This window comes from Cucumis melo, chromosome 10 (assembly GCF_025177605.1).
Source record: "Cucumis melo cultivar AY chromosome 10, USDA_Cmelo_AY_1.0, whole genome shotgun sequence".
NCBI lineage: Eukaryota > Viridiplantae > Streptophyta > Magnoliopsida > Cucurbitales > Cucurbitaceae > Cucumis > Cucumis melo.
The window spans coordinates 22,426,042-22,476,984 of NC_066866.1; the positions used below are offsets into that span (position 1 = coordinate 22,426,042).

Below are 50,943 nucleotides of genomic sequence, written 5' to 3' on the forward strand. Positions count from 1 at the left end.
ATTTGTAAATGTGAGTGCTTCACCATATCTAAGTAATAGATTATATGACTCTTCAAGAGACCCTCGCACTCATTCATATGCATCTTCTCTGGCACGCCATGCTTTTTTGTAACTTAAATTTATGACATAGTCTTACCTCATGTCTTCTATGATATCACATGATTTGTATAGGCGACTGACTCCCTTGATTTCGAACTTTATTAATTCTCCAGCAACCCAAGGTTTTGCTTGCCTATGGTCACGATTCAAAAACTCAAGAGAACACGTGTTGAGATTTTTGTCAAAAAGAATTAATGAGATTCTTTTTATTATTTAAGGATTATTTAAAAAAGAGGTTAAAAAGATATTTGTTTTGAAAGATAAAAGATCTTCCTCATAAATAGGAATATGAGATTCTTTTTATTATTTAAGGATTATTTAATAGAGAGATTAAAAAGATATTCTTTTTTAAAAGATAAAAGATCTTCCTCATAAATAGGAATCTTTTATCTATATTTTTTAAAGAAGATCTCAAAGATTTGATAGACTAGTTATTTATTGGAGCTTTATGCTTGGTTCATGGTAGGCATCACTGAACATTCAATTTGCAAGCATTCTTTTGAGAGAAAGGTTTCGAAGGTACATCAATTACCTTCTTTGTGATGACAAATCACTGAAGACATACTGGTGATCTTACTATGTATGAGTTGATAAAGAATATGAAAGAAGACTGAAATAGTTGAACTATGGTTAATGAATTCAGAGGGAGCTTGAGTTTATCTTCAAGAAGATTCATCCATAAATTTAGGGGGAGCCTGAATCCTTTAAGTTATATTGTACTTAAAGATAGTCATATACATAAGAAGAATGCTCTTTATTGTATTGATTTATATCGACTACTATGAATATTAATAATATTTCTTATCTGAGCTGTGTGTAGCTCATCAAACGTAGGTGGCATTCGCTGAACTGGATTACCAAAGTTCTCTGTGTTATTTTTCTTTCGCTGTTTACTTATCTATTTCGATTGTTATTTACTTCAGAATTAACTAAAGGACTTTTGATTATCTCACACCGTTTTTCAATTGATATCAGAGCAGGTTGACACTGGTTCATTAAGTCTTCAATGACGTCGATCAAGGAAGGTGGATCAACAACTCATCCTCCAATTTTAGATAGCACAATTAATTGGAAGGATATTGTTAAAACTGTTGTCAAAATAGATAGATATTTAAAGTGAAAAGAATGTGAAGGGTATGGTTATTATCAAATTGAATGCCCTAATTTTCTGAGAATACAGAAGAAAAGTTTTAGTGCTACATTATTTTATGATGATACAGACGAAAGTGATGAAGAAGGTGGATGTACTAAAGCCTTTATTAGTATGTTATCTAAAGATAAAGTTGAAGTTTATGAAGAAGAAAGTGAAGACAACCTGTCCGTTGAACAATTGAAGATTAAATGGAAAGAAGATTTAGAAGCTAGAGTAGTGTAAAAAGAAAAAATACAGAATCTTATGGAAGAAAATGAACGACTATTATCATTTATATCTTCCTTAAAACAAAAATTGAGGGAGATCCATATCGAGTATGATCAGATTATGAAGTCAATTAAAATGTTAAATTCAGGAACTGAAAATCTAGATCAAATACTAAATTTAGGACAGTCTAGTTCAAACAGATGTGGTCTTGGTTTTAACTCATATGAAAAAGGAATCAGTCAGACTAATGGTATAAATTTTTTTCATGCTACTGTAGGTATAAATCCTGATCAACCAATCGAAACTAAAGTTGTTAGCTCTTCATAAAAAACAACTAGCTGGGTTTGCCATTACTGTGGCAAAAGAGGTCATATTAGACCTTTCTATTATTCGCTACAGAGAGACATACTTCATCATTGGAATATTAGTTATCATCCACATAAGCATAAATCTAATTACTTTAATCAAAATGGAAAGAGGAGTTATAAGGTTTGGAGAGTAAAGCAATAAAAAAAAGTGTAGTATTGCTTTTACAATGATTTAGTCCTCAACATATGCATGGTATTTTGATAGTGGGTTTACTAGACATATGACAGGGAATCAATCTTTCTTCTCTGAGTTAACAGAATGTTCATCTGGACATGTTACGTTTGAGGATGGTGCAAAAGGTAGAATTGTAACAAAAGGAAATATTGTAAAATAAGATTTGCCATACCTGAAAGATGTTAAGTATGTTGAAGGGCTCAAGGCTAATCTGATTAGTGTTAGTCAACTATGTGATCAAGTCTATACTATTAATTTTAGCAAGGAAGAATGTATTGTGACTGATATTAATAACAATGTTCTTATGAGTTGCATCAGACAGGTTGATAACTGCTATCACTAGGTGTCTAATAATAATCATTCATGTCATTTATCTAAAGAAGATTAGACGCATTGCTTATGAAGTGAATGTGTTAGATGAACATCACTCATGTTTGAGTATCATGGATTTTTGGGAATCACTATGGTGGCAAGCTCTCAGTCTTCGCATCTATCTAATGATGAATTGACTTCTGTCTTATCTCAAGGAACATTGTCAGTTTGGTCGGTGAATGAGATTTCTGCTGTATCCCTTAGTGTTAAATATGTCATACTCCATAAGATTGACATAACAAATTGGTTTCCTTCGTCACATGCTTTCAGTGCAGCTAATCAGTCTCAAGAGTAGACATTCTTTTATGTTCAAAGGGAAAGATGAGTTTTGTGCAGATTTTGTTTTTTGATGAATTAAGAAGTTTGTGGCAGATGTACTTATTCTGTTTTGGGTTAAAAGAGCAGTAAGCAGTATATTTTGTCTTTGTGATGTGCCCTATGTTTTGATGCTTCTAGTGATGTATGTTTTGACTTTTGCAATGACTTCGGTTTTGACTATTGTCAGTTTGATGGCTCTTGTTGAGATATGCTTCTAGAAGTCTCTGCGTCTCAAGATGGTTTTATATCTATTCTTTGGCTTCCTATTGATGATATTTTATTCTGGGGCATCTGGTTGAACATAAAAAGAATTCTTCTCTTCTTGACAAAAAGTGGGAGTTTGTTGAGATTTTTGTCAACAAGAATTAATAAGATTCTTTTTATTACTTAAGGATTATTTAAAAAAGAGGTTAAAAAGATATTTGTTTTGAAAGATAAAAGATCTTCCTCATAAATAAGAATATGAGATTCTTTTTATTATTTAAGAATTATTTAATGAAAATGTTAAAAAGATATTTGTTTTAAAAGATAAAAGATCTTCCTCACAAATAGGAATCTTTTATCTATATCTTTTAAAGAATATCTCAAAGATTTGATAGACTGGCTATATATTGAAGCTTTAAGCTTGGTTCGTGGTGGACATCATTGAACATTCAATTTGCAAGCATTCTTTTGAGAAAAAGGTTTCGAAGGTACATCAATTACCTTCTTTGTATGACAAATTTCTGAAGATCTACTAGTGATCTTACTGTGTACGAGTTGATAAGGAATATGAAAGAACACTGAAATAGTTGAACAGTGGTCAATGAATTCAGGGGGAGCCTGAGTTTATTTTCAAGAAGATTCATCCATAAATTTACGGGGAGCTTGAATCCTTTAAGTTATATGTACTTAAAGATAGTCATATACATAAGAAGAATGTTCTTTATTGTATTGATTTATATTGACTATTGTGAATCTTAAAAATATTTCTTATCTGAGCTGTGTGCAGCTTCCCAAACGTAGGTGGTATTCATCGAACTGGGTTAGCAAAGTTCTCTGTGTTATTTTCGCTGTTTACTTAGCTATTCCGATTGTTTTTACTTCAGAATTAACCAAAGGACTTTTAATTATCTCACACCATTTTTCAATACGAATGAACTTTGACATACTTTTTAATCTTGAATATATTTGAATCGTTTAATCTTGTCGCTTACAATCTCCAACCACACTTGTTGTCAATGCATCTAACAAAAAGAACCTCTTTGTAGATTTTTTTTTACTACAAACTGATTTTTTTCATTGCCCAGACACTTAATCTCATTGACAAATCACTCTTGCAAAAAACAAATATTTTTCCTACATCCTAATTCCTATTCCTCACTTGTAGAGCTAATTTCTTCTAACCAATCACTTTTTTTTTTTGCCTTCAACTTTCGACTAGTGGAGCCATACTGAACTTTAGCTTTTCCTTTGCAATCTTTTGTAGGAGCATCTCTTTGTTGTGGGATATTAAACAATTCATTATTCATCTCAACTGGCTCCCATGTAAAAGTATCATATTTTGGATCATATGACTCATATGATTCCCATATAGTTAGAGTGGTCCCTATCATGTTCTCACACAAGCCAACCTGAACTTCATAAACATGAACTTCATTCTCATATAATGTATCCATTGCAATTGGAGGATTATGGTTTAAGTTATGAACTTTGTTGCTCCCAGATATTGAATTGTATCAAATGTTTAACACTTTCTTGCTTTGGTTGTTTCTAGGCTTAAATGATACGTATAGAGGGACCTCCAATAGATTTTCACTAAGAATATAAAACTTCAAATCATGATCATTGCTTAACTCAAATGGAGGAGCTTCATTTTTCAATTTTATCTCATATATGCATCTTATCTTTATGTTGAACTCTGTACGGTCAACTTCTGTAAGACCATCTAATTCACCTAGTAAATCTTTGTATGTTATTTTATTACAGACAACAATGTCTTTTAACATGCCTCCTTCAAATTTTCTTCGTCCCTCATGTCATATACCACCATAATGCACTAAAATTCAAACATGTGACATCCTTAAACCACCTTAAACTTTTTAGTTCCTGCAGAAATTGATTGGAAGTTAGAAGTTGACATAGCACATAAAACAAGTGTATGACTTATTTGCTAAATTAAAAAACAGTAATTAAAAACTAAATAAAACATGCATAGTCGCACCCTAAATACGTATATGACTAATTCGATATTGGACATTTAAAGTTTAGAAGTTGCAAGATGTTTATGAGATGTTTGTAAGATACAAAAATCAGTAGCTAAAAGCACCCTAAATCACATAAGCACAAGTATATAATTCTTTTGAGATTAACCATTTGAACTTAAGAAGTCGCAAGATGCTTGCAAGATGAAAAAAAAAAAACAAATAACTGACTAATATGTTTGAAACAACTCTAAATCAACTTGGACACAATTAAAAATTAGATTAGATTTATACATTTAAGATTCAAATGTTCCACTAAGAGAAAAGGACAAAAAAAAAAAAAGACCCATATATAACGCAATTCAAAGGAAAAAATAACACAAAACAAAAAACCTAAAAATTTATCGGATAACACAAAAACTTGATCAAAATTAGCTAAATATTCTATGGAATAGCAAGAGAGATTGAGAGATTGAGAGTTTGAAAGAGTTAGAAAGATAGAGACGTCAGAGATTGAGAGGTTCTAATAATATTTTTTTTACGTCATGGTTTAGGTTAAAGAGAAGAGAAAGAAAATTCATTAAGGACAAACTGACTTTTCATTATCAATTTGTCTTAAATATCAACCCTTTTGAGACTCAATCCTAAAAGTTATCAATTCCTCTAAAATTGACCTATTTTTGGAAATTTTCCTTGGATCATCAATTAATTGTTTTCATAGTTTATTATCCTTCTTTAGCGAGAGGGTTTTAGACTAGAACACAAATATCATATTATGGATTAAATATACCAGCATATAATAGGAAAACAATAAATATTTAGGACAAAGAGTCCTATTGCATTTCTTAGTTGACCCTAAAGAAATTTAGTAATTAAGCGAAAAAAAAGGTTGATCTAAATAACCGCAACTTAAATAAAAAACTTCTAGATCTTACCATTGTGTTAATTAGTTTGTTGGTGCTAGAATCTTGTCTAGGTTGGGCTTTATTCGAGACCTCTTGTGGGTTTGGCTTCCTACCTACTTCTTCCTAGTCTAGTCTCATTATACTCTAAGCGTGCTAACTAGCGTAATTCTAATACTTAAGTTATTATAAAATGTATTTGGTTCAACTACGCATAAAAAAAATCTTGATAATTTTGGATTGACTAAGTGTTTGGTTCAACATTATGCATAAGTTTAGTTCAATTGAGAACGGAAAAGTATGATTAAGACTTTCTTTTGAAAATTACTTGCACTCTTTTTGTATGATTAGGACTTTCTTTTGGAAATTACTTGCACTTTTCTTAGTAACATCATGGTTTTGAAGTTATATATAGATAATTTTTCTAACACAAGCAGCAAGCCTAGATCATGTACAATGTTAATGATGTCTGACACTTGAAATTGTGAAAATGGTAATCATTTTTTCTAAATGAAATGGTACTCAGTTTCTTAAAAAAAAATAAAAAATAGTTTCAATCTAGGGTTTTTTAAAATATAGAACAAAATGAAAAAAATATTTATACCATATAGAACAATTTTGAAAAAAGAAAAAACCCACAACGTGAAATAAAAAAAATATCCCTCGATCACACATGATTAAAAACAATTTTGTACCTAGTATAAACGATCTTGTATCTCAATCTAAATGTTCGCGTACCCTTGTACCAAGTCTAAACGATCTTGTACTTTTGTACTCAATTTAAATGATCTTGTACTCTTGTACCTAGTCTAAACGATCTTGTACCATTGTACCTAATCTAAACGATCTTGTATCTTTATACCTAGTCTAAATGATCTTGTACCAAATCCAAAAAATCTTGCTACATGATCTTGTACCCAATCAACTATTCTTATACCAGTTTAAAAGATCTTGTGAATCTAAACGATCTATTAGTGATAGTGGTTTATCTGAGATAGATAACTGATCATTTAGATATTGGTACAGGATCTACGATCGTGGACCAATATTATTTAGATCTTGTACAACGAAGAAAAATGAAGATGAAAGACAAAGAAAAGAAGAAGAAATTCTAGAAGAGGAGATGAAGAAATTACAGAAAAAAAGAAGAAGCGTGAATATGAGGAAGGAGAAGAAATAATATAATAGGAAGAGGTGAAGAATAAATTATAAATGATAAAAAGAAAAAGAAAAAGAAAGCCAAGTAAAGAATATAGTGTGCAGTATTAGAAAATAAGAACAAATGTGAAATTTACGAAGGAAAAGAAAAAGAAAAAAGACAACCGTGACTTTGTGGATTTTTTATTTTTTATTTTTTCGTTAAACGGGGCAGTGAATAATTTTGGTTTTGTTAATCTATCAAATAAATAATCCCAAACTCCCTCGCCTCACGCCGTCGACCCCCTCCCTTATCTGCTTGGGTTTTTCTCCGGCGGTGACCATCACAAAGACCCGCGAACCAGCGTTGCTCGGACGTTTCCGGCGTTACCCACGTAACCCAAACCACGTGGTCACTGAGTTCTTTTCGTCGTTGAACTCATCGACGGTTGTCTACTTCGGCAACGATGTCAGGCAGCACGCGGGAATGCTACACTTGCAGCCGTTACCTGCGATTGGTGAATTGCACCAGCTAGAAGCTTAGAGTTCTAGTTCTGGATTGAACCAACTAGAAATTTTGGTGCTTATACTCACTCCGATTTGCCTCTAATCGGATTACCCATTACGTTGATAGTTCAGATCTAGAAGTTTCGACTCTTTCGGACAGCAACCAGAGAAGATCAAGCCTTTTTGGTTAGTTTCAGGTGGTATTGACTTGAATCCTTTCGGACTCGATTAAAGTGTCTCATAGTTTTGGACTAATTTGGAATGGCCGTTTAAGGTCTATGTTGATTTTTGGTAGAAATATCTCTCATGAACAGTCAGTTTCTATTAAGGTTGCAGACTTGATTGTAACCTCTAAACAATGTCTTTATTGTTTAGGCTTCGAATGGGAAATGCTGCTTTTCAAGAAATTAAAATTTGGATAAAATTTTGTAGGTTTTTGATTGAGTTAAGTAGTTTTCACATCCTTTCGAAATTTAAATGATAAAGTTATGGTTTGACTATAGTGATTAGACAGATGTTTGAAAGGATGCTTTGTATTGTTTGAAATGGAAGGAAATTGTTTTGTATGTTGTAATGTGTTTTGGATAATTTGAAATAAAGTTTTCTGATTGATTTTGAATTGAAAATAAGTCTGTTTTAGTTTTGTTACTCATAAAATATTTAGTTTTGTTTTGAACAGGTATGAAAGAAATTTGATTGATTGGAATTCCTATCTCTGTATGCGACTTTTTGTTGTTGGGATTGCTTGCTTATTATGTGTAAGCCAAATTTATTGACGGTTAATTGCTTGAAACTATTTGTGGGAAGATGGCTTATAGTGGTTTTACATTACTTTGAAATGAAGGTTCATGTGTGTTCCACTCATATGGTCTAACTCTTAAAATAATTGCATGGAATGTTCTCTTAGTCATATTAGATTGATAGGTGTTACTGACGGCTAGCCAAATATGTCTTGACTACTCTAATTTGCATCTTTTCCACTATGTTTAATGAAAGTATTGATTGATTGAAAGTTCTGTTTGATTGATAATTTTGTTCAATAGAAAATCTTAACTGATTGATATTGAAAATCCATTCCAAGCTTTGTTTTATTAAAAGTATTAAAGTTTTGTTTTATTGAAAGTTTTTTTGGATGTTGTAAAAGCCTATTTGGAAGTTGTAGTTTGAAACTTTTGGTTTTGAAAGCTTAATTGATAAAAAGATTTTGGATTTGAAAGCACGATTGTAACAAAGCTATAACTGAAATAGTGCAAGAGTTTGTATGTTTAATTGTTTTGAAAGAAGAATGGATTTCAAAATTTGATATGAGAATTGATTATTGAATCTTTTTGTACTCATTCTTTTTTCTAAAACATTTTCAAATGAAGGATAAAATGATAGTTTTGAAAGAAGTGAAATTTGAAGTCTCGCACAAGACATTATAAGATTTTTGTAGGACTTGATAGTTTACCTTAACAATCATTTATAAGAATTTTTTTCCACAGAACCGTGTCAGTCGTTATAGTTTCTAATTGTTATGTTTTATGTATTATTGTTTGATAATAGTTGTATTAGAAAATATAGGCTTCTGCACGAGAATTTCTTAGATCCTGACGGCAAACATAGTTTGACTGAGCACGGTTTGCTACCATGATACGGTCGGTGATAGTGATGAATACTGAGGGCAAGCCTCGGTTTGCTAAGTTCTACGATTTTCAGGTTCCTTTCTGGGATTTGTGTTGATTTTTTTGTACTGTTTGGGCCATTTCTATCGAATGATCTGTCTGATGATGAATTCATGAATCCAGCCCATAGAGAAGCAGCAGGAGCTCATTCGCAGCGTCTATGGAGGTTGGCAATTCTATATTTAATATTTCCAATTAGAATTTTGTAAATTACTAAAATGGTCAGTGGTATTTCCACTATTGTAACTATGGTTTCTTTAACTTGTATTTCTATTTTGATATCTTTTGTTTCCTGTTTTGGTACAGTACTTTGCAGTCGAGCTGAGAACGTCAGCAATTTCGTGGAGGCTGAGTCCATCTTCGGTTCGGTAATATTTCCTTGTCCAATAATTTCCTTATAGTACTTGTGTTTAGAATGTACTTGAATTGATGATTCTTTGAGAAGCTAGAAACTTGTCAAAAATGAATGTTGGTTGGTATTGTTCAATAAGTTGTAGTGCAATTATAGAGTGGGCTAGGCTAGTTGATTAGTGGGACTGGAAAATGCTAATGAGTTATAACAGATAAACTAGTTTTATGTGGCTCCTTATATTGGAATTGCTTTAACTTCTCCTTCAAATGAACTGTGGGGATTGGTATTTTCTTTCTGCTGCAGGACTCGCGTCTTGTTTACAAACACTTTGCAACCCTTTATTTTGTGCTTGTCTTTAACAGTTCTGAGAATGAGCTTGCCATGCTTGACCTGATACAAGGTACTTCCAATATTTTATGTGATAGATTTGTGACCTCTAGATTACTTATTATGGAAATGTTACAAGGCATCTAAGAGGACTTTAATACTCCTTGTTACCTCAAGTTTTGAACCAGATGGTATTTGTTAAGTTTAGGAATTCTTTAGTACATAATTACGATTACCAGAAGTCCAAGGAAAGGAATGATGAAACGTGTGGGATTCTCTAAACCAAATAGACCTGAATAATTGCATAATTTGAACTTCGAAGAGGATTGAACCAACTTGAAGTTGAATCATCAAAACTTCTTATTACATAATCTACGCCTTTAAAGTGGAATCAACTTGTAGTCTGTTGTATATTTGTATGCATTTGAATGTTCGATCTTCAGATGTTTGTAGTTAGGAACTTTTAGTAATGTAGTGCAATGATATGATTAGTTTTGTTGTCTTGTATTATTCCCTTAATTGATTGCATGATTAGGCCCTACTTTGTCAGTTTTTGTAGAAACATTGGACAAGTGCTTCAAAAATGTATGTGAGCTTGACTTAGTGTTCAACTACAGCAAGGTCAGCTCTCTCTCTCTCTCTCTCTCATGACACATTATGTACACATGCGCCCACATACACAACACCATAGTCTCGAAACAAGTGATATCTTTTGTCTGTAACTCATGTTTGTTTCTGAAATGGCCAAGTGAACTCTGTTGATGACATTGTTTGGTTGGAAGTAACACACGATTCTCAATTCATTCTTCAAAATATTAAACTGGAATTCAATAAGAACAGAAAATTTCATGCAGATGCATTCGATTTTGGATGAAATCATTTCTGGTGGCCAAGTGCTAGAGACTAGTTCTTCTGAAGTGATGAAGGCTGTTGAAGAAATATCCAAGTGCTCTCTCTCTCCCCCTCTATCTCTAATCCAAAAACTGTTGGTTACTCTGTGCTTCAAGGGTTTAATGCACGTTCATGTTGTTGTTACGCATTGTAGGTTGGAAACAGCCTCAAATTCTATCAACTTTGTCTCAAAAACAGTTTCTGGTTGGCGGGGTTGAGTTCGTTGTTTTAACCGAGTTGGCAACACGATTCAGGGGGCATTCTTTAGATGCCTTGCCTTGAAATTTTTGCTAGACCTGTTGTTGGTTTTGACTGATTAGTGTGGATAGGCAAATCTCCAAGCTATTCGATTCGAAGACAACACGTATTTGCATCATTAATTGACAGATTTCAGATGGCTGCTGAGTAGAGCCACTTATCTCAACTAGTTGTGTTGGTTCTTAATGGCCATGCTCTCAAGCATCTACTTGACATATTATTTTGAAGACTACTTTGCCTCACCTGGATTTTGATTCTATTTACAATTTGATGAAAAGCAGTTTCTCAAAATATGTTGAATGAATCAATTTGTTGAGAAAAAGATTAAGGTCTTTTCATCCTTCTAATGTTAGATTTTCAATTTTCAAGAAGTTCAATCAATATGATGTCTCTTTAATTGAAATACTATTTTTCGATTTATTTTTTTAACATCGAATGTTTATGGAAATAGTTTTTTTAGTTAAATACAAAGTTGTCTTTATGACTTGAAAAAGTTATAACTTAGGCTCTATATTTTAAGGTTAGAATTTCATTATGATAGATCGAGTCGTTGGATAGAAAAATTAAATGTTGCAGTAGCGAATCAATGTCTCAGTGTTTATTGAACAAAGAGAAAAAGAATAAAACTGAGATTGAAATCCAATGGGTGAATAAACTACTCATGGAAGTAGAAAATGTTGGTGATGCAAACTTTAGATGAATGATCACCCTTATATACCCGAAAAGTGAACGTAAATCAACAGTATTAACTTACAAATTAAAAGAAATGTTGGCTTACAGGTTCTGCTGTCCAAACTTGTGTCGAACAATACTCACCAAGCACTAGGTCCAAACACTAGTCTTAGTGGTAAGTTTGGGTCGAATTAGTTTTAGTGGTAAGTTTGGGTCGAATTAGTTTTAGTGGTAAGTTTGAGTCGTATTCAGGGAGCATATAGATTCTCTAACAAACTAATCTCCTGCCCTAGATAATCGAGGGGATAGGGTTTGAGTTCAAATTGAGAATGCAAGAAAGTAAATTGTAGAGATAAATAGTAAAGCAAAGAAAATTCTATCGTCAAAAGAATCTAGCTTGGATTGTAACAATTCTCCCTTATCCAAAGAATCCATTCATCGAGCTATTATTACCTATCTATATGCAATCTTCACTTAACCAATTTTAATTGGAAAAGTCAATTAAATCGTCCCAAGAATTTAATTGTTCTATCCCAATACGATTAAGCATGCAATATTGAATTTTCCAATAGCATTAAGTTTTAGAGATCCTTAGGTGGAATACCTAATTTCCATGCGTCTAATTAATATTCAATAAGTCCAATCCTAGGTTGGTTAGAATAATGCGCATCAAATGTAGATTTTCAAGTCAACCTAACCTATTGCTTCTAACCAAATCTTATCTAATTGTCATGAGTCAAAAGTGTGATGCATAGCAGAAGTTATATACACTACAAGAAAATAGGGATCTCCCGACACACAAAATTGTTAGGAGACATACGAAAATGTGTTGGAAAAGGATTTCCCCATGCATAAATGTCCGTCAGGGTCAGGGTCCAATGAAATGCATCGGGAGAGGATTTTACTACAAGAAATCGAGTTTTTAGTGGCGCACAAAAAAAGTTACTAGAAAAAAACACCATGTAAGTATTAGCGACATTGTGACATGCGTCACGAGGATTGTCACAGTATCTGCATAGCTAAAAGTTTTAACGACACAACAAATGCGCGTAAGAAAATGTGTACTTTTACTGTTACTAAATGATTACTTTTAGTAACATATTTGTTGTCATTATTTATTTTTTTAGAGTGACATAGTACATTCATCTCTAAAGGTGATGTTTTAGTGGTGGATAATGTTGTTGCTAAAGGTTAAATTTGTGACCATTACAAATGTCTTTTGCAACATATTAAAATCAATATTTAGCACCACTAGAAATTCTTACAGTTTTTTTTTAGTTTAGAAAACCAATTATTTTCCTATGTTATTGAAAGTGCTAGTTGATAACTTGTAGAAATACAAGTTATTGTAGCCTCTTTTATAGAATAACGAGGCCAAAATGTAGAAGGAATGTATCAAAACGCCATGATTATGTTGAAAAAGCATAAGTATTTAGAAATACACACTTTATATAAGTATCCATACCTGCTTTATCGCGTTTTTAGTGTCTTAACGTAGGAATAGAAACAAAAGAAGAGACTAGTGAATTGTAGAGGATCTCGTGCACGATCTACGCGAGAAGACCCCATTTGGTGAGAACAAATGCTAGGGGAAGATTTGCATCAGGACGTGAGGACGGTTCACTAGAAGACAAGAATGGTAGTTGGAGTTGATGTGACTTGACAAAGGCTGTAATCGGCATTGACATGATTAGAAGAATAGAAGTTTCTCGTCGAAAGTTGCCTATATAAAGTTTCCTTCTACCTCGAGAATGACTGGTTCTTCAGAAAATCAAAAACGGGATGTATTGATTGATTTGTACCCCAATTCCACGTGTGTTCTATGATTTTTGCTCTTATTCGTATCAAACCATCTACACTTTGATAGCATAACACGATGTCCCATCGGATAATGACCAGAAAGAACTTCATCTAATACATCGTAAAATTTTTTGTCCTCACTTCCACTTATACTGCTTTCACCGACTACCATGACTCCATTATTTTGAGTTGTGCGTCGGGAATTACGATCTATCGTGTGAAATTGTACCCCACCCACAAATCATCCACTATAGGATCGAACGTCAAGTGAAGGTCCTATCACAAGTGAGAAGAAATCATGCAAAAGGTTGTCCCTCTCATGCATTTCGATGACTTGAAATTGTTTTGTTATTGAATATATAAGTGTGAAAGAAGCCTAGGAAAATTACAAATGGATGTATGTACTCCACATACATACCTGATCTCTGAACCAATCAGAAAATGCTTGTTGATGTCTTTTGAATAAGTCAACACCGCTGCTTGCCTGACGACGTATCGACCTCAAGTGTTTCCTAAAGTTCATTGTTGTGAGTTTATGACGACTATAACTTAACAAAACATAAAGCGCTAGTGAAGTATATAGAGTTGAAAGTACGTACTTGCGGTACTCCACAATTTCATCTACATTGTTCAAGATGTACCAATGGATCTGGCGTTTCTCTTTTTGTGATAGAGATCGTGAACTTGCGCGCCTAATGGTCGTACCTTCTGCATGAACACTTTAAACTCACCAACTATCTCGTCCTCAGGAATGCTATCATCATTTCGTTCATCCCGAGAAAATCAAGTTTCAATCCCACTTAAATATCTCAAACAGAAAGCACTTGATTCATTCACAACATATGCTTCGGCAATAGACCCCTCAGGATGTGCCTTGTTTCGAACGTATTGCTTCAGCGTGCATAGACTTCTTTTAATTGGATACATCCAGCTATAATTAACCGAACTAGTGACTTTTGCTTCATATGGTAAGTGAACAGCAAGATGTACCATTACGCAGAAAAAAGGCAGGTGAAAATATTCTTTCTAATTGGAAAAGTATGATAATGATATCTTCTTACAACCGGTCCAAATCACTTACTCTTATCATCCTTGCGCACAGGTCAAGGAAAAAACTACAAAGCTCAGTAATAACAGTGTATACATTTTTCGTTAAGTGTGCTTGAATGCCAATAGGTAGAAGCTGATGAAGTAAAACGTGATAGTCATGGGTCTTAAGACCTAATATTTTTTCGTCTTTGTCATCCACTCATCATGAAATATTAGAAACGAATCTATCAAGAAACTTAACTGATTTCAAGAAGTTATAGAATGCAACTCGTTCGTTGCTAGTCAAAGTGTAACTTGCATGGGGCATCACCAATCTATTATCGACTTCTATCAGGTGTAAATCTTTTCTTATTTTCAAATCCTGAAGGTCCAACTGAGCATTCGTAGTATCTTTTGTTCTCCCTTTAATATTCAACAATGTACCGATTAAGTTGTCACAAGTGTTCTTTTTAATTTGCATTACATCCAATTTATAACGTATTAGTAGATTTGGTCAGTAAGGTAGTTCGAAGAAGATACTTCTTTCCGTCTAATTCAGAGCTCTCTCTTTTTTTTCTTTTCCAGTGATGGATGTTTACTTATCACATAAAACTCCAGAGAATCTAGTTTTTCCAAGATAGCATGCCCATTTAAAACAACTAGACGAGACCTACGATCTACAATTCCATCATGTAACTCACTTCTACGCCTAACATGGTTATCTAGAAGTAACTCACTTCTACGCCTAACATGGTTATCTAGAAGTTAACGTCGGTGTCCCATGAAAGCTATTTTTCCTCTTATCCTGAATGACGATTTATCTCCCATGCAGATGGAACATACCTGATACCCTTTCGTACTCCATTTGGATAAGTTACCATATGCCGAAAAATCATTAATAGTCCATAACAATGTTGCGTACAACTGAAAAAACTGATCGATAAGAGAATCATACGTACAAACATCAAGACTCCATAACTGTTTCAGTTCCTCAATCAATGGTTGGAGGTAAACATCAATTTTCCTATCGGGAGATCTTGGTTCGGGTATTAGTAACAACGTGAATAAGTTAGACTCTTTCATGCATTTTAAAGGTGGTAAATTATAATGAATTAACACCACATGCCACATACTATAAGTGGTACTCATATGCCCAAAATGATTGAACTCATCAGAAGCTAATCCCAAACTAATGTTCCGTGGATCTAAAGCGAACTTAAGAAATTCAGAATCAAAATGCTTCCATCCTTCTATGTCAACTGGATGTCTCAACATGTCCTCCATTTCGACTCGATTATCCTTATGCCATCTCATTTCAGACGAGTTCTCTTGCGATACAAACAATCTTTGTAATCTTGGTATTAACAGAAAGTGCCACAATACCTTGTGCAAAATTGTTTTTCCTCTATTAGGACTAGCCTTGTACCAAGACTCACCACAAGTTGAATAATGTTCCAAATCGACGAACTCCTTCCAATACAACACACAATCATACTTACACGCATAAATAGTCTCGTATCTGCATAAATAGTCTCGTATCCCATGCCCAAGTCACGCAGTGAGAACCTTGACATGCATTAACGTAAAAAAAAAGTTTAGGGATGAAAATTTCGAACAACTAGGGTATAGCTCATGACGAGCTTGGTTTAATAACTCCTGAAATATATTCACTGTTTCCTCTTTTATACCACTATTGAACGACATGTCATTCTCCAAACCTTCTTCTACTGTTTCTTCTTTGTGTTCAATCGGAGCTTGTAAATCATGTAACGTTCATAACATTTCATTGTCTTCAGAAAACAGATTACTATTGGTTCCTTCAATATGAGAGGGTTCACTAGTAGTTCCTTCATGGAAAGGGTCACTACTAGTTCCTTCATCAAATCTTTTTATACCTCTATACAAGTTAAAGTTGCGTTGATGCAGACATGCATCGTCAGAAGTCAAAGTTGAATCGGGAGAAGCTACGTCGACTCAGAAAAGGACGTCGACAAGAGTATTGTGAGTGAATCATCATGAAAGGCAATCCCAATGTAGAAACGAGATGATGTCGGCAAATGGGTAATGTCGACGCATGCTTCGTTGACATGGTCAACACGTCGACAGTGGGGTAATACTGACGTTTGGTCATAGCATCACAAATAGGGTATTGTCGACATCGTCGTGTACCTCGACATACATGAATCATCGATGCAGCGTTGACATACCTTGTGATGACGTAGTGTCGGTAGAGACACTATTCTCGATACATATGTTGCATCAGGAAAACTTTTTTATAATATTTTTTAATTTTTTATAATTTAATTTTTATTTTTTACTATTGGAATCAAATTCGATTTAAAGTCACTCAAATACTAAAAATAATTAACGTAAATTTAATAAAATAGCAAATGAAATTTATATTAAAATTAATTTAAATATACAAAAAATACACGTTCATAGTTTAGAAGTTACATGAATAATGAAAACTAAAACTAAAAACTAAAAACATAATCTAAGCGCTGTTCAGAAAGCTCCCCATGCCTTCGAAACTACAATGACACGAAATTAAGTTTAAATATATATCACTAGCAAGAAATTAAAAAACGTAAAAGTTGAAAATTACGTACCTTAATGAAACTGAAAATCTCTCTATAACAATTATAATCACAACTTCAATAATTATTATTACAATTTCAATAATTTAAACGCTAACATATTACAATTGTCAAAATTTCATTCATATGTATAATTTGGTTCTTAAACAATTAAATATACATTTTAACAAAAAAAAAACTCTTAAAATTTCAATATACAATTTAAATTAATATTTACTATTCATGCAATAAATTTAATAATAACGATAATATACAATCTACACATATAATGCACATATAATCTACAAATTATACATACAATATACAATATACAATATACAATATACAATATACAATATACATACAAAAAACCAATCTACAATATACAAATCACAATCACAATCACAATTACAATATACATATATTTTTCTAGAAATGAAAAAAGAACCAAATGCAATATTTTTACCGGTAAAGACAACGAACTAAGTGGACGACAATAGTAGGATGGTGGGCGGCTGACAAGAACTAGACGAACAGTGATGATGGTCAACGACGGACGTGCGGCGAACGACGTTCTCTCTTCTATTTTCTTTCTTCTTTTTTCTATTTTCTTCTTTGTTTGGGTTCTGTGTTTTGTGATTCACATAACTAAAATGATAAGGATTCTCTCGACCCACCACGAAAACATCTGGAGAACCCCCAGCAGTCACTTATGGTATCGTTGTTTCTTCATGTAATGTCGACGCCGTCACTTATGGCACTGTGAAAACATTTTCAAAATCAGTCAAAACGTCATATATCTCACGAAGTTACCTACCTCTACGTTGACAAAAGGTCGACCTATCACGATGCCATGGATTTTGGCGTCGCAGAAAGGTTGTCACAATTATTTAAAGATGCAATCTTTGCCGATGCAGTCAACACAACGTTGCGTAGTCAGACCAACTACCGATGCCATGCATGTAGATGTCACGATTTATATCAGTTTTAATAATATTTTTAACTTTTCTTGATTCTGTGCTCTGTGATGTCGGTAGTTGTTGGGGGTAATGATGACGTGTACATGCATGGTGCTGTGAACTGAAATGTTTTCTCGACGTTTCCATGCATGACATCGTGGAAGGTTCATGCTTTGTCGATGTCATCTGTTCAACGTTGGAAGAGCACCCCAGTGCCGAAATGGTCTTCTGGTTGTCCGTTTTAGGCAAATTTAGTGTCGAAATTCTTAGAAAAATGCCACGAATTCAAAATTGGACTCATAATTACAAGATTTAGTAAAAAATGCCTAAAAATGTAGCAGCCTTTTCAATTTTGATCATATCACATTTAATTGCAAAACCACGTTCAAAATGCAGAGATCCTACCAAGCCAATGGAATTTTTTAAAATTCCCAATTAAAAAATAAGATGACTTTGATACCAATGCAAATGGATAAAAGCCTTATGCAACGAAATAAATTTAAACATAACCATAACTCAAATTTAATTGAGATCTTAAAAATACCAGTACATTGGAAAATCAATTACAAAAACTAATTTTTATGTAAGCATGCTTTCAGAAAAAAAAAAAATGCAGAGAAGAAAAAATGTACTTACTCTCGTTGAAGCTATATCTACTAAAACTCCAATATTGGGGCATCACCACTTAGAGATTTCCCTATTCTCTAAGTTAAGATTTTGGTTTATGAAAACTAAAATTGGAAGGAAATTTTTTTATGTAGAAGTAATTTCTGAGAGAATTGCAAAGTACCGGAAGCACTTACGTTCTGCCGTACCCTTACCTTCCTTTTCTTCAAGAAGAGGGAGTTAGAGAGAATATGAGGATATGTGAGAGAACCATCCATGTTCCCTATCAATTTAATTTAATTTAAGTTAATATTAAAATAATTAATTAGTTTTAATTAAATTAAACCATTAATCAAATTAATAATTAATTAAATCATATTTAATTAATATTTCATTTAAATCACACAACCAATAGTTTTAATTTAATTAAAGAAAATTAAACTAAACTATTAATTAATTCTCTAATTAATTAATTACTAAATTAAATATTTTATATTTAATTTAATCTAAATATGAATCATATTCAAATATAAATTTCTCTCATAACATATAGATTTAATGTGAATCTAATTCACATCAAATTAATATTTGAACTCATTCAAACATTTTATTCTCTCATAAATTAATTGTGGATTGTATCCAAAATTAAATTTATATAATAAAGTTTAATTAAAATATAAACTTTATATTATATTCTATCACCATACATTATATTAATTTCCAAAGTAAAATTGAACATTTCAAATTACAACCAATCAAAATAAATCTCATTATCACTTACAAGCTAGGAATGGGACTTAATGGTACATATCAGAAGCTATAACTATATGAGATTAATTGACTAAATTCATTAACCACAGTAATCAATATTCGTTAACTGTGTGTACACTCCATTAAAGAGTCATAGCTGAATTCTTCTTATTGTAGATATATTTTTGTGTCCATGGATATAGACCAATAACAATAAGTTAGTCATTCACAAGTGTTTGTAACACCAGCTGGATCAAATTACCATTTTACCCCTAAGTTACTTCTAGTCCTTAAATATCAGTGCTCCTCTAATGAACAATCTGTTAATGGTCCAACCACTAAAAAAAAACCCATTTCGTGCCATAGAGAGGGTAGAGTCTTTTGTTCATGTCCCAGAGACACCATTTAGGGAAACACTCGGTCTTATGTGATTCAATCTGCGAAACTGAACACTTTCATGTCATAGAGAGGGTAGGGCCCTTTGTTCAAGTCTCAGAGACACTATTTATGAATTTCATCTTGTGTGATTATGTTTCCAACTCCCCACTCGGTCTTGTCCCCAAGATGATAACATATTAAGCTGTTAATCTGACCACTCTCGCTCGTACAAATTAAAGGACAATCGCTCGTGAATAGAAGTTCATAATACACTCAAGATTAAGACCAAGTAACCTAGACCATCTTAATGAAATGGAAACCTAACTATTTAACGGAGTTACATCTAGTGGTTACTATTTCGTGGTCCGATCTTATGCAAACTCATTGCATATGATACCTTCGCTTGCATGTCACCTACACGAATGCGTTGGATCATTGTGTTTGTATCAAATACAAAATGAGCCACATCTAGTATTTTTAGGACAAGGTACCCAACCTTATCCATATACTATAGACCCTTTAAGTTGTATCTTAAACATTTATCCCCGTATGTCTCTACATACTGTTCAATACTCATCAAACAGCTTAGGATGTTAGTTTATTGGATTTAGGTTATTAAGACAAAACTAATAATATAATCAATAAAACTTTATTAATAATAGCTAACAAATTACATTTATTATCTATGAGTTTTAAGACATAGAACCCAACACTTTGCATGTTGTGGGTACCTGTCCTCTAGTTAGCCGATCTGCCTTGAATGCCTACAAGCTTCTTTAACTCGCCTAACTTAAGTTCCATGCCTGCAAGTCTTTAACCAACTCGTCTAGTTAACTTCTTTCATTTGACTGCAAGACCCTTCCTTGTGCACATGGGCGCCCAACTCAATAGGTATGCTTTCCTTCCCTCAAACACTTAGCTCATAGCCCTAAAGCCTTGCTTCTTCCTGCCTAGGATTATTTGGCAGCCTAGGACAACACTTTAGAGGTTTTCATGACCAAAACAAGCCTACCTTATATCTTGGTGCCTGGCAACCCTGAGAGGTTTTCAACCTTCCTTTTAGCCGCCAAGCATATTGCTCTTTCACGCCTACTCTTGAATTTAGCTAAAATTCATCATGTAAACATTTCTCACAACTTTTCGTCAGCAACACTCTTCTTCTTCAATGCTTGGGCTTTCTTTTAACATGTAACCCTAAATATCAAGAACAATATAACCACTTAACATGACTTTCATCATCTCTTAGAAATTTTTAGAAACTTAAAGTGTCTAAGGTTTACACCTATGGTATGTGGTGGTTTGTGCAATTTTATGAAGAAAAAACAAGGGAAAAAAATTAAATTTGACCAAAACTTGTCTAGTTGTATCAATTGTTAGTCTAAAACTTTCAGTTTAATCAAATTTCACCCGAAACCTAGCCAATAAATTTTACAATCTTAACCTTAAACTTTAAAAGGTGTTGTAATTTTAACCTTCTAAAAAGTTTTCACTACAAACATTATTAAAACAAATTCGTTTATGCGTTCAATCTATAAAAGAAAAAACATATACATGACACCAAATCGATAAAATTGTAAAGAAAAACATTTTGGTTATGACAATTTTTTAAAACAAATGTATGGAGTGAACGAGATGGAAATTGAATCCATGATAAATGGATTGAATTTTTAAAATAAGTGGAAGAAGAGTAAGGAAAAACAAGAAAGAAAATGAAGAAAGAAAGAGCTAATTGGAAGAAAATGAGAATGATAGAAATGAAATTTAAGACCTCTCACTTTCAGTCTCAACCTCAAATTGAACGCCTTTTGCCCATTTTTCCATGAATGATAATCACAATTCCAAATTGATTGTGAGAGTTGAACCACTAGCAATTGATGTGTCTCTCCCTATGCCTTTTTTTCTCTAACCCATAAGTCCCTCCAAAACTACTTTGCTTTGGCACATAGTATCACACTTCCATCTCTTTTGACGTTTCATTTGATTCTTACATAGATTCCTTCAACCATTATTTGACATTTCCTTTCTCTGTACTTTGGTGTCATTATTGTCGGTTAATGAGTGTCTATTATTAGTTACTTTTTTTAGAAAACTATTGTAAATTCATTTGCTCAAGAACAATGAATGTATAAGTGTTATCTCGCAAGTTCTTACTAGAAGTGACTTGACTACCCGTTATTGATTGTGCCAAAGAGTAACAGAAGATTCATATTTGTTTGAGGCCAACTAGACATTGACAAAAGCTTCGTATGGAACTTATGGAAACAAGGGAGAGTGAATAAGTTTTTTTTTTCTTTTTCTTTTAATGAATAACCAATCTTTCATCGAGAAAAAATCAATAAATATGAAAAAACAATGTGAGAGATAATCAATTAAACCTTCAGTTAATAATAAAGCTAATAACCTTTGTAACAACTTGAGAGACAGTAGAAGAGAATAACACATGAAACATTGGTAACCAAGTTCAGTCAATGTTACCTACATCTGAGGGGCTGCGCACAGCCCTGATAAGTAATTTTTATTAATATTCACTTAAGTCAAGATACATCGATACAACATAGAAACTTTGATCAATTATATGACTTAGTAGCATGTGTCTCGGCTTCAGACTCTAGGCTCCCCCTGAACATATGAATAACTTTTCTTCATGATGTTTGACTTCAGGCACCCCTTGAACGCATGAGTGAATATCTCTGACGATATTTTTATCTTCTACTAAAGATCTTAGTAACCACACATACCACTGTCTCGTCTTTTACGTTACTGGAATAGTAAACTTAGCTCTTGAAGAATCAGAATCAGGACTAGGAGCCCGAAATGTGGTAGGGAGATTGGAGACATGGGATCCTTGAAAAAGCTTATAGCTTAGAGTTATTGTACGAGGAGTAGGATCGGCAACATCATCATCGGCTAACAACCTAGGATGGTGAGACAGAAGAAATCCAGTGATTATACGTAGAAAACAAATTGACATATTGATGCCATACGTATCCACATGCCTAGCAATCTGCTAAAAGATGAATTCCCCAACATCCACTAGTTGCCCAGTGCCAATTTGATACACGAGTTGTACAAGAGCTATGGAGACAGTGACTAAGTGAGTTGATGGGAACCAGTTTGCAATATTGATTTTATGCAGAATGGCATACTTCACGCTCAGTTTGTCGATAGAAAATTACCCATAAGTAGGCCAGGTTCGAACCAGACCACTAGACAGTTCCAAAGTATGACGTTCAGAAGTAAAAGCTTCAGCCATAGGACCAGCAGGAGCAGAGATATTCAAATAAGTGTTTAATAATTCAGGCGAGACAGAGATACACTTACCATGCACATGGACCTTCCAAAAGTCAGAGATATTGGGCTCATTGAAATCCGTAGGTAAATTGACGATGAACTCTCGTATGAGCTTGGGGTAGAAGATACCCAAATTAGTCACTGTACCCATCATCCCTACCTTGGCAATAGATCGATCACAACAAAACTGTTGGGTTTCATGTCCTAAAACTCATAGATAGTAAATATAATTCATTGACTATTATTAATAAAGTGTTTATTATTATAATTTCAATAAGTGTTATTGATTATATTATTAGTTTTGTCTTAATAACCTAAATCCAATAAACTAACAACCTAAGCTGTTTGATGAGTCTTGTACAGTAGATCAATGTTCAAGATTAGATTAAAGGGTATATAGTATAGGGTTAAGGTTGGGTACCTTATCCTGGTAACACTATGGATATGACTCACTTTTGTATTTGATACAAACACATTGATCCAATGCGTTCATGTATGCAACACGCGAGTGAGAGTATCCTATGCAATGAATTTGCCTAAGACCAAACCACAAAATGGTAATCACTAGATGTAACTTCGTTAACTAGTTGGGTTACTATTTCATTAGAACGACCTAGTTAACTTAGTCTTAATTCGGAGTGTATTATGAACTCCTGTTTGATAGGGATTGTCCTTTGATTTATACGGGTGAGAGTGGCCAGATTGCTGACTCAATATGCTTATCATTTTAGGGACAAGACCGAGTGGGGAGCTGGAAACATAATCACACAAGACGAAATTCACTCATTCCCGACTATAGGGTAAGTAGATAAGTGCTTCTTAAATGGTGTCTCTGGGACTTGAACAAAGGGCCCTACCCTCTCTGTGGCACGAGAGGGGTTTTTGTTTAGTGGTTGGACCATAAACAGGTTGTTCATTAGAGCAACATTGATATTTAAGGACTAGAAGTAACCTAGGGGTAGGTAATTTAATCCAGCTGGTGTTATGAACACTTGTGAAGGACTAACTTACTGGTAATTGATCTATATCGGTGAACACATAAATATATCTACAGTGAGAAGAGTTCAGCTGTGAGTCTTTAGTGGAGTGTACATACAGTTAACGAATATTGATTAATGTGGTTAATGAGTTTAGCTAATTAGTCTCATATCGTTGTAGCTTCTGATCTGTAGGTCTATTAGGTCCCCTTTCTAGCTCGTAAAGGGTAATGAGATTTATTTATATTGGTTGTAATTTGAAATGGTCAAATGTACTTTGGGAATTAATATAATGTATGGTGATACATTATAATATAAAATTTATATTTTAATTAGACTTTAGTATATAAATTTAATTTTGGATATGATTCAAAATTAATTTATGAGATAATAAAATATTTGAATAAGTTCAAATATTAATTTAATGCGAATTAGATTCATACTAAAACTATAGGTTAAAATTTAATGTGTATATGATACATATTAAAACTATAGGTTTCGAGCGAAATTCATATTTGAATATGATTCAAATTTAGATTAAATTAAATAAAGATATTTAATTGAGAAATTAATTAAGTGGAGAATTATTTAATAGTTTAATTTATTTTGATTTAATTAAATTAAAACTATAGGTTATGTGAGAGATATTCATTTAAATATGATTTAAATGAAATATTAATTAAATATGATTTAATTATTTATTAAATTAAATAATTAAATAATTATTTTAATATTAATATTTATTTAATATTTATTTATTAAATTAATAGGGAACATGGGTGGTTTTTCGACGTTCTCACTTTTCTCTCAAATTCCAAGAAGAGGGAATTACTGGTATGATATACAGAAGCGAGTTCTGTGAATTTGTTCGTACATCGCATTCTCTCTAAAACATTTTTGTGCTCTCTGGAAAGTTCCCTCCTTCCATTTTGGTTCTCACAAACCATCTCAATCCAAAGAATATGAATGTTTTCAAGTGGTGGTGCCCCAAATTTGGTGTTTTTGTAGATATAAAGATGTCAATGATCGTAAGTTTCCTTTCTTTGTTCTTCTCTGTAATTTTTCTTGAAAGCATGCTTAGCCATAGAAATTAGTTTTATAATTTCTTTTGCTAATGTATTGGTATTTTTTAAGTTCCAATTAAATTAAGTTATGGTCTCTTTAAATTCTTCCATTGTAAAGGGCTTTCATCCCTTTAAAAACAAGATTGGTGTTTATCGGAGATTACTGACTCGTCGACTATCCACATTCTCATGACATACTTCCAATTGAACATGCACTCCTCATAGTGGAAGGAAATCCCATCAATTGGGACAGACAAGACATTAGGAGGCAATTTGCTATGACCCGCCTTGGTGGTAATCACCCTTTGTCGCGAAGGCAGCCAGAACCCATGGCAAGGCAGCTCAATCATCAGCACAGGACCATCATTCACATTCTCGCTAGTCAGTTGAGGAGGGGAAACCTTAATGGTCTCTACATGTTACACAAAAGGATGAGATTGAGATGGGGGTGGTGATACTGGTACCTCTGGTGGAGAACCCAAACGATGTTTGGAAGGACCTCCTTCATCCACATTGCTGGTGCCAAACTCTTAAAACAGATTATCAATCACCTCATTGACATCCTGCTATCGTCAGACTTGTTTAGCATTGACAGGGGAAGTTGCGTAACACCTAGATGCAAACGATCGACCAGTGTGGTGCACGTCCTGATCGGAATCAAAAAGCTGACAGTACATAGCCTCCACAATAGACATCTTATTCTTCTTAGCCTTCTTGGATGATTCACCCATACCGGACTAAGGAGCAGTAGGCGTCCTAAACTTCCACTGTAGAATGTCAGCCAAAGCAACATTTCCTCAGCGTTTGACTTGACAATCATCGGCTCGACCATTGGAGACTTTGACTTATGTTTTGAGGGTTGAGATCCTTCACCTACTATTGAGCACAAAATAGACTGAGACTGAACAAATGACATATTTTGACCAGAAGTAGGAACTTGGTCATTCAGGAGAGGAACAGTCGGAGTAGACGATGAAGAATAACTAATCTCCTATAGTCGATAGAGTCCCGCAGAGGATTTTGGGCCAAAATCATCTTGATTCTTGGACCCTTTAATCGAGATGGCTGAACGTTGATAGAAGATGGATTCATTTACGACGTAGAAGCTAGATAGTTCTTGGTTCTTGTTGTAACCATTTTTGGCAAGTGAAAGATTATATAATAGAAGATGATACACTAGGGCAGAACAGGAAGGTAGAACGAACGCGAGAGAAGAAGAATCAGCTTTGAATGAAAGCCCTTCAACTTCAACTGACTGTTGTAAAATTTGAATGTAGTTCAGTGGGCCCTCGCATAGGTTGCAATAAATCCATTGTCTGTTAATTTCTAGGCTATTGGCTTGCACTCTCCCAACCCTGCATGCAGATGTTCAAATAGTTCCTAATACATATTTTTCCGTTTAGCACAACGAAGGGTGAACTTAATGTTTTTTTCATGTATAAATAAATTGAAAGGAAAAGTGTGATGTATGGATCCCCTTCCTTTTCATAATTAAATTTAAATTCTAGTCTTTTTGCCCTATTTTCTCATGTATCCTCCTTGATAACGAGCACACATCCCAACAATATAGGCAATATCCGAGTGACTTGTAGTGAGATACAATACCCCCTATAATACTATGATACAACCTTTCATCAACTTTCTTTCCATCGTCATCTTTAGACACTTTGACTTGAGTAGCAGCAGGAGTACATTTCGCATTGGCCTGTTAAAGACCAAATTTCTTGATAAAATTTCGACAATACTTTTCTTGAGAGATGAATATTCCTGTTTCATCTTGTTGAATTTGAAATCCCAGAAAGAAAGTAAGTTTGCCAACCATACTCATTTTTGAACTCTTTCTTCATTTGATCAATAAAGGTCAAGATTAAGGAATTTGGGTATCCACAAAAAACAATGTCATCTACATATACTTACGCCACCAGGAACTCATCCCTTTGTTTCTTAATTAACATTGTTTTATCTGAACCACCTTTAGCAAACCCCTGCTCTAAGAGAAACATGGATAGGTGATCATACTAGGCACGCGAAGCTTGTTTGAGACTATACAGAGCCTTCTTCAATTTATATACATTGTTTGGATATATAGGATCTTCAAAACCTTTAGGTTGTGCAATGTAGACTTCCTTGTAATATATCCATTGAGAAACACACTCTTTGCATCCATCTGATATAGGGTAATTTGAGGAAAGCAAGTAAGGCCCAATAATAGCCGAATAGATTCTAGCCATGCTACGGGGGTGAAGGTTTCACAAAAGTCCACTCCTTCAATCTGAGAATATCCTTGAGTTACTAAACGTGCCTTATTTCGAGTCACAGTCCCTTTCTCATCAATCTTGTTCTTGAAGATCCACTTTGTCCCAATGATAATAACATTTTTATTTCGCGGAGTGAGTTCCCATATGTGATTTCTTTCAAACTGATGAAGTTCCTTTTGCATAGCCTCAATCCATTGATTGTCCTGTAGAGTTTCTCGAATGTTACTTGGTTCAATTGTTGAGATCTCTCTGCCCTATTACTAAAAGCTTCTGAACACAACAACCCCTCATCAATGGAAACACTATGTGAGGTAGAACTCTTAGTGTGAGGAATGCATAGATTTATGGACTCTATTACGGTTCGCGTTCTTTTATTATAAACTCTATAAGTCTTACTATGAATAGAGTAGCCAAGAAATATACCTTCATCTGATTTAGAATCTCATTTTTTATGATACCCTTTATCATTTAGGATGTAACACTTGGAACCAAATACATGAAAGTATTTAATGTTCGGTTTCCTTCCTTTCCACAACTGATAGTTTGTGACTATAGTCCGAGGACAGAGAGCTATACGATTGTGTATATGACATGCCGTATTTAGCTTTAGCCCAAAAATGGATGAGTAGAGACTTTGCATGAATCCTAACTCTTGCCATCTCTTGTAGTGTTCGATTCTTCCTTTCAACGACACCATTTTGCTGTAGAGTCATAGGAGCCGAGAATTCATGAAATATTCCTTCTGATTGACAAAATTCAGTGAAAAATTGGTTCTCAAACTCTTTCCCATGATCAATTCTGATTCTATAAACATTCTGATCATTCTCTCGTTGCAGCTGTAAGTATAGTGTTCGGAAGGTCTTAAAAGTTTTTTATTTGTCTTTGATAAATCGCACCCAAGTGTATTACGAGTAGTCGTCCACAATCACAAGCGCATGCATTTTTCTTAAAGACTATCAACTTGCATAGTTTCCATCAAGTCTAAATGAAGTAACTCTAGAATGTGCTTTGAAGACCCTTGATCATTTACTTTGTGTGAAGTTTTTATCTGTTTCCTTGCAGGACACTCTGAACAGAATAACTCGTCACACTTTTTTAACATGGGTAATCCAAGTACAACATCTACCTTTTGTGTCTTACATAGCTTAGCCATACTAACATAATCGAGTCGTTTATGCCACAACATTGTTTTAGCATAACGAGACAAGTTGCATTTTAGTTGTTGACTTGATTTATCCCAATGATAACAGTTATTTGACAACCTGGTTCCTGACATAATAGGTTGGTGTGTAGCATTCAGAACTTCACATTTTTCTTTGGAGAACTTTACTGAATATCCCTAGTCACAGTTGAATAATACTGGTAAGATTTGTAGACAACCCTTCTACCAGTTTGACATTCTTTAGTTTTGGTGCCTTAGGTAGATCAATATTGCCCTTTCCGTTCACATTGCCCTTGACTCCGTCTCTGAAGATCACTCAACCTATCCTGCACTCAATTAAATTAGTAAATAGAAGAGAGTTACCTGTCATATGTCTCGAGCATATGCTGTCGAAATACCAGTCATATGAATTGGTAGAAATGATTGCAGTGAAGGCTACATAGCATTTAACATTTTCTTTTACTCTCGATACCAATTTCTTTGACATTTTATTAGCAACAATTCTCTTTGCATCATGTCAAGGTGATGTAGTTCTTCGATGTAGTTTACAACACTTAGGTCTAATGTGTCCAACTTTCCCACAGAATTGACATACTCTCTTTCGTGATGCCCAACTGTTTATCTTTTGAGTTCGACGATTCACCCACTTCCTCTTGATATTTTTGATCAGTGGCCCTAATAAATACTGAAGCTTTTCCTTTAGATAATGATTGCTCACCGTCATAGCTGAGACCTTCACGGTTGTTTTTCAGCTTTCCCATACTCAGGACATCCTCAAGACTCTGAATCCCTGGAAACAGTAGTCGAACAGATTTCATAAGATTTTCATATTCTCCTTAACTTTTCTGAGTTCACTCTTGAGATCAATTATTATCATCATCAATCGATGATTGTCGTTGAATAGTGTTAGAAATCTTTCTCAGTGTTGTTCAAATAATTTTTGGTCTTCCTTCCACAAGTACAGCAGTTCTTTACCCTGATGTGGAGCACCTGCTCCCTGATTCTGCGCGATCCCCGTGAGTCTCAACGGGCATCTATCAGCTGTATGACCCTCTTGCCTGCACTTAAAGCAGGTCCTGGTCCCGAATAAGCAACGGCCCAGATGGTGCTTCCCACAAGTGGTACACAACAGCTTTCCTCTGGCAGCCTCCCCTGCCTCAAAAGGTTTCTGCTGGAAGCTGCGAAACTCACCACCTGGTCTGAAATTCCGCTGTGGCACTGGAACAGGCTGCTGCTCAGCCTTCCTCTTCTGTCCCGACGTCGAACCTCTACCAGCGGTCTTAGACGAGTTGGCCCTCTCCTGTAAACTGAGATCCACTGCCAGGCGCAGTGCATCGGCATGAGTAGCGGGTCTGAAAGCTCGGACCAAACCCTGAATGTCCAGTCTGAGGCCTCTAACAAACTTATCAGCTCTGGCCGCCTCGGTCGCTATCATCTCAGGAGCGAAGCGGGATAACATGTCAAACTCCGCATCGTACTGCTCCACGGTCATGTCACCCTGCTCTAAGTTCAGAAACTCCTGCCGCTTAGCATCTCTCAAACTGGCAGAGAAGAATTTCGCATAGAAACTCTCTTTGAACTGCTGCCACGTGATCTGACTCACATCACCACCTAGCATTCTCTCTGTAGTCTCCCACCATGCAGTACCTCTGTCAGTCAACATAAAAACAGCACACTGAACTTTCTGATCCTCAGGGCATTTCATGTAACGGAATATGGTCTCCAAGGACGATAACCACATCTGAGCCCTGGTGGGGTCCTCCAAAGACCCATCGAACGTCGTGGGATTATACTTCCTGAAATCCCTCAGATGCTTAGCCTCTGCCGACAACTGATCCGGCACAAACTGGGGCGCAACTGGTACTGGAGCCGGAGCTGGAGCAGGAACTCGTGCTGGAGCTGGCGCTGGAGCTGGCGCCGGAGTTGGCGAGGCAGGCTTCTGCTGCTCCCGCATCTGCATAATCATATCTCTAAACCTCTGCTCCATGGCGGCTAGGTCCGCATGAGTAACTGGCGCAGCCGGGTCAGGGGCTTGGGCTACAGGCTGCACCTCAGGCTGAACGCGTCCTGCTCCCCTTCCTCGGCCTCCTCGGCCACCCCTACGTGCACCTCTCCTTGGTGGCATTTTCCTAACAACCACCAAACGATTCCTTTAGTCATAAATGGTAATTGAATTTGCAGTTTAACTTAGGTAAGGTAATGCATGTAGAGTTATACATCTACTTTCATGAGAGCGTACCTGACGAGCGGCAAGGATCGTTTCAGCCATAAGGACACAAAACACAGACTCACATTATAAGTCAGTCTACAGAACCTAAAACCTGGCTCTGATACCAACTGTAACGACCCAACTTTTCCGGACTAAGCTGAGGTCACTACCAAATATCAAAACTCGACCATTCAACATAAAATTTAAAACGGACCAGATACGATTCATTAAAACATTATAAACCTTACAAAAGACAGTTTCGGGCCCTATTTTTAAATAATTCAAAAAAATCACAAAATAAAATGTCAAGTCACCAGTCCAAAATCACAGTCAAAATATTCTGACAAAATACATAGCGGAAGCGAAAAGAAAACCAGACGCGTCCATATGGCCTTCACGCATCCTTCCTGCCTCTCGTCGGTCTGCCCCTCGCTGTACCCCTACCTGAAAAGTTAAAGAAGAGAAAGGGTGAGTATAAACATACCCAGTAAGGGACCCACTACTGGGCCCGTTAGGGGACAACAGTTAACTTCCTATTCGGGGGTACCCTACATATCAGTCTAGTGCTCCCGAAGGATGCACATATCAGTCTAGTGCTCCCAAAGGATGCACATATCAGTCTAGTGCTCCCGAAGGATGCACATATCAGTCTAGTGCCCCCGAAGGATGCACATATCAGTCTAGTGCTCCCGAAGGACGCACATATCAGTCTAGTCCTCCCGAAGGACGCACATATCAGTCTAGTGCTCCCGAAGGACGCACATATCAGTCTAGTGCTCCCGAAGGATGCACATATCAGTCTTGTGCTCCCGAAGGATGCACATATCAGTCTAGTGCTCCCGAAGGATGCACATATCCGTAAGGCACACTACCCCATAGATGAAGCTAACCGTTACCCCTCAGTCCAAACTAAACTGTCTACATCAATCACATCCCAACGGCATTCATATCACAGTCCCGCCATAGGCTTTATCAGTCAGATAGTATAAGTTTAAACATCTACACCCTCAGTTGCTATATGCATTACCGATTCGCACACCAATAGGGAAAACCCTAGGTCCAATCGACTAACCAACCAAAACCGGACTCACGGTCCATCCCCGTCCAAATTCCATAAACCACATCCAGACCAGTGTCTTACTACATACTGAACCGTAACTTTAGGGTCCATCAACATAAATTCTCAATCCACAAATAGCAGTCACAGTATATTTTCATCAGACAAAATATAGTATCAGTACTTAACAGTCAACTTGCATACAGATATTCAGTACAGTCACTAACGTGTAATCCCCTGTGGATTACTACGGTTTTAGCCTGGACTCGGGGTCCAGTAGTAGGAAAACCCTTACCTGATACTCGGTTATGCCCCTCGATTGAATCCACGCTCAACAGATCAACCTAAACGAAAACACAACGGTTTTAGTTGATGACGTTAGTAGCAGTTGTTTTAAAAGGTTATCCGTTGACTTACCCAAGGAAAGGAAACTATCTCCAACCAGGTCTGCCGCGGAACCCGAGAACTTAAGCGTCAACTCTGTACTACCTTCAAGGGAGAAAAGTAGGGCCACATCTTAATCCAACATTCAAACTCGAATCGGACGAGGTAACATTAGGGAATTCATCAAAAAAATCCTTACCGAAGATTCACCGTGAACCGAAGTGGAGGAAAGAAGGCTTAGGTGGCTCGGCTCGGCTCGGCTTGGTTCGGCTCGCGGCTCGGCTCACTCGGCTCCTGTTGCTATGTTAAATTCTATAAGGATTCTCTTGTCCGTCGCCACATTTTATGATTATGAAATATGACAAATGGATGTCAAGACTGGTTTTCTGAATGGCAATCTTGAAGAGAGTATCTTTATGTCTCAGCCTGAGGGGTTCATAACCTAAGGTCAAGAGAAAAAAGTTTGCAAGCTGAATTGATCCATGTATGGGTTAAAACAAGCATCTAGATCTTGAAACATTAGGTTTGATACTGCGATCAAATCCTACGATTTTGACCAAAACGTTGATGAACCTTGTGTATATAAGAAAATCAACAAAGGAAAAGTAGCTTTCTTAGTACTTTATGTGGACGATATCCTCCTCATTGGGAATGATGTGGGATACCTTACTGACGTTAAAGCTTGGCTAGCAGCCCAATTCCAAATGAAAGATTAAGGAGAGGCACAATATGTTCTTGGGATCCAAATCATAAAGGATCGTAAGAACAAAATGCTAGCACTGTCTCAAGCAACCTATATCGATAAAATGTTGGTTTGATATTCGATTCAGAACTCTAAGAAGGGTCTATTACCTTTCAGGCATGGGGTTCACTTGTTTAAGGAACAGTGTCCTTAGACACCTCAAGAAGTTAAGGATATGAGACGTATTCCCTATGCCTCAATTGTGGGTAGCTTAATGTATGTTATGCTCTGCACTAGGCCAGACATTTGTTATGCAGTAGGAATAGTCAGTAGGTATCAGTCCAATCCAGGGTTAAACCACTGGACGACGGTTAAAATTATTCTCAAGTATCTTAGGAGAGCGAGAGACTACATGCTTGTGTATGGAGCTAAGGATTTGATCCTTACAGGATACACTGACACTGATTTCCAAACCAATAAGGATTCTAGAAAATCTACGTCGGGATCAGTGTTCACCCTAAATGGGGGAGCTATAGTATGGTGTAGCATCAAGCAAGGATGCATTGCAGACTCTACAATGGAGGCTGAATACGTCGCTGCTTGTGAAGCAGCAAAAGAAGCAGTTTGGCTTAGGAAATTCCTATATGATTTAGAAGTTGTTCCAAACATGAACTTGCCCATCACTCTATATTGTGATAACAGTGGGGCAGTAGCCAATTCTAAAGAACCTCGCAGCCACAAACGAGAGAAAGACATAGAGAGGAAGTATCACCTGATACGAGAGATTTTGCAACGAGGGGATGTGATCGTCACCAAGATCGCTTCGGAGCACAACATTGTCGATCCATTTACGAAGACTCTCACGGCTAAAGTGTTCAAGGGTCATCTAGAAAGTCTAGGTCTTCGAGATATGTACATTAGGTAACCTAGGGCAAGTGGGAGATGTGTAATGGGTATGACGATGCCCTAGTTTATTGTATTTGTATATATACGTTTTATGTAATATACTTGTACATTTTACCGTTACTTTATTATGTATATCCCATAAGGACTAGAGTTTTTGTAACGACCCAACTTTTCGGACTAAGCTGAGGTCACTACTCAATACTAAGACTCGACCACAAAACACACAAACTCATAAAGGACCGGTTACGATTCATTAAAAACGTTTTAGAAATATTACAAAAAACAGTTTCGGGCCCTATTTTAAATCACAATCATGAGAGTTCCAAAATACAGTACTCAACTCATCAACAACAAAACCACAAGCCAAATATTCTAAACATGACTCGATCCAACAATGAAAATAACGAGTAACAAATACATCAGCGGAAGCATAAAGAAAACGAAACGCGTCCATATGGCCTTCACGCATCCTTCTTGCCCCTCGTCGGTCTGCCCCTCGCTGTACCCTTACTTGAAAAGTTGAAGAAAAAAAAGGGTGAGTATAAAATATACCGAGTAAGGGACCCACTACTGGGCCCGTTAGGGAACAACAGTTAACTTCCTATTGAAGGGTACCCTACATAAACAGTCTAGTGGTTTCGTAGAACGCACACGTCAGTCTCGTGATTCCGAAGGATGCACGTATCAGTCTAGTGACCCCGAAGGATACACCTATCAGTCTAGTGATCCCGAAGGATACACATATCAGTCTAGTGATCCCGAAGGATACACATATCAGTCTAGTGATCCCGAAGGATACACATATCAGTAAGGTACACTACCCCATAGATGAAGCTAACCGTTACCCCTCAGTCCATACTAAACCGTCTACAACAGTCACACTCCGACAACGTTCCTATTACAATTTTGTCATAGACTTCGCCAGTCAGATAGTATAGGTTTAAACAACCATATCCTCAGTTGCTATATGTGTATCCAATTCACACATCATTGAGATATTCTTTAGATCCAGTCAACTAGTCAAATCGGAATCGAACTCATAGTCCTTCCACAACATAACTCCATAACCAATATCCAGACAATAGACTACCACATACCTAACCTTAAGACTAGCCCATTAACATAACTACAATACCACATACCACATACCAGTTCACCACGTGGCCCATTCACATAACTACAATACACAGAACATCCGGGCATCGGTATCTATCCGTAAACAACTCCTTACACACGATGGCACACAAGCTACAACTAGCGGTCATACTACCTTTAATCAAACAAGAGCATAAAAGCGATATTTAATAGTCAAACATGCGTCAATTCATTCAGTATAGTTACTAACGTATAATCCCCTGTGGATTACTATGTTTCCAGCCTCGATCTGAGGTCCAGTAGTAGGAAATCCCTTACCTGAAACTTGGTTATACCCCTTGATCGAGTCCACGCTCAACGAATCGACCTAAAGAAATCACAAGGGTTTAAACGATGACACAAGTAAAAGTCATTTTTAAATGGCCCTAAGCAACATCCGTTGACTTACCCGAGTAAAGGAGAGCTATCTCCAATTAAGCTTGTCGCGGAACCCGAGAACTTGAGCGTCAACTCCAAATACCTTCAAGGAACGAAAGGTGGGACTATGTCTTACTCCAAAATCTAAACTCGAATCGGTTATAGCAACATTAGGAAATTCACCAAAATAACCCTTACCGAAGACTCACCGTGACCCGAAGTGGAGGAAGTAAGGCTTAGGTGGCTCGGTGAACAGGGAGCTCGGCTTGGTTTGGAGGCGATCGGCTCGGCTCGGCTCGCGGCTTGGGTTGGTCAGTTCGCGGCTCGGCTCGGTCCTCGGCTTTGCTCGGCTTAGCTCGCGGCTCGCGGCTCGGCGCTCGGCTCGGCTTAGCTCGCAGCTAGCGGCTCAGCTCGGTTTAGATCGCGACTCGCGCTCGGCTCGATCCTCGGCTCGGCTCGACTTAGCTCGCAGCTCGCGGCTCGGCTTGGTCTTTGGCTCAGGTATGGATGGTGGCTTGGCTAGCTCGGCTCGGTCCTTGAAAGAAAGGGTGGCTCGGGTCGGGTATGCAGCGCGAACCAGTTTGAAAGTGGCAGACGAAAAACCGACGCCAGCGACGATCGGGCGTACACGGCCGGTCAATGGTCGGGGATGAGGAGTCGACGGCCTGCTCGAATGCACGAAAGGAAGAGAGGGAGCGTCAGAGACGGCGGGCTTGCGAACGGTCGGAATGACCGATTAGGAGGATCGTCCGCGGCTGGCCGTTCGTGGACGAAAGACGAGGACACGCGGACGGAGACGGGTGACCACTACAGAGACGGAGACGGAGACGGAGACAAAGGCAGAGACGCGAACAGAGGAGAAAAGATGAAGACGGGCGGCGACAGCTTCGTGAAGCTGAAGATGAAGAAGGAGAAGGAACGAAGGAGGGGGGCGGACGCGCGCGGGTTGCTAGGGTTTTAAAAAAAACAAATTATATATATATATTAAATAATAATAATAATAATAATAATGTAATTAGTAATAATAATAATAATAATAATAATGATAATAATAATAATAATAAAAGTAATAATAATACTATACTTAATAATAATAATAATAATAACATAATTAATAATAATATAATATAAATTATATTATTATTATATTAATTTACACCATATTAATAAAAAAATTCATACACTTCGATTTCTTTTTCTTCCTTCATCAAAACCAACAAAAGAGTTAACACCAAAAAGTTTAATTTCCCCAAAATTTACATAAAATGACAAAAATTTTACCTTTAATTATTGTGGCGTTACAGTTCTAGTCCAAGTGGGAGTTTATTGGTTTTATGTCCTAAAACTCGTAGATAGTAAATATAATCAATTGACCGTCATTAATAAAGTGTTTTATTATTATAATTTCAATAGGTGTTATTGATTATATTATTAGTTTTGTCTTAATAACCTAAATCCAATAAACTAACATCCTAAACTATTTGATGAGTCTTGAACAGTATCTAGAGACATACGGGGATCAATGTTCAAGATCAGCTTAAAGGGTCTATAGTATAGGGTTAAGGTTGGGTACCTTATTCTGTTAACACTATGGATACGACTCACTTTGTATTTGATACAAACACATTGATCCAATGCGTTCATGTATGCGACATGCGAGTGAGGGTATTCTATGCAATGAGTTTGCATAAGACTGGACTACGAAATAGTAATCACTAGATGTAACTCCGTTAACTAGTTGGATTTTTATTTCATTAGGATGACCTAGGTGACTTAGTCTTAATCCTAAGTGTATTATGAGCTCCTGTTTGCGAGGGATTGTCTTTTAATTCGTACGGGTGAAGGTGGCCAAATTGCTGACTCAATATTCTTATCATTTTGGGGACAAGACCAAGTGGGGAGGTGGGAACATAATCACACAAGATGGAATTCACTCCTTCCCGCCTTTAGGGTAAGTAGATATGTGTTCCCTTAAATGGTGTCTCCGGGACTTGAACAAATGGTCTTACCCTCTCTATGGCATGAGAGGGGTTTCTGTTTAGTGGTTGGACCATAAACAGGTTGTTCATTAGAGGAGCACTGGTATTTAAGGACTAGAAGTAACCCAGGGGTAAAACGGTAATTTGATCCAGCTGGTTTTACGAACACTTGTGAAGGATTACCTTTCTGTTTAGTGGAATGTACACACAGTTAACGAATATTGATTAATGTGGTTAATGAGTTTAGCCAATTAATCTCATATCGTTGTAGCTTCTGATATATAGGTCCATTAGGTCCCCTTCCTAACTCATAAAGAGTAATGAGATTTATTTATATTGGTTGTAATTTAAAATGTTCAAATTTACTTTGGGAATTAATATAATGTATATTGATACATTATAATATAAAGTTTATATTTTAATTAGACTTTATTATATAAATTGAATTTTGGATATGATTCAAAATTAAATTACGAGAGAATAAAATATTTGAATAAGTTCAAATATTAGTTTAATGTGAATTAGATTCATATTAAAACTATAAGTTAAAATTTAATAAGTATATGATACATATTAAAACTATATGTTATGACAGAAATTTATATTTGAATATGATTCAAATTATGGATTAAATATTAAATATAAGATATTTAATTTAGAAATTAATTAATTGGAGAATTAATTAAAAGTTTAGTTTAATTTGATTTAATTAAATTAATTAAATTAAAACTATAGGTTATGCAAGAGATATTCATTTAAATATGATTTCAATGAAAATATTAAGTAAATATGATTTAATTAATTATTAAATTAATTAATTATTTAATTAAATTAATGAATTAGTTTAATATATATTAATTTAATAATTATTATTAAGTTAATAGGGAACGTGGGTGGTTTTCCCACGTTCCCATTTATTATCTCCAACTTCCCACTTCTTCCATCTGAAGAAGTGGGAATACTTTGCGTAACAAAAATGAAGGTGAGTTCTGTGAAGATGAAGACTCTCCCGTTCTCTCTCAACAAATTTTCTCTCTATGAAAAATTCCCTTATTCCAATTTTGGTTCCCACAAACCATCTCAATCAGAGAATAGGAAGGTTTTCAAGTGGTGGTGCTCAAATTGGTGATTGGTAGATTCAGAGTCGTCAACGAGCGTAAGTTTTCTTCTCTGTATTTTTCTTCAAAGCATGTTTAACCATAAAAATTGTTTTTGTAATTTTTTGCTAATGTATTGGTATTTCTAAGGTTCCAATTAAAATTGGGTTTGTGTAATTCTTCCGCTGTAAAGGGTTTTCATCCCTTCAGTATATACCTAAGAATCAGTGGGAGTAAGTTTAATTATAATCCTTGTTCTATATGCTTACTTACAAGAGATCTAATTATCTTGAGGTAATTGAAAATTTAGATTCAGATTTTGCTAGATGTGTGGATACATGAAAATCCACTTTTGGTTATATGTTCCTATTAGCTGAAGGAGCAATTTCGTGAAAAAGTGTGAAACAGTGTACTGTTGCTCATCCACTATGAAGGTTGAATTTGTAGCATGTTTTGAGGCTACAATTCATGTTTTATAGCTGCAGAACTTTATCTCAGGACTTGGAATTGTTGATAGTATTGTCAAGCCACTGAGAATTTATTGTGATAATTGTGCAGCAGTTTTCTTCTGAAAGAAAAATGATAGGTATTTTAAAGGTGCTAAATGTATGGAATTACAATACATTGTTGTTAAAGAAGAAAAGTTCAGAAACAAAAAATGTCAATCAAATACATTAGCACTAAACTTATCAATACATATTTACTAAATAAAAGATTGTTACCATAGACACTCAATGATCATATATGTTAAACGTGTGGGCATTAGTAGATATGATTATTGAAATCAAGATTATGTTATTTGATAGTTAGAGCTCATTTATTTATTGTTTCTGATTTTATCTTATGGTTCTTTTCTTATGATTAGTATATACATAAATAAATTATGCAAACCAAATAAGACATCGTCTTTGATAAAAACACTTATTTTTTTGGACCATTATTGATTATCTTTATTATAGATCATGTTAATAGAAGAACTATTTCAATGATACATGGAAGGGAGTAAGTTAATGCAATGATGTATGACCGTCATGATTCTTTAGTAGTTTCTTTGACTTGACATGATATGTTATGAAGTTTAATTTTGTTATGAAGTTTAATTTTGAGCATTATGTCTATGAACGTATATGGTAAATAATGTCAATGGGCCAAGTGGGAGAATGTTAGATTTATTTTAAATATAATATTATTATTAATGTGGCTCAATTGTATTATATGTTATTTATCTCTTTCGGATCTATTATTTTATTATGCCTATTAGGTTAAAAGATGATGCCCTAATTAAACACCATGATGGATGGTGTCTATGGATAGAACTTTAGAGATTGATTCTCTCACTGCCTCATTAAGTAATTTATTCTTCCCATCAAGAAACATAAATTAACTTCTAAGGAAGGCAAGTAAGAGAAACACGATTTCTCAAGAAGATTATTCATGGATCAAGGTATGTTGTTTTTTAACTCAATTCAATTTGTAAAATTATTTAGTTCAAAGATCTTGGCAATTATTGTTTTATACAATCTTAGGATCATGAAACTAAAGTTTACAAAGATAAATTTCGAATAAAATAATCATCCATTCCTATTGTATAATATGGCATCAAAGCGTATGTAAAACTCATCAACACCAAATTGAGGATCGGCATTTATGATATCACTTCAACTAATCCCATTTTTTCTTTCAAATTGTACCAATATAGTATTTTCTCTCAGATCTGTTTGCTTAGGGTGGAATCACGAAAACAAGATTTGGCAAACACTAGAATTGACCATGAATTCAAGTTATATGGATGTTCTATTGAATCCATTTTATGATTTTCACCATTATTTCAAACCTACTACAGTATTTGTTATTGAGCAAATTGTAACCAAATTACAAAATTTCTGAAGTAGAGCAACAACAATTGCACTTTCAGTAAGAATAAGATCAAGATTATTAATTCAATTTCAAAGAAAATAGCTAACTTGAAAGAATCAAAAAATTGCATGGACATGAAAGATTGATGTTGAATGTTACCTCGTGGATTAAGAATTAAACTTCAAAACTGCAAAAAATAAATAAACAAATAAATAAGTCAACGTTTATTTATTCTAGTTTGATAAAGGTTATCCAGAGAAACTTGAAGACCATTTTTAACAGAGTAATAGTGACTAATAATATCAATTGCAAATGGAATTGTCATTACTAATCAAGTATCAATGATCACTGACGAGTAGTATACGAACATGAGTACTCTTTGACAATGATATTTATGAAACCGTTCAAACTTAGATCTTGTTGATGAATCCTCTTCTTTCAATTAATAAGGTGTTTTCACTAGTTAGTTATTCAAGAGATAGAAGAAGTTGGTTCATTATGTCATCGAACTAAAACCTATCGCACTACTTGCATTTTGCAAGAAACTTCCAATAGTATGACGATTACAAATATTTACAATAAAACAAGAAAAATATGTTTAAAGGCCTCGATAGATCATGAAATTGACAACTGCTACAAATTGCATGATTATCATGCGTGGTTATAAACAACCAAATACCAATTACTCAGCAAATTTACTTGCCCTAAATCTTTCTAAATAACAATATATACATATATATATGTTCAATAAGAAATTTTTTACCAATCATAAATTCTCGTGTCATTTATCAAATCAATGATGAAAAAAATATAAATAATTGAATTTGGGACTAATTAAAAGTTGACGCATGTTCTAAAGTGAAATTGAAGACATAAATTGGCCAATTCTGATGACACAACATGTTTTCACTATGACCGTTTGATCAAGTTAATTATTTTGTCTAAATATTTATTTAGGCGAAAGTCAAATTAACCGAAAAAAGAATAAGCTTAATTTAGTCCAAATGCTAAATATAACCCAAATCCAGGTGGTTGAGCCCATGGGTCTAATCTATAGACCAACCAAGCCCATAAAGCCCACTAGAGAGCTTTATAAATAGAGAAGTTCTCTTTATTTGTGGGAACAGATAAAAAAAAACTTGATTACAAAAGGTCTAGAGAGAATTCTCCCAAAAACCAGAAGACTCCCTAACTCCTGAAGTCGACCACCCTAAAAAATTGGAGATACAAGCTTTCTTCAAAGACTCCAACTCCGAGAACATTACGTGCTCCACTTCCTCAAATCAAGCGTAGACATTCAACCGAGACAGAATCAGAGAATCAAATACATGAGGTGAACCACGTCGCATCATAATTAACATCAACATAAGTTCGACTCCATGAATTAAATTTCTCTGGAAATCTCGTGTGAACAAATTGGTACGTCCAATGGGACGTCTCTACCTCTCGTCTCTCTCTCAAAACTCAAATCAACAAAGCAACTAATATTGCATCCAAAGCTACTGTCGCAAACAAAACTTACATGAGACTTGTCACCCAGAATCCCTCAAAGAGGAGCATGCAAGAACCAAAACAAAGTTCTGTTCTCACAAAGAAAAGTTAGGAATAACTTATGGAATCTCCTAAATGTGGGATCATCATCAAAGAGAATCCTTTGTTCGACAACTCTACTCCTTCTTTTGATCTATTAGAAAAAGAATCACACCTTGAAATAGTGTCTATCATGATTACAGATGTAACATCTAAGGCAACCATGACAGAGATGGAGAGGAAAATAAATTTCCTAATGAAAGTTCTTGAGGAGCGAGATCATAAAATCGCTGCCTTGAAAGATCAAATGCAGACTCGTGAAACTGTTGAGTCGAGCCAAACTTTTGTTGTCAAAGCTAGTGACAAAGGGAAGTTTGTGGTGCGAGAAAACCAACCACAACAACAGTAAGCTTTTGTTGCCTCCCTCGCAGTTCTGCAACTACAAGATATGATTGCAAACTCCATCAAAGCTCATTGTGGAGGCCCATCCTAGACTTATCTCATGTACTCTAAGTCATAGACCGAAAAATAGATAACTTGAGAATGTCTCTTGGGTACCAGCCTCCAAAATTCCAGCAATTCGATGGAAAGGACAATCGAAGTATCGCATCATTAACTTTGTCGAAACATGTGAGAATGCAAGATCAAGAGGAGAACAACTGGTTAGACAATTCATTCGAAGCTTGTTAGGAAATTCTTTAGAGTGGTATACTGGAACTGGAAGTCATTGACAGTTTGGAACAACTGAAAAATGAGTTCCTCAACCGCCTCTATAGCATTAGGCATGTCGTCAGCATGATGAAGTTAACAAACACCAAATAGCGGAAGAGAAATTCAGTCATCGACTACATAAACTGATGGAGAGCCCTAAGCCTAGATTGTAAAGACAAGCGCACAAAGCTATCTGCAGTGGAGATGTGCACCAAAGGCATGCACTGGGAACTACTCTATATTTTGCAGGGAATAAAACCTCGTACATTTGAAGAATTAGTGACTCACGCCCATGACATGGGGTTGAGCATTGCTAATAGAGGAAGTAAAGATTTCCTAATCTCTGAAGCAAAAAGGGGAAGAAAGAAATCAAGGGCAATGAAAAGACTAAAGATAGTGTCATTAAAAAAATCTATGCTCTCGTCTATACAACCCTACTGAAATTTTCTTCCCAATAAAATGAGACCAAAGCTAAGAAGAGAGATGACAAATAGAAGCATCCTCTAACTTTTCAAGAAACACAGAAAAAAGTTTATCCCTTTCTTGAATATGATGTTACAGACATGTTAGAGTAGTTGCTAGAGAAACAAATTATTCTACTGCCAGAATGAAAACGACCAGAGCAAGCAAGAAAAGTAGATGATCCTAACTACTATAAGTACCTTCGGGACATAGTCACCCTGTTAAAAAATGTTTCGTGTTGAAGAAGCTAATTCTAAAGGTTGCTCGTGAAAAGAAGATCAAACTGGATATTGATTAAGTAATTCTGATGAATCATGTTGCATTCGAGATGACTTCAAGTGTTCCGCCATCAACATGGCTTTATGATCAAAGGAAAAGCTTGACTCAGTTTGGAACTTTTAAACCTATAGTCGTTTGATTCCAACAAAAGACCGTGACGGCAAACTCCCAAAATAAAGAAGAGTTTGTTGAGGATGATGGCAAAGGATGGATAGTCATGATGAGACAACCAAATTCCAGTCAAACGAAGTTGCACTTCTATCAAAAGCATGATGAAAAAGAATCAACCCATATAACAAGAAGGGAAAACAAAACAAGAAGATGTAGAAGCCTAAGCCTACATAGAAAGAAGACGATGATCTCTTTCGCCCTCAACAATCGGTAACTTTGTTAGAGTTCCTCCCAAGAAACTTCCTTGATGATCATTCAAAGGAAGTATTAGATGTCATTGCATGTTATACTATCAGCATAGCAAAAGCTGACAACAATCATATATCTCCTAAAGGAATAAATGGTTAAAAAGAAACCAAGCAAAGAACTTTTGTCTTTGATTGCATCAAGCCTCTAACTACTCAATCTTCAATTTTTCAAAGGTTGAGAATGGCCACGAAAGAAGAAGAAAACCAATGTCCAACATCTACTTCCACTCGAACTTCAACTTTCAAAAGGCTAAATATCTCCATATCGAAGAAAGATTGACTTTTTAACATCTACTTTTGATCATCTAAAGATGACAAGCGATCAACTTGAATGAGAGATGAAAACTTTGAAGGTAAAACCATTTCATGAAGAAAACAATGATGATAAGTTCACAGTCAATTTTACAAATGGAGGTGAACAAATCCTTAATGAAAATATAAGCTGCTAAATATGTGAAACTCCTTATCGCAAGAGCCTAAACTGCATGGTGCTCTAACCCACAAAAAATGCATTTCAGCAAAGGAAACGGGCTAAGCTCAAGAACTTCTGGTGTTCATTCCAGAAAAGTGCATGCGAGAATGCTTCGGACTCAGTTTTTCTACTACGGGGTTAAAAGCGGTCCTGCAACATTTTCTTTGTTCTGTGTTCTTTTTGTCATAAGCACTTTGAGCTCCGAGACTCATACTCCGAGAACTTTAGTCTACATTTCTTATATCGTCCCTCACCTGTTTTCCCAAAGTATAGGTCGGGAAGCGAGCTTGTTGGAGGGAGAACTAAGGTGAACCTAAAACGATAAAAAAAGATGGCCTATGCTCTTCCAGCGAGTGGCGAACGCTCATTCGGTGTCAGAAACCACTGAAAATACATTTCAATGAAGAAAATGGACTAAGCTTATCAACTTCTAGTGTTTGTCCCCAGAAAGTGCGAGCGAGAATGCCCCGGACTCAGTTTTTCTATCGTGGGGTAAAAAGCGGTCCTGCAACGATTTCTTTATTTTGTGTTGTATTGGTCATAAGTGCTTCGAGTTTCGAGACTCATACTCCAAGGACTTCAGTCTACATTCCTGGCATCGTCTCTCACCCATTTTTCCAAAGTATAGGTCGAGAAGCGAGCTCGTTGGAGGGAGAATAAGTGTAACCCAGAACGATCGAAAAGATGGTCAATGCTCTTCCAACGAGTAGTGAACGCTTGTCGGGTGTCAGAAACCACTGAAAATGCATTCCAACGAAGGAAACAGGCTAGGCTCAAGAACTTCTAGTGTCCGTCCCATAAAAGTACGAGCGAGAATGCCCTAGACTTAATTTTTCTATCGCGGGGTAAAAAAGGTCCTACAACGGTTTCTTTGTTTTGTGTTGTCTTGGTCATAAGCACTTTGAGCTTCGGAACTCATGCTCTGAGGACTTCAGTCTACATTTCTGGCATTGTTCCTCACCCGTTTTCCCAAACTATAGGTTGGAAAGAGACCTCGTTGGAGGGAGACTAAGGTGCAACATGGAACAATCGAAAAGATGGCCAATGCTCATCCGGTGTTAGAAACCACTAAAACTACATTTCAACGAATGAAACGAGCTAAGCTCAAGAACTTCTGGTCTTCGTCCCTAAAAAGTGCGAGCGAGAATGCCCTGGACTCAGTTTTTCTATTGCGGGGTAAAAAGCGATTTTACAACCGTTTCTTTGTTTTGTGTTGTGTTGGTCATAAGCACTTCGAGTCCCTATAAGGGTACATAGGCAATTTAAAATAAATCTTAAGTTTATTACCACACATACAAGAGTAGTGTCATGACCACGTAAAGCATGGCATTGAGCAATTGATGGTGTTCATTCTCATTAAATAATATCACTTAGAGTTAAAAATGTCCTACTGGGCAATATAACAAATCAAAGAGGTGTTGCACCAGTAGAAAGACGTTGTAAAGTTAGATGCTTACAAGGGACATCATTCCCCTAAAGTTCAACACTTTATGTTTATGTTTAGAAGTTCTTCAAAATCAAATTTTGAGGATATGTTGATGTTTCTTCAAATTCAAGTTCAAAGATTTCATTAAAGCACATCAAATTCACCAATGCTTCTTTATCTCCAATTTTTAGGATTGCACTGCTGCTTTTCCATGTCCAAGTTCGAGGTTGCTTTGTTGGTTTCATCCCCAAGTTCGATGAATGTTTTGTGACAATTTCTCCGTCCCCAAGTTTGGTGGTTGCTTCATTGGTTTCTACTTTATCTTCGTGTATGTTGTGGCTTAATTCCCTTCATCCACCAAGTCTAAAATAATATTTCATCTTTAAGGGCAAATGTGGAGGATTCATCGACACTCTACTTTATCTCTAAAGTTGGATTTGTCTTTCTACTGTGTTTTCAAAGTTAATGAGGTGCTCTCCTCTATTCCCAAAGCAGCAGTCACTACTAGAAAAAGGGCATACAGTGATAGTTAAACGTGGTCATAGTTAAATCTTGTGACAGTTATTTGCAGTCATTGTTCCAGCAATCATGGAAAGTATATTATGACAGTTTGAAAAACTGTCACGATAGTTATTTTTCATGACAGAAAAGAAATATCATGAATCTCTTATTGATGATAGATAATAACTGTCATTAATTATATTTTATAACAAATAATAACTGTCATTATTTATATTTTATGACAAATAATATATGTCATTATTTATATTTTATGACAAATGATTCACTGTCATCATTTCACCTACCATGACTTTAATTAACTGTCAAGAATATCTTTTCCATGAAACTTTTTTTAAAATTCAGATGTCATAATTTTTTTTAGTCTCTGTTTTTCTTGCCTATTTTTTTTCAATCCCTGTTTTTCTTGTCGTCCTGCCATTACACACACCACTTCAAGCACAAAGTGCTTTGTCAGAGTTCCTCCCAAGAAACTTCCTTGATGATCATTCAAAGGAAGTATTAGAAGTCATTGCAGCGGAGGAAAATCTACAGAAATATTCACATGTTTAGGCTCTTGCGATTCACTTGACCAATTCAAAACAATGGTCAAATATATGATTGACAAACTTTGAATATGCATTTCTCTGTTTCTTATAAGGAATTAATAGTGGTATCATCAGTCAGATTTTTTACTCCAACTGGACCCGAGGAGGAAGTAGTGAGATCCAATTGCATCAGTCACTCCATTTTGAACAACAATGGAATATTGAATACTTGTGTCAATGGCAATGTTTGAAACCAAATAATAAGACTTGAACTTTATATGGAAAAATAAATAAATAAGACAATACATAAGAAACTCGAAGTAATTAACGGTACTAAGACCTTCACATTTTAAGCTCACTCAAGACTTAAACCACAACAATATTACTTACCTCCCTCAAAGCCCAATCCCCAAACAAATGATCTCTAACAAAATTGCAACACAGATCAAAAAGTTTCTAACAAGCAAATTATATAAGTTCACAATTTGCAATAGAGAGATCTTATTCTTTAACAATAGTAACTTGAGATGGGCTTAGTTTTGTATATGGGTAGGCAAGTAATATTTTATTATTAGTATTATTTTATGCTACTTGCAACTTGAACATTTGCTGTCAATTGCACTAATTTTTCTCTCGAGTAAAAAGATGATTTCATTGTCACTGCTTCAATGTCATTAAACTAGTTCTGTTTTTAAGTTATTGTCCCTCTCTATGTATTGGATTCTCTGTAATCTCCTATTGAATCCAATTTTTTCAGTTTGTGTAATTCTGTTTTCTTAAAGATTGTATGGTAGTTTGTTGCAAAGGATAGCTTTTATTTAAAAAGGAATCAAAGAAAGGAAAAGAAAAGCATATAGTAAGATTAATTTAAAACAATCTCATCTCAATCTCAATCAAATTTAACAAAATTAGAATTAAAACAAATACAGTAGAATGTTATGTATTGATTCTTATTCTACAAAAAGTTGGAACGCATCATTTGAGGGGGCTCTTCTCTGTATGCTTCCAATTCTAAAAAAGTTGGGTCAAAATTCATCTTCTTCTAAGGCCACATTTAAAATTTCTTATTTTTTTCAACAAATCAAAAACACCTTTCAAACTAGAAGAAGGGATGCATAGTGCATTCTAGTTTGTATTACAACAAGGAAAACCAAAGTAATCCTTACTATAATATATAAAATTTATGTTTAGTTAGGACTTCACTCAGTTCAAATCAAATCATTTAGTCAAATAATCACACTATTATATTCTTCCATCCCCTAAATTGGATTTTGAAATGATATTACCTAGTTTCCATCAAGGCGGGTTTCAATCAAGTATCAGCAAAGAAAAGAATGAGAGAAACAAAGAAGCGAACCTCACCATCTGCTTTGGTCTGCAATGATTCAACGGCCCACAGCACAGTACAACCCACGACGTCACGGGCAGCATCATCACAGACGATGGGAGCTAGGGCACACGTTGATAGTGGAGACAGATCGTAGGGGAAGAAGAAAAGAAAGGAAAAATCTTGTGGGGAAAGGGAAGAAAAAAAATATAAAAAAAACAGAGAGAGAGAGGGGCGACGTGTGAATTAGAGGGTTTGCGTGAGATTGGGTAGAGTGAAATATGGGGAAAATTTTATTTTAATAAAATATATTTATTTATTTAATGTTTTTTTTTATTTCTATGACAATAAATAACTTGCCACATAAAAGTTAATCCGAAAAAAAATGTTTTTTCCTGCCAAAAACGAGCATTTTGACCTTTTATGACATTTTTCCCTCCTTTCAATTTGGGATGGAATGAACTGTCATAATAGGTGTCTTTTCTTGTGTAGTGACTATTTCTCTGCCCTTACAAGGTGGTAATATAGCTTTACCTATAAAAACTAATTGTGGTGTTGTCCGCCTCTCCAAAATGATGGTGGTGCAGCTTCACCTCTCCAAGATGATGGTAGTGATACTCGCACTCTCTAAGATGGTGGTGGTGCAGCTCCGCTCCTAAAAAATGGTGGTAATATAGCTCCCGTGTCTCTAGAATGATGGCCTCCAAGATAGTGTGTGGTGGTGCAACTTCACCTCTCAAAGATTGTTATGGTGCAACTCTGCCTCTTTTAGTGCAACTCTGCCTCTCTAAGATGGTAGTGGTGCAATTCTACCTTTTCAAGATGGTGGTGGTGTAGCTCAGCTTCACCTCTCTAAACTGGTGGTGGTACAGCTCCGCCACTCTAAGATGATGCTCTTCCTCTCCAAGATGGTCGTGGAGTAGCTCCACCTCTCTAAAAAGATGGTAGTACAGTCTACCTCTCCAAAATGATGGTAATGATACTCGCACTCTCTAAGATGGTGGTGGTGGAGCTCCGCCCCTTCAAAATAATGGTAATGTAGCTCCTTCCTATCTAGGATGGTGGTCTTCAAGATGGTGGCGGTGCAGCTTCGCCTCTCCAAAATGACGATAGTGCAGTCTTGCTCCACTTCTTTAAGATGACGATAGTGCAGCTCTGCCTCTGCCTCTCCAAAATGAAGATGGTACAATACCGCCTATCTGATCATTTCTAATATAAGTGGGATCGTTAGTAGTAGACTAAAGATGCTCGATCATTTCTAGTATAAGTGGGATCATTGACGGCAAAGTAAAGGTGTTTGATCGTTCCTAGTAAAAGTGGGATCACTGATGACAAAAAGAAGTCACCCCTGGAAAAGATATCAAATGAAAAAAGACAAGAAAAAGAAAAGGTCACCTTTTGAAAATAAATCTGGAAGCAAAAAAAAAGGTTATTCTCTTGAGGCGTGACAATTCTAGTTCCTATAAAGAAATAAAGAAAAGAGGCAAAAAAAAAGGAAAAAAATAAAAGAAAAGAAAAAAAGAGAGAGAAGAAAAGTTTTTTCATTCGTGCCTGCTTTTGTAGAAGGCAAAGTAAAGATGTCTGATGGTTTCTAGTAGAAGTGGGATCCTTGATGGCAAAAAGGAAGTTACCCCTACAAAAGATATCGAACGAAAAAAAGTCTAGAGAAAGAAATGCTCACCTTTTGAAAATATGTCTAGAAGCAAAAAAAAAAAAAAGAATTTGTTCCCTTGAGGCGCGAAAATTCTAGTTTTTGTAAAGAAATAGAGAATAAGACACAAAAAGTTAGAAAAAAAAAGGAGAAAAAATAAGGAAAAAAAAAGAGATGATAAAGAGAGAAAAGATAAGTTTTTTTTTTCATACATTCTTTCATAGCTTTGCTTTTTTCTGCTTGATGAAGAAAGAGTGATCAAGATGTGGGTCTATTTATAGAGTCAACATGTAAACCTTGGACCTTAGGAAACCTAGAGCCTTTTAAGAATTTGAGAGGTTAGGTTTTGAGTTGGAGTTAAGATTGAAAAGTAACTCAAAGACGGTTATTGAAGCAAAATTAGCATCATAAAGAGTTTCAATGACACAACTTTTGCGTCATTGAAGCCACTATCAAGAAAAGCTATTTAACAACACTTTGTAAAATGTGTCATTAAATATGCTTAGATGACACCGAGATTGTGTCATTAATACCCTTACCTTGACGCTATAAATATGTCACCATTATCTATAACTCGACACAAATATATTGTCATTAATACCCTTACCTTACATTAACGCTTTAAATGTGTGTCACGTTATCTATATCTCGACACCAATATATTGTCATTAATACCCTTACATTGATGCTTTAAATGTGCCACGTTATCTATATCTCAACACCAATATATTGTCATAAAAATAGCATGGTAGTTGAGTAGACAGTGTTATCATAAAGCAGCCGGCAATAACCACAAATGAATGCAACAATTGAAACCAAAAAACAAGTGGAACAAATCAGACAATAACCAAAGAAGCCATCTAATTACAAAGTAAGCAAGGGTTGAACAACAAACTATAGTAATATTTGTAAAAATAATAATCGACCAATGAACAAATTGAATGAATCACAAAATTCATTTAGATGCAGTAAACACAACATGAAATGCAGGTGCATGACTGATTGGATCACATAGGGAGGATCACCGAAAGCCATACATGTGAGGACTACACGTGAGGAAAACCGAAAGAAATTGACAGAGCAACCCATTAAAAAATTTGAAACGAACTTCACATAAATCAGAGAGTAACCAACATAAAACTCATCACTCGCAATGGAAAAACAAATGTAGAGTAGACCCACAAAATGTACAAGCATGGAAAGAAGCTGAGAGTGACCACCAATTAACTCATCATTGGCGCACATACCTTTGTTGTTGACCAGACGACCCCTACCATGCTCCGTTGTGGCCCTACTCGACTTCCGTTTATTTAGTTCGTGTAGCATCTATCACTTTAGTGGCCTTTAGGTCGAAACAAAAGTGCAAGGTATGCATTCTCGGAGCGGCAAGGGTACATCGGCAAACTGGAAGGGTCGAAAAAGCAAAGCCATTAATGGACAGATGGAAAGAGGATGAGAACCGTTTCGAAGGTAACGTATATGTGTGAAAATCGATCAACGAA

The 50,943-nt window shown here is 35.6% G+C and overlaps 1 protein-coding gene across 19 annotated transcripts; it reads left to right on the forward strand.

Moving 5' to 3' along the window:
• Nucleotides 1–7,038: 7,038 nt before the first annotated feature.
• On the forward strand, nt 7,039–11,316 carry LOC103493438 (AP-3 complex subunit sigma). 19 transcript variants are annotated; one of them, XM_051090483.1, is made up of 9 exons: nt 7,106–7,618; nt 8,101–8,179; nt 8,985–9,119; nt 9,209–9,251; nt 9,392–9,453; nt 9,741–9,837; nt 10,300–10,385; nt 10,619–10,710; nt 10,810–11,316. In XM_051090483.1, exons 3-9 carry the CDS (start codon nt 9,051–9,053, stop codon nt 10,871–10,873), a joined length of 513 nt encoding a protein of 170 aa, XP_050946440.1. In that variant the 5' UTR covers nt 7,106–7,618; nt 8,101–8,179; nt 8,985–9,050; the 3' UTR covers nt 10,874–11,316. The 19 variants fall into 19 exon arrangements, with proteins under 19 accessions (XP_050946432.1, XP_050946440.1, XP_050946439.1 ...); XM_008454167.3 differs by having other exon boundaries at nt 7,124–7,618; nt 10,315–10,385; XM_051090475.1 differs by lacking the exon at nt 8,101–8,179 and having other exon boundaries at nt 7,039–7,618.
• Nucleotides 11,317–50,943: the final 39,627 nt, after the last annotated feature.

Coding starts and splice junctions, on each gene's coding strand:
- LOC103493438 (XM_051090475.1), top strand. CDS start 9,051: ATGATACGGTCGGTGATAGTGATGAATACTGAGGGCAAGCCTCGGTTT. Junction 9,120..9,208: donor CTAAGTTCTACGATTTTCAG/GTTCCTTTCTGG, acceptor TCATGAATCCAG/CCCATAGAGAAGCAGCAGGA. Junction 10,386..10,618: donor TAGTGTTCAACTACAGCAAG/GTCAGCTCTCTC, acceptor AATTTCATGCAG/ATGCATTCGATTTTGGATGA.